At 45.6% G+C, this 72089-nt stretch overlaps 1 protein-coding gene across 1 annotated transcript; it reads right to left on the minus strand.

Annotated features, from left to right (window-relative positions):
• Positions 1 to 16626: 16626 nt before the first annotated feature.
• On the minus strand, positions 16627 to 47693 carry LOC144145441 (monocarboxylate transporter 12-like). The gene is made up of 4 exons (XM_077677065.1): positions 47297 to 47693; positions 26438 to 26581; positions 23886 to 24773; positions 16627 to 18767 (listed from the first exon to the last, which is right to left on the minus strand). The coding sequence occupies exons 1-4, from the start codon at positions 47523 to 47525 to the stop codon at positions 18607 to 18609; spliced, it is 1422 nt and encodes a 473-aa protein (XP_077533191.1). The 5' UTR covers positions 47526 to 47693; the 3' UTR covers positions 16627 to 18606.
• Between the last annotated feature and the right edge of the window lie 24396 nt (positions 47694 to 72089).

Raw genomic sequence — 72089 nt, forward strand, 5'->3', positions numbered from 1 at the left:
CTCATGGGTAACTGCTCGGCCAACGAAACCACCTGTGAGCTCGACAACACCGAGCTCAAGTTTCTGCCTCCGAACACAACAGCCAGGCTGCAGCCGCTCGACCGCTCGACTAAGTCGTTCAAGGTTGGGTACAGGAGGCGACTCTTCGATGGGCTTTTCATGAACCTCCGCGTGGGCACCGAGCTTAAAGTTGACCAGTTGGGGGCCATACACATGATGACGGGTGCCTGGAACAGCGTAAAGTAGAGCGTGGCCAACTGTTTCCGGAAGGCAGGCTTCGTGACGGCGGAACATTCGGAAGCTTGCGAAGACAGCGACGACGACGAATAGGGCATGGACGACACGTTTCGCGAGCTGTCGTCCCTTTTTCCCGGCTGCTGTTCCAGCCGGACTGTCTGCTGGCGACTTCGTGAACGCTGACAGCAATGTTTAGGCTGTTGCGAGCGTCGGTGACGAGGATATCGTAGCTGCGGTCGCAGGAACCCAGGCTGATAGCTCGAGTAGCGAAGATCGTCCGGACGAGGATGCGGCTACACGGTCGTACTCCGCCGGTGAACTGGCGGCTGCGTTCAGCTTGATTCTACGTAGTTGCGGCGACATGGGAGGAATTGGGCTGTCACACCTGGATAGCCTCGAGAATATGGAGACCAGCGTCTTTAATTCCATGTACAGGACGAAGAAGCAGGCCAAGATCAGCGATTTCTTTTCACGCAAATAAAGCATCATGTTGCGTCGTTAGTGCGGAATTAGTTGTCATTCTTGAATGCGCCGATCGGTAAGTGGCCGTCCGCCACAGGTGAGGTCTCAGAGCCCATATTTTTTATATCGAATTTTTCATATATCGAACTATTTCGCGATCCCTTTGGAGTTCGATATATCCGTGTTCGACTGTAGCTAAAAAGATTTGGCTTATTTCATAAAAACGTACGAAGGCATGCAGGTAGTAAAAATTACACCTAGTAAAGCCTGACCAGGGGAACCTAAAGTGATGCACTCTCATTCCCAAACCAACAATCGTTGTGTACGTCTCATTTGTTTATTACTGAAGTTTCGCTATCCATCATAAGGAACTTTATTTTTTGGTTGCTACACTCTCGCTGCAAGGAATTGACTCGCAAACATCACTGTAGCATAGAATTAGTTGTTTTTCAAAGTTGGAATCAGAGAGGCAGAACTTATACTATGGAGCACGTCACAGCCGAAGCAATCTTTCAATGTCAACTTAATTTATTTTCGCCTTCAATGCCGTCGCTTGACCGCCCCGCGTAGTGAGAGAGAATGGGAAAAAGGTGGCGGAGGTGGCCCTTGGAGGAAAGGGGAAAAGGACGTGGGAGTACTTCGGTTGTCCAGGTGTTTTTGAAAGATTCTAAAAAAAAGCGCTTCGTTACTTTTTGTTTCGTACTTGCGGTCGGAGACGGGGACCAATTTGAGCCATTGCCGAAGCGACGTTTGTCCGTAGGCCCTCAGAGTCGGTCTTTCGCTCCAACCCCCAGCCACCCCCATCCCCGGAATGAGACAAGATATTTCCAAAGGGAATAGAAACTGAAATGAACTTTTTACTGTTTCCCCTCCTCCCCCCTCCTCCTCCTCCTCCGCCCTGTTTTCACAAAGGCGGATTTCGCCGTCTCGACCGGGAAACACTGCTCTCACAATCCCAGCCTCATAGCAATCACGTCGCCGATCCAAGGAACCCCTCCCTTCGTTTGCTTTCAGGCATAGGCCGAACGAAGCTCGCCCAAGTATTCCTTGCACCCAACCTTCAGGAGCACGTGCAGCTACTGTTTTCGTTTCGGCCACAGCCCTGTAAACGAAGTCGCAAGGCTTTCCAAGAACATTTCTTCGTGCAGTGGCAGTGTGGCCAGACGTCTGCCGGCCAAGGTGCTGGCTGGTGTGAGGGCACCCGGGGGCCACCATTGTTGGTGTCGTCGTATGTGTGGAGGAAGTAATTTATTACTTCCTCGACCACGTTCGAGCACTGTTGACAGCTCTATGAAGCCTCTACACCAGGGGTCCCAAATGCGTGGTCCCAAATACGGCCAGGGGTCTCGCACAATGGTCGCAAGCAACTGCGACTTGTGAATCGAACACTCTAGAGTGCGCTTAGGGCTGGACGAGCGCGAGGCCCCCGAGAGACTCCCCGAGGTGTTTTATGACCTTGCAAACGGGGCTGCACGTCGCTAATGAGAAAGAGACGCCCTGACCGGAGTTTTCCAGGCTTCCGCGAAAGTGCAGAGGTTTCAGTGCGTTGTGCGGCGTCTGTGGGTGTTTGTTTTCTTGTTCGCCTTTGTACTGCTGTTCGTTTTTGGTTTCCTGCTCACTGCACTCCAGATGTGTTCAAAATGGTGCAGCCGCGCATCGGACTATAGGTTCTGGCGCGTCAACATGCCTCCACGTGCGTATGGGTGAGAGCGATGTCGCGCTGTTGCGGAAAATACTGCAGCTTAGAAACTTCGAGCCACTAGTGGACCGCGTGGAACATCACGCACACGTGCAATCCTAAACATTTCTAGTCCAGATCTTTTTCACCTATGCAAAGGGACTGAGCTGGCATAGATGAAGTAGACTAAGGTTCTGCGGAGGAAAGGCCGAGAAAGGGAAACGCGCAAGCTGTACAACGGTCGTTAATGAGTGTTGCTGTTGGATATTTTTTTTATAGAAGTAAAGAAACTAACAATATTTATCGTTACAGTTACTCCATAAAAAAGTAACAGTGTTACAGTTACAAGTTCCTCTAACTTAAAAGTAACTAGTTACAGTTACAAGTTACTGAAAAAAGTAACTAGTTACCGGTAACGCGTTACTAGTAACTAGTTACTGCCCAAGACTGCTTCTGGCCCGTCGTACTCTTCCCGGTTTTTGCAAGGAAACTGTATGTGGCTACATTCTAGGTATTTTTCGTGGCGGCTAACACGCGCCCGCTTCTTGCACATACCTCATTTTACAAATAGAAAGCACTTTCGGGGATTGGCGCATAATTAATAACCTGCAAAAACTTCCGCTTCGTACAAACAGTACTTGTGGTGGAAAAGCCTGAAGAGTCTCGTTTTGCCTTAATTAATAGACAAACAACGAACAATTGTATCAATACCTCCCTCTGCAATTGTGACTCCGGGAGTGCATGGAGAAAGAGGCATTCCACCTGCATTCTACTGACACTATCGGAAGGTCATGTAATAGTACACTCACCTCCAGAAATAGCTTAAGAAACCTTTGGGTGTTTTCAGCGCCTGATCTAGGCCAGGATTGTCAGGCTCACCGTATGAGATGTTTCCGGATAAATTTTGATTACTCGGTGATATTTAAATTACTCCAGAATTTCCACACCGGGTACTTGTTCTTCTTAGCCTTTATAAGAAAGCTCATGCACTCGCGATCAAACCCACGTCGTCGGGCTCCTCAGCGCAACGCTATAGACACTAGGCCGCCACGGAGGCTCAGTGGTTTTTCGAAGCCAAGCACCCTCCCCCCCCCTCCCATTCGCGAAGGAGCTTTGCGCCAACCAACACTGATGAAACAAGCAGAGACGGCAATGCGATCGACCTAATTTTGTGTGAATTGAGACAAGAAAGCCAACAGGACGCGTAAAACACAGACCAATACATGTGCATTGGTACTGCAACACTCCAAGTATGTCCTCATCCGCTACTTGCAATCTCACTTCTCGCGGCATAGCAGTTATTTCAGGAGGGAAGGGAAAAAAATGTGTGGCTGGCTGCGAAGAAAACGCAATAGCTCTCCTCCTGCAAAATATTGTTAGCCTATAAAGACACTAACCGGTGTTACTTTCTGCTCTGCTTCTTATGCACGTCAATCCTACCCATGGCTAGCGAAAAAAGTAGGTTTTCTGCTAGTGTCACAGTGGGACACTAGGCACAAAGTGGCACAAAGCAGCCGTGCCGGGCTGCTTTGTACTTTTACAGCTTAGCCCGTTTGCTCTTTTAAGGATGACTGCCGCTCTTGAGCTACTCAAACGCTTTTGTGGTGGTCTTACTGCGTGTATGTCTCTCGGGCCCCCATTCAGCCGCCAGCCAAATGAGTAAACGAATTCTTGACTTGCCCCGTTGTTTACGGCAGGAAGCATTGTTGAGCACGGTAATCCTTGCAAAAAGCATTTCAACTGTCTGTGCGCGTCTTAGAATACTGGAAACGCTAAGAGCTTTCGCCATTTCTCATCCAAACGGCCCCAAGAAATTCTTTAGTGCAACCAGAACTCTCCGTTGCCCTCTTCCGAACAGAAATCTTTTAACAAGCAAAACAGCACATACTTATCAGAGATCCGGTGACGGCGAAAACGCTGTCCGCCCAGGACGCAGTTTCACGATCCACGCAGTAGCGATCCATGTAAAGTACGAACAAATATCCCATTCTCGAAGTAATAACGGATATCAGAAACGTTACAGAAGCTGCGACAACTGGTATCACCCAGCAGCGGTGTTGCAGGTTGGCTAATGGATGGAAGCTCTGTGTTTTTTTTTGTCGCCGACGGCTTGCCCATGATTTTGTCTGAAAGTTGGTAATCAGCTAAACGTAAAAAAGCATTGTTTTTCTCCGAAGAACCTACGGTACTACATGTGGCTTCATTGTAGTGTTTACTGCAGGGAGTGAACAAAAAGAATTAGCTCTAATGAGGTTTGCTTTGGTGTCCCCATGTGTCTAAATTCGTACACAGATCGGGAGTATTTACGTAGATAAAGTTCTCTTTCTGAATTCGCCAGGCAAAGTTGTACTGGACATACCTAGGCCTTGTTTGGGCTCTGTCGTCTGTCTGATGAGGGCGCTTGTTTTTGCGAACCACCTTGACTGCAAATATTAGTCATGAATAACAGAACGTTTGCCACGTGCGAGTGCAGCTGGTCTCGTTTCGCGTTTATAGCAGCGGGAGGAGCAATGTATGCGTAGCCAACGTTTTTATGCTCCGTTGCCATGAACATCGCGGTAAGCTGTGGAAGCATGAAAATTTTGGGCAAAGAAGATCTATAAAATAAAAACATCCGCTGTTTTTATAGTGGAAGCACGCACTTAAAAATTGCCTGCAAGAAGATCTATAAAATAAAATCATCCGCTGTTTTTATTGTGGAAGCACGGACACAAAATTCCCTACAAAACAGTGCGAAATTTTCAATTTTCAGATATGTGAATTTTTTTGTAGCTATTTGTATGAACTCAGAACGTGCAGTATAGATCGGTTGCTAGGTAAGGAATATTTTGTTGCTGCCGGGATGATATTTCAAAGTACCCCGTGGAAGCTTGCAGTAGCAAATGAGCAGCTATTTCTCCTCTGAAAGCACGAATATGAGGCGGAAGACTTATCACAGGACCTATGGGAAAAAATAATCGCTTCGATGGTCTCTACAAGGTAGTGACGTCACTGTGTAAGAGTACTCTGACGGCTTGAACGCTTTGTCGCGCTCCTGAATGTTCGGTTTCAACGCAAATGCCCTGTACGGAAGTAAACCCTTGGGTTTCAGTTTCTAGTTTGCTTAATTCAGCGCACCGCTGTTGAAGAATATGTACGATAATTAATGCCCGGAGTTCAGTTTTAATACAAAAGCCGTGACACTGTAAACTTTGGTGCATGGAGCTGATTCAAGATGTGAAATTTTGTTTAATATGTTGGACTTGCTGTTTGAAAAGATAGGCGCACCGTTTTCAACGAGGTCTTCATGGTTAAATTGTTAAACTTGCTGCAAATTGTAAAATGACTACATGTGAAACATCGCTGTCATTCCCTTCGTCTTACCTACGCACGATATTGCGGCGGACGTGTCTTGTTTATGTTTTTCCCAGATCCTGGCCGTGCCGGCCTGTTTTGTCCTTTTACAGCCTAGCCCGTTTGCTCTTTTAAAGATGACTGTCTCTCTTGAGCTACTCAGACGCTTTTGTGGTGGTCTTACTGCGTGTATGTCTCTCGGGCCCCCCCATTCAGCCGCCAGCCAAAAGAGTAAACGAATTCTTGAGCGAGACGTATATATAAGCAAAAAAGTTTCAATTAAATATATACGAAATATGCTGCACATTTGTGAACCTTGCTTAGCAAGATTATGTTGTGTGGGAACGGGCACAGTCCCCATCGACATAACTAATCGCCATCCTTGCTTGGTGCAGGCTTTGCTTGCAATCTTCAACTGCTGGTGATTGCCGACCCCCCCTTGGTTTTCTTCTGCAGGACCACAGCGGAACGTCCGCGGTGGCTTCTCCGTTTGTTGCTCGCCTACTCCCCCAATAGATGGGCCACTGTAGCTGTCATGGGTGCGCATCAGGTGGCGCCACTGAAGTTCTACGACCTACCTGTGTCATCGACATCAACAGCGTGGGGCAGTAATACAAGACGTCCCACCGTTCTACTCCACGTCCCACCGCTTCTCGTCCCACTGGCGCCGTCCGGGAGACATTGCTAATCATGCTCGTTGCTTCGTGAGGTGGGTATAATGCATTCAGTGTATAATCAAAGGTCCCTAACGATTTTATCAGCTGTCTTGTGCCCACGAGTGCTCTGCGCCTTTGTTTGTTTATTCTGTTTCTATGTTGTGTTATTGTTACGGTTAAGTGACATAGAAAGGAACCCCCTCCCTCCTTAACATTCAAGTTCCTTACTGAACGTATCTACCCTACCTCTTGGCCTCTCTGAACAGTGATTTCTCAGTTCCTCAAAGGCTTACAACTTCGAGCTCTGCGAAGTTCTGCGTGGCGAACAGAACTTGTACTAAGAGGTAAGTCTTTCTGAGCTAAAACAAACAATTCCGAGGGTCAATTCAGCTTCGGGAAAGCAACAGGAACAACTAGTTGGTTTGCAAGATTCATTGTTGCTGAAACAATCTACTGATGTTTGTAATATCGCAGAGTGATAATGAAAATTCAGAAGAACTTGAAAAAGGGTAGTTGCAGAAGTGCTTAAGAAAAAAACTCGGTATTCATTGAAAAACAATAGAACAAATGCCGAGCATCGGAAAGCCGCTCAAGAATAAATCACAAGAAGGACCCTTCAGGCCTCGAGCAGCAATACTGAAGGGTTATGGTTATAAGGAAAAAGAAACGGTTTTAATATCTGCGGAAAAGTGGAAGGAATTGGTGTTTCACTGGAAAAACGCAAGCCACTCTGGAAGCTTGAGTTGAACGAAAAATAAGGCTCTCGCGTGCGCCTTTACTCAGACTGGCTTGCTGTAGAAAACAATATCTACCGATCGGATTACGCCAAGAATGGCCGTTTTAGGATACGGAAGCTGCCGAAACCCAAACTGACCGCGCCAAAGACTACACCGACAGAGAGCTACAACTCAACCTGCCCCAACCCCCTCTCCCAGTTATCAAGGAAAAACGTTTTCGACTTACAAACCTTAATGTTCTGAGTCTCGCAAATACTTTCGGTGGTATAGAACATTTGCCAGCCAGTTATGATCCCACGTGGTTATTTTTACCCAAACGTGGCTGCTTCCAGATATACAAAATTGAAAGCTATCGCCTCCTAGGATTTCAGATAATAGGCAATTACAGAGAAACTAGAGGAGGAAGAGTTGCAATCATAATAAAGGAAAATATAGAATGCGTAAAAATGAACGGTACCCTAAGCACGAGAGCGCTTGGTGCGAAGTGAAGCTAGGAACCAATTCAGTCGTAATGGGAGCAATCTATAGATCCGCTAACGCATCGATGGAGTACTTAGAGGCCATTCAGCACTACATAGAAACACATAAGGCGTGAAACCAGCGGTTAATATTCGCCGGAGATATTAATTCGTTAGGGGTTGACAGGAATTCAGTGACCATTTAGTCACAGCGACGAGCTGAGAGCAAGGTGCTTCTCGGCATGTTTTTTGAGAATCATAGAACAAAACTGGTAGAGGAAAACACTCCGAAAAAAGGAACAGCGCAGTCCACATTAGACTTGGTATTTCTAAATGGATGGTCTGAAAAGCATGAGGCAGCAGTTGAAGGTGGTATATCAGACCCCCAGCTTGTATTTGTACAAACCAATACTAACGTTCCGGCAACAAATGTAAGAGAATGCACTGCGCACGCCCCTACGTTTGCTAAACCTGACGCCACGAGCATCATCGATTATTTTCCCTTTTATCCAGATAGCCTCAGCTCTGACGATGATATTATTACCTTGTAGACAAACTTCAAAAGGATTATCTTGCACCGTGTAAACTCATTCGTACCATTAACGAAAAGAAGAAAAAATAGGCGTAATCATTGGATAACTTGAGAGATTATTCGTCTGAAGCGAACATTAGGAAGACAAGGAAATCAAAAAATGGTGAAAACATATCTTTCCTACTATAAAAGCTGCGAATACAGATTATAAGAAAACACGAATTTTTCGCGGTCTTCACCGCAAAAGATTTACGTTTTTTTTCGCAAAGCACTCTAAGTCAATACAGCATTGTTGTTGACGAGTAAACCATACCCGACTGTTTGAAAATTGCATCTTACCCTAATGAGTTCTTTCCGTCTGTATTTTCAAATGTTTCCAGTTGTACTGCTTCAACAACACTGACATCACTATTCCGCATGCCGAGATGCCACAAGTACGGATTAGCTATGAAAGAATACCATCGCTCCTGTTAAACACAAAGAACAAAAAACTGTGGGTCCAAAAGTAACTCCAAATGCTTTCTCGCGTAGATACGTGTAATACTTGCGTTCAATACTTGGAAATAATCTTCAATGGATCCTTGCAACAAAAACCAGTCCCAGACGACTTGATTGTAGTAAAAGTGATCGGGAAATAGACAACCTGAGACAAGCAGAATGTTGGAAATTACTGGCCAGTCACCTCCTGCGTCTGCTGCAAACTCCTTGTACTATAGTCATAAATTGAAATACGAAGAACGGAGGGCATGGCGCTCAGTAAATGCCTCGAATCCTGGCGACTTCCGCGTATGCGCAGTGCGAAGAAGTGACCAACCTTGATGGGAAAGGACGTCGTATTTCCATAGGGCGTTGGGCACTCAGCACGAAATAAAAAAGACAGGAATATAGCTGCTTGCGCCGTTTCTACTCAACGCAGCAACAAATTTAGATACCGCTTGCGTGAGGGGGTACCGAACGCTGTGGGACGACAAGCCAAAACGCTCACTCCCCGAACGACGATAACTAATAATTTTATTACAGTTCGTAAAAACAAGACCTGGGGAGTTGCATTTATGCACTCTTACGCACTCTTGCAAATTGCCAAAATTAAGAATTTTTTCCTAGCAAAGAGTTTTGCACCACGCATCCTGCGGAACTTCGCCACTTTCAAATTTACGGCAATTTCACGGCGGAGAAGTTCTGTGAAATTTGTTTTGTTTTTTCGTAGTGATGGCAACCGCTATTTGTAAGTGCTTAAATAAAATAACGTGACATTTGCCATGCTACAGTTGCCAATGTGTGAATTTTACGTTTCTTCAAACAATATATATTATGTCATGTCTTCTTAGCCAAACCACAAAGAATGTCTGCAAGCCATTGAACAGAAAAAACATTCATAAGTTGCCTTGATTGTTGCAATTCATCGAGTCTATAAATGCCGGCCAAACTTAATGTGCTTTCAGTTTCGAGATAAAAGGTCAACCGTAGAACTGGCGCCGCTTATCGTCATGAAACTTTAAAATGACGAAATGCCACATAGACAATTTGTCAGTTGGTTGTACGTGCCAAACCTGAAAGCTAATCAAACAAATCCTCCAGCGAATTCCAGAATTCGCAGATAGTTACACCATCCATACAGGTTTTCGTGAATGCCGAGGAGATGACTACCAACAAGGCGTAGAGTGAACGTCAGTGCGTTCACGCAGTGTGTCCTGAAATCACACATACAGTCAGAACTCCAACTGACGAAACCCGACCTTACCAAATTTCCGACCTAACGAAGAAATCTCGCTTCCACCGCAGGTGCCCATACGACTCAATTCCTTTTAGACGTTGAACTAATGAAAAAGATTCAGCGCCATTCTCGCTTTAACTAAGTACTTTGAGAAACAGATATATAAAAAGGCCAAACTTTGAAAGCGCTTCATAAAAACGCCACGAAGATACTTGCGCCACGTCAGAAAAACAACACCAGACATCTTGTTTTCTTTTCATGGAGCTGTACAAGATAAACTCAGCAGTACTGGGTCCACAGACAACGGCACTACGGTCAGCACGCTTTCCACAATCTTGAAAGCAAGGCCACCATCATGCATCAAACTTCGTTAATAATTGCCTCTAAGAAAAAATATCTCAAAACCCCGCACGAGAAGTTGTAGGAAGCCCTGTCAATGTGGTTCAAGGATATGAGAGCCAAGAACTTGCCGCTTCGCAGGGAAATGGTGCATCTAAAGAGCTGTGTTTTACGCGTCTAGTGGGGGGCGACGACATAAGGGCACGCTCAGGCTGGCGTATTATTTTCACCGTGGACTTTTAGTGCATTGCTTAGGCAGGCGCGAGCACCGCGGCTGCCGCAATTATAATGTCAATGTAGCTGCTGGGATCGGTTCTAATTTGACTTCAAATTTGTGGAATCGGCGGGTTGTGATATGATAGTCGCTATTTTACTGAGTTATTTTTTCAACGAAGTAATTGGCGGTTACCTGCGACTTAATCAGGCCAGGTTTTACCTGTACCTTGTTTTGTCTCTGCCATTATGTCATTGCCCTTCTTTTCACCCTCCAGTTGCCGTCGCTCCGTATTCCAGATTTAGGCAGCCCTCGTATTTGGCTTACTCAGTATTATTTTCCAGTAGGCAGTAAGTACGCTCTTCCACGAACGCTTGATGAGCAGGGTTGGTAGCGGAGGAACAGCCCACACACAAAAAAATTCCCGGGGCCATCTCTATCATTAATAGATGAAACCTCAGGAGGTGGAAAGAATGCAGTGCATAAGTGTATTCTCGGCTTCAGCGTTTTTGTCCACGGACATAAAACCTTAACGCGATACCTAGGGAGGAGCGAGACATGCACTGTGCACTTGTATTTTTGACACATTAGCGTTTTTTCCCATGCAGAGGAAACCATTGGGCGTGGGGGGGAGGGGCGGGTGTAGAAGGAAGGAAAGTACAGGCATGAAAGGCAGGGAGGTTAACCAGGTTACAGTCCGGTTGGCTACCCTACGCATGTGAAGTGGGGAAGGAGGGATTTAAAGAGAAAGAAAGGGTATTGAAAAGACAGGGAATAGAGCTTGAGGAGCAAGAAAATAAAAATTAAAGATAACTACACAAACAAAACAGTAGGCGATAATAAAGCCTGAACTAAAACGGGATACTAACGAAATGACAAATGAACAATGGTACACAGTGTCTCTACAATCGTTCCGACAGGCCTGTGTCTTTAATAAATGAAGTAATGCTTTCGTGGCCTTTGAGGGCTGTGATGTGAGTACAGCTATGCGTCTTGCGTCTTTGAAGCACGAAACATTCTAGCGCGAGGCGTTGGAAAACGAATGTCCCGCTGTGTTCTTTTATTGCGAGTAACGTACCAGCAAGAGGCGTTGGAAAAAGAGTGTCCCGGTGTTTCAGTACCACGGCTACATGATACTACGTCGACACATGACGACGACGACATAAGACGCCAACAGCCCTAGCCCTAATGGGCTTTGCCCCTAACATTCTGAAAGAGAGCCTAACAACGCCATCGGGTTGATAACAAATCAAGGATGTCTCATATATAGGTGTTCCTTTAAGGAGTTGACAGTAGCTATGAGCTAATTTATAGCTTCAGCTTAAGGGGAAGGCGACAACGTGTACGCTGTGTATGCAGACGAACACTTTTGAAATACGTCTACAATAGTAAAATATAAAAAATTGCCTCCAATACACGCTGTGAAGCTTGTTGGACTAGAAAGCGGTAAACGACACCCATGCAGTTTACTCATGTGATATCACTTAATTGACACACGTGGCAAAAAATAGAGAAACCAGAAACATGAAATTGGCAAACTCATCTGCGTGGTACTTGCGTCATTTCGCATCCTTCTCTGCGTCACGTCGCTCCCAGTCATCCTGCCGCGCTTGTCGTTTGCGCTGTGGTTCTCGGGCACCACATGCTGGGTCGTGCCTAGCCAGCGCTGGGTGTCCTGTGCGAGAGCTGCTGGGCTTTGCCTAAGACGCTGCTGAGCGACACGGTTTTGTTCTTTTCGTCGAGCATTACCTTCACGCTGTTCTTCTGCTGCTTTAACTTTTGCGGTCGACCCATGGTAGCCCGGAATGAATTATGTCGGTCACTATGCCAGCCTCCCTTTTAGGGCACAGCCCTCGGGCAGCAGTTACCCGCCTTCTACGATATGGCGGTGTCCTAAACGCAGCACCGCCGGCAGTACCGTCAGCTGTCTCACTGCCTCTCCGTCACAGTTGTTTTGATGCGGCGCCGCCAAAGAGCGTCTCCCCACCCACCCTGCACTTTTTTGACGCTCTTCTGTTCGTCGCTAATCCAAACCATAGGAACGCCGGTATCATACATTATGCCGTTGGCACTTCTCATTAGGGTTTTGAATCAGCGCAGGTGGTAGCCCCGCCACTGTGCTCGTTATGAGTACACCGTCTGACACTCAGTGTCCTCGTGTGGGCGTGCCTTAGTAGCTAAGAGGACGGGCAGTCGCTCCGCTTGTTTAGTCGGGTACAGGCTCGATCCCTGGCGGTGCCAATAGTTTGTGTAGCCAGTAGCCAGTAGTAGCCTGGGATATTTGTATGTGTAGCCAGCAGCAGCCTCGAAGGTTTCTGCTTACGCGCACACGAAACCGTTCTGGGCTGGTTATAGGTATACTAGTTCGCAGTAATACGACTTTTGCAGTGCCTTCCGCTGTTTTTAAAAGGGGGTATAACAGTACCTTTTTTTGAGAACAGAAAGAACGCGCACTACCACGAAAGGTATCGTCCTGTTGCATCATGGGAAGCTGCGTGCGCAAGGTTCTCGATGATGATTGGTCTCCAAACTTTAAAGAACAGTAATATTGTCGAGATGTGCTAGGTATCCTTCAAGGCGGGAGGGTCTGCCAACGATCAACTTGCTTCTTGAGAATCCTACGGTAAAGATGCTTTAATTCGCAGGAAATGTTACACAGGTATTTCCTTACACAGAATCCTTTGTGACGTGTTTTCGTTCGTGGGGCAACGTGATAAACATTATTGGAATTTACTTGTGTAAAATAAAATTTCCCGGGAGGGTTGGGCCTTCGCTGTCTGAGGTTCATGAGTGAAAGAAAAACCCGTGTTCTAGGGTTGTATGTTGAGCTTCAAGTTTTGGTTAGTTAAGATAAACTCGCTTAAGAAAGCAATTTTTCAAAAAAATTCTAGTTCCTAATACTTAGACGACAGAATGTCTTAAATCTACTCACCTGTAAACTTGTATAGCTCCGAGTCCACCTTCGTGTTGCCAAAGTGGCGGGCTCGAAGGAATAAAACAGGGTTAATCTGAATCAACAATACATTACTAGCACTCTCTTGTCCCCGAAGGACCTTGATCTGAGCCGACGCTGAAATCACTCGCGATGGTTTCTCGAGTTCCGCGAACAACGGACATAAGTTTTTATCCAGAGTACTCAACAAAAACATTCATTGTTTTTACACAGAGATTGCATTAAACCAAAGTGCCTAATAACGAAGATCTTAACGAAGGTCCTTCCGCAAGACCTCTATGAAGCGTACAAACACTCTTTCCTGTTTTTACAGCCTTGTAAGTTCAAAAGGAAATGAAATCTACTACTACAAATTACTTCAGCACATTAACAAGAACAATATCATGGTAAAACCCTTGGCGTTATGTTTTCTGAAAATTTAACATGGGATTTGCACGTTGAATACGTATGCAGCAAATTAAATAGAGTTATGGGAATGTTAAATCAGAATCGACACGTTTTTCCTTTGGCCATAAAACGAGTTCTGTACAATGAACTTTTTTTACCCACGCTCAATTACTGTCATTTAGTCTGGGCAACTTCATAAAAAAAACATAACTAAACTAACAGTGTGTCAAAAACGAGTTATACGAATTATTGTGAATGGTGTCAACGAGTTATACGAATTATTGTTAATGCCCCCTACAATTCTCATACTGTAATTATTTATTCCGCTCATACAATATTGCAAATAGAATATTTTTACCAATTTCGTCTCGCCTGAACGTATCGGACATGCATTCGTACGCGATATAAGCAGTTCACAAATTTATTTAATCTTGTCGAACATCATTATGAATACAATACTCGAGAACAATACCCATGGATTCAACATTTTATCGCACATCCTACGGATTGCAGTTATTATCTTATAATATTGCACTGCTTCTAACTAACCTTCGTCATTGGATATTGATGTTTCCACGCTGTCGACTCGTTCGCTACTTACGCATTTTCTTTCTCAGAATAGGTAATGCACTGTATTTCCTTGTTGGAGTTTTGTTGTACTTTTTTCTTGTTATTTGTCTTACTATGCCTCTTCAATATATATTCAACGAAACGTGTGAAGTGGTGATACATTATGTGTGTTAAATGCCCATGATTTACTACCTAACATATATGCTGACTTAATTTTTTGAGCAATGTTAAAAATACTTTTCACTTCAATATATTTTGTAATTATACACATGTATGTGTATATGCATGTATAGATGTGGATGTGTATATTTATGCGTGTTTGTATTGCATTACCCATAGTTTCTTCGAAGATCTCTTATTTACCATTTGTTTTACTTCATATCATCAAACTTCACTTTTTGCGTTCTTATTCCCAGTTGGAAAATACTTGCTTCTGTAAAATTGGGTGTACTCGTGACGCTACGTGATAACTATTGGATATTACAAAACCGTACCATAGAAAATAAAATGGGGGGTCTTGGGCTCTGGCAAGATGCAAATGTGCAGCTTTTTCCCTATTCCTCCCTCTCTTTCTTAAGAGAAAAATAAAAATTTGATTATATTTGATTTGATTTGAATTTATACAATACCCGCAACCCTCTTACTGCCACAGAAAATAACTTTCGTAAACAATATCGACCAATGCCTTATGGTAGAACAAACTACGGCCGGCAATACACAGATGATCAAATCCTCTCCTTACTCAACAAAGTTAAGAGACACACTAATTTTTACCAACGGTTGCAAAAAAAAACGCATATCAAAAATATCCTGTGAGAGCAGTTAATTGTACATTGCTGAAGTTTACCGATGCATGAAAAAAATTGTTGCAACAAACTCACAGATATCTGCGCTGAAGTACGTCTGTTTTGTATGGATTTAGTTGTCCGCTCACTCAGTGCACTGCACTGAAAAACTCGCGAGTTTTGTGACACCATAACCTGTGTGAAAATTTTGTATTTGTATTCCTTGTTTTGCGCAAAGTAGCCATTCATTGAGCGTTGGAGTTACGCGACTGCAAACGTATTTTCTGTAGTTTTTGTTTTGTTTTTGTACACTCGACTGCAAGTGTGAAATATAGTTATTGTGCCCGCACGATACCTGCCACCCGGAGCATTGTCCGTTGTCAGGCTGTAAGCCTTTAGCCTCTGCTCCTCCTCCTGCATTACAAAAATAATAAAAAAACTCCCACCTCCCCTCGCGGGAACCCCTGTGTAGATGCGACGCATAGGGGGTTCACGTTGCAGCGTTGGACAGCGAAGGAACGGCGCAGGGACGATGTAGCGGAGTGGCGCAGGCACCGCGCTTTATAGCGCGCATAACGGTATGGGGACGCGCCGGCGCCAGTGCGTCTGCCGCGGCTGTGACGCAACACAATCCAACACAATCCACTTTAGTCCAATCCAATCCAAATCCAAATCCAATCCAATCCAATCCAAGTCAAGCCAAGCCAAGCCAAGCCAAGCCAATCCAATCCAATACAATGCCACTCGCAAGATAGTGTTCGCTATCGGAGAGGAGAGGGGGTGAGCGGCGGAGAGCGCAGCTGGCACTGCGAGGAAAATGGGGGAGGGGCGGACGCCGACGACAACGCCGACGACGCCGGATGCAGGGACAAGGCGGGTGAATGAGATGCGGTCGCATCTAAACGAAGACCAAGAAGGAAGTTGGACTATTGGAGTGTCGCATTGACCCGCTTCCGAACTTGCCGCGTGGCCTTGCAATTATTGCTTTCCGGGCAAGTATGATCAAGCCTGAATTGTGAATAGGAACACTGGATTTTGTAAGCCAAGTACATTTATACAGCACTACATCATGCCGCAAAAACGACGTCAATGAATAATTAGTGTTGTAGTTTTATCGGGAAAGATCCATCAGGCTGCGGGAGAACATTTTCGCAGCAGGCGAAGGGTTCAGGTGCTGTTGGCCACATGAATGGAAACAATAAGGCGCGTGAAGTCGTTGTATAAATAAGGGAACACAGCCTGTGAACACCGACGCCTTGCTGGCCTTATGAGAATATTGTTCCTGAGGCGGGGTGGCGGAGAGAAGAGGTGAAGCGGGGACACTGGCTTCCGGTGGGCACACCGCTATCAGCTGGTAATGCTCCCCTCTGGAGAAATAAAAACGTCAGCGGCCTTACAGATGACGTCTGCTGCACATAGCACCAGTATAGTCAGCGCAAGGACATCAAACAAAAACAACGTCGTTTTCACAGCCGGAGCGCAAGGCCTTTTAATTGTTGTATTATGCATTTACAAACTAGAACACTACAAAAAATTTTGTCTACAGACTACATAATTGTGGTTACACGGGTACATTCTCTTGCGCCAACACAAGACATTGTTATAAAGCACCTTATATTAGCTCCAAAGTCTTTACAAATAAATGAAAACTAATAATATTTTCTTGCTGCGTTCCTGAAAACACCGGCATGGACCGCCACGCCGGTGATCCAAGCTTAGCAGCAGATTGTTTTGCACCACACGTCTCCTACATCGAAATAACTTCACTCACATGAAGAGAAAGAAATTTCGCAGTGCACTTGAAAGGAAGAGACAAGGAATGAAATGCACGTCAACACCACACAGAAAATGTTCAAACAAAAAGTAGCATAACTTCATTGATACATTCATTTGAAAACTTGGGATGGGAGCACTGAGGGTAGCCACAAAGGACACATCTTTTAAAGCGTACACCTTCGCACTACTTCACAAGTACAATGAACGGCCCTCCATAAATTCTCATTTTAACGCAATGTAAGGCATTGTATGATACAAGCCGGCGGCACTTTTCAGGACTTTGCAGGCATAGACCGCATTCCACTCTCAATTATTTTCAGAAGATGCAAAACCTGTTTAATTGGAAGTCTTTTATCACGCCTCAGCATCACAGCGACTATAACAGTCATCTCTCACTGTGTAACTGCAGCCCCCCCCCCCTCAAAAAAAGGGCGTTACTGCTTTCAGACGTTCATATAAATTTATTGCCGCCATTTTGAATTTTTTATTATGAGGACCGGCATGTGGTAAATTAAGGATCCTCTAGGCCCAAACGCGCAGCACTTTTCGCACAGTTATACTCTCGTCCTGTAAATGCACCGTACCAATTTTAACAGCGTACTAAATTACGGCACAGCGCAGTTTTGGCGCTCTTTGGCCCCAGACGCTTTGCACCACAATCAGCTGCATTCTACTCCAAGCATTGGGTTTTGTCGAAATGGCTTGTGACATGTGCGATTACGTGCACATGTGCTTTTTGTGTCCCTGCTACTGTGAGCCGGAATAAAAATTCATGTCTGTGCAACCGGAATATGACACTATACGCGATAGGGCACTGCCGGGACTGCGCCTTATGGCGAAGCTGTCTTTGTTTCAACCGAAGGAGCGCATAAACTGTTGTATACTCATTGCTCGGCCTATATGCGATGACTCAGAACAACCACAAACTCATGCACTGCTCCGTTCAACGACGACAGCGATTCAACACAAACATTTCTCTTCAACAATTTCTTGGTTGTCATGTGAATTCGGATTGGCTCTGTGTTTTAGCTTCCACTCACAGGCAGCTTGCCTTTTTATTACGACGCCGTTGCCTTGGAGACTTCACGATTTCATTTCGCATGAACAAAGCTTCGAGTTCAACGATCGTCGTCGTTTGATGTAGAGGTGCGTGATTATTTTCTTTAATTTTGTACTTCAATGCATCCTCCTCAAACTGTGCCGAAATAGCGCAATCGAACAGACATTGGCTTCATAAGGCGGGGGACCCGTGTTCAATTCCGACCACGCGAAGCGTGTTTTTGTTTGCTTACCCTTCGCTCACGATCATCATCATCGACACAAATAGTTGACTTTCCTCCAGCGCGTTTGGGCGGACTACAGATGACATCAGCGAAAGGCTGAAAGCTTTGATTTATAAATTAACAATTTTTCACTGTCCCGCCCAAAGACAGTTTGGAAATTCACTGCCAAATTAGAGGGTCACATCTAAAGTTGTCTGTTTTTTTTGTAAACACAGCAACCTTCCACACTATGATGTCCGATTCGAAATTTGCTTTAGACCCCAGAATTGTGTGGGTTGTAATCTCGATGGGCTTAGAATGAGTTAAAATATTCCAAAGTGGGGTTGACAGAACGTTTGTGGATTTCATCTAGAAACAGCGCAACAACGGACTTTGTGGATTTACACGCTGAGAAGGACCGAAACCATTCAGATAATTGGAATAGCCTTCTGCATAACCCAAGTTTAGGGGCCATGGAAAAAGCTGAGGAAAGCATCGGAGTATGCAAACTAGCTATACCGCCAGCAGACCGCTGTCTTGGTGAACCAGCCAGTCTTTATTTCTAGCTCGGTCTCGCAAGGCAATCAAAAATAAAGGCAGTGAAATTAAAGTATTCACTCCTCCAAAGATGAGGTAAAGGTTGTCGTACGACCCAAGCGTGTCCCGGTAGAAACCTGCAAAGAATGAACAAAACGAAAAAGTTTATTTGTCACAAGTTGTCACCTCAAGTTGCGTTACCAAGTGAGGGTGCATATGCAAGCTATAAATCTGCAGTTAAACTGCTTCCATTGACGTGTTTGACACTTCTAGTAAAGCTCCAACCTTCTTATCTTCGTAATTGGTTTTTGGCTGAATTTACTCAAACGTAAAACACCATGTGCTGTAAATGTACGTAAAATTCATATTAACTTGCTAATTTCCTATTGTGTGGTAGTTAGCGTCACATACCACTCCTGCCATCGTTCGAAAGATTGTTAAAAAAAGGACGGGAAACGCCTCAACTATGTTTTACAATAGGATAAGAAAAAACCACGCATGAATCTCGGACAGAATAAACACCACTAGACGCACGGGGTCACAATTTATACAAAGCCTTTTCGTTTTGTAATGTACCAACGAGCTCAAGTTTGTAATCTTATGTTTTGCACCCTCAGTCTGCAATATTAGTTCCCCCAATATAGAGGACACCAAAATTAAGTAAAGGAAGCAGATAACTTTTTAAATCCACCACGTATGTATGTATGTATATATATATATATATATATATATATATATATATATATATATATATATATATATATATATATACAGAAAGATAGGTCGGCAGTCTACAATGCCAAAGGAGGCATTGGGGTGTGGTTAGGCTCTTTTCGTTTTCACTACGGTTAATAAAGTAAACATTTTTTTTAATATACGAAGAAAGAAAGAAAGAAAAACACGCGCCCAGAGTGTGCGCGTTTTTTTCGTATATTTTAAAAAACTGTTTACTTTATTAACCGTAGTGAAAAAGAAAAGATCCTAACCACACCCCTATGCCTCCTTTGGCATTGTAGACTGCCGACCTATCTTTCTGTATTTCCTCAACGAGCGCCTCATTTCCTTACTATATTATTCTGCGAAAGCCTAGCGAGGGTCTCGGTTCTGGCAGCCTTGATGCCTAGGTAGCATAAGAGGGCTTCCCGCCAGTAACCCGCTCATGACAGGCTGTAGACGTTCGAGTCACGCCCCGGGGGTTGAAAAGAAGGTCCCCTTCTCCCCGTGTAGTCAGAGTGGTGCTGGCTACCACCCTCAAGTGTTAGATGTACTTCTAGTAAATATAAATAGCCCAGAAAGTGAAGGAGAACACAGTCGCCCAGATAGCCGAATTGGTAAGGCATTCGACATGTAATCGAAAGGCGTGGGTTCGGTCCCCACTCTGGGCGCGTGTTTTTCTTTCTTTCTTCGTATATTTAAAAAAATGTTTACTTTATTAACCCTAGTAAAAAAGAAAAGAGCCTAACGACACCCCTATGCCTCCTTTGGCATTGTAGACTGCCGACCTATCTTTCTGTATTCCCTCAATGAGCCCCTCATTTCCTTACTATATTATTCTGCGAAAGCCTAGCGAGGGTCTCGGTTCTGGCAGCCTTGATGCCTAGGTAGCATAAGAGGGCTTCCTGCCAGTAACCCGCTCATGACAGGCTGTAGACGTTCGAGTCACGCCCCGGGGGTTGAAAAGAAGGTCCCCTTCTCCCCGTGTAGTCAGAGTGGTGCTGGCTACCACCCTCAAGTGTCAGATGTACTTCTAGTAAATATAAATAGCCCAGAAAGTGAAGGAGAACACAGTCGCCCAGATAGCCGAATTGGTAAGGCATTCGACATGTAATCGAAAGGCGTGGGTGCGGTCCCCACTCTGGGCGCGTGTTTTTCTTTCTTTCTTTCTTCGTATATTTAAAAAAAATGTTTACTTTATTAACCGTAGTGAAAAAGAAAAGAGTCTAACCACACCCCGATGCCTCCTTTGGCATTGTAGACTGCCGACCTATCTTTATGTATTTCCTCAACGAGCCCCTCATTGCCTTACTATATATATATATATATATATATATATATATATATATATATATATACATATTTATATTGTAAGCTTTGTTTGCCGCTACAGCTTGTGTGCCACCGTACGTAGACGCGCAGACGCGCTTTCACGGTTCCCGTTTACGCAGTCGTCGGTCGGCTCGGTGTCATCTACCCATACGCCCCACCTGCCTATTGCACCCATAGATGTCAGGTCGGCCGATTTCTGCGAGTTGGTTACGTGCCAACCCGCCGACAGCTACTGCCGAAACATGATGGATCGGCTTACCCGTTCAACGCAACCACCTAATAGCAGCCTACATCGGCAACTGCGAAATTTTCGGTTGATCGCGCGCTGCACCGTATCAACCACCACACCAATGGTGCCAGATGGGTTCCAGTTGTTCCTCGTTCCCTTCGTTCAAGCATCTTGCAACCTTTTCACGATAACGCAACCGCTGGCCACCTTGGATTTCACAAACCCTACGAGCGCGTTCCAGGTCGCTTCTTTTGGCCGGGGCTGTCTGCAAGTGTCGCCAAATGCGTCGCCTCTTGCGCGCCCTGTCAACGTCGGAAGAGATGTACGTCTCCATCCGTAGGTCTATTGCAGCCGGTTTCATGCCCAGCTACACCGTTTGAAGTGTTCGGTATTGACATTTAGGGCCCATTGCCTATGACGGCCACTGGTCCCCCCTGGATCGTCATGGCCGTTGACCATCTAACTTGCTCCGCGGAGACGGCTCCACTTCGTTCGGCCAGCGCTGCTGACGTCGCTCACTTTTTTACACAATATTTTACTTCACCCTGGCGCACCTCACGTCCTCCTAAGTGACCGAGGCAAGACCTTCCTGACGCAGGTCATCTCCGATATACTTCAAGCTGCTAACACCTCTCAGAGAATGACATCGTGTTACCATTCTCTTACTAACATCCTTACGGAACGCTTTCACTGCACTCTTTCCGACATGCTCTCGATGTAAATACAGCCTGATCACCGAAATCGGGACCCTATCCTACCTTTTGTTACTTTTGCCTTCAACACCTAAGTTTAAAGCTCCACAGGACACACTCCATTCTACCTTGAGCACGGGCGGCACCCTTCACACACATTGGATACCTGCTCCTTCACCGCTCGGGTTTCCCCTTCTGCATCGTCTCCCGAGCAATTCGTTTCTCGGATCACACATTGCGGCCCGCTTGCTCGCATGCGTACTCAGGCGGGTCAACAGGGCCGCAAACAGCGCAATGACACTGCTCATCGATCTGTTTACTTCTATCCTGGTGACAAAGTGTTCATCTGAACACCGGTTGGGGTGTCAGGCTTCTGCGGGAAATTTTTACACCGCTTCCTTGGCCCTTACAAGATTATCGAGGCGGCCTCACCCTTAAAATGTAGCGTCACCCCAGTTTGTGGAACTTTGGACCACCGTCGTCGCGGTACAGAGATCGCACACGTGTCCCGATTTAAAGCCTTCACTCGTCGTGATCCTGACTAACCCGCGGCAAGGCGGCCGCTTTTTCCAGGAGGGGGCATTAGTGTGAGATTTCTTTGAGGCTACAGCTTGTCTGCCACCGTAGGTAGCAACTGCTCACTATTATCATCACCGGCTTGAGGTCATCACTTCTTCATTCCTTGTACATACTCATTATCATTGACAATCCCACTTCATCGGAGATCATCAGCAGTGCTTGGGCTTGATGGCCATCTTGGTTTTTCTTCCGACTCGCCCCCGAATAAAGGAGCTGCGAAGCCACGATCTGGTCACCTCATATCTATGGCATATTTATATATATATATATATATATATATATATATATATATATATATATATATATATATATATATATATATATATATATATATATATATATATATATATATATATATATATATATATATATATATATATATATATATATATATATATATATATATATATATATATATATATATAGTGATACACAAAACAAAAAATTAGGCACTCAGCTGGCAAAGTGAAATAGAAAACGAAACGAAGAGATTGAAAGTAACCGATTGTAAACGGGAAACACAAATAAACACAAACCCCAAAGCTCACAGCCTCAAATACATGCAAGGGCATCTAGTAACCAAGTTTGAAAGTTCGGTGCATGCGCTAGTCTTTCACATATTCGAGATTACGGCCTGCAATAACATCGTTTGACTGCTCAATCAAGTGAAGTTGTATATATAGTTATTTGCCTATTTACAAATTACAGCGCAGCTGAGCAAGATGCAAGTTGCAGGTCTTTTCACACTTAAGATTTATTTTGCTTGCTCCGTTAGACAGGGTTAGCACGCTGCTATGAATGCGAGCCATGCATCCGTAAGCCTTACGGATAGTCGCATACGGAAAAGTAGAATATCGGGTAAACCACAGAGCTGTGTTTTTTTTCGACGTCAGTTGTTTTAGTTTGTACTCAACACCGCTGATGAACAGAAAACGAGAGACCCGACGTGTGCTGTGACGCCTTATCACATGCGCGGAACGGTACAATGCCGGGCGTGATGGCTACGTGGCTACTTAGTATGTTTCATTTTCTAGACACCTTCCGTCTATATGTAGGCCGCTCTGTGTAATCAGAGCACAAAGCGTGTTTGTGCAGTGTCCATGATATGCAACACTGTGCGCTGAAGGAAGTGAAAACGGGTTTATTTCCGGCCTGTCTCCTCTCAACTGCTTAAAAGGACACAACATTTCTCTCTGTAAGACGAAAGGGTTCCAGTCCACATATACCGCGGAAAACACGCGTACTGACTAAGACTGATTTAGAGCTTCGCGCTATAATACTAACCCAATTTGTTGCCGTGCCCACTGACGGTCATAAGGACGCAGCGTGTGTTCAGCATTAACACATGAACTGCAGGTAGACAACTGCAGGTGGAGCACATTGAACCAGCCCGCGTAAATTCCTGTTCTAGACATCCTGTTCTTCGTGAGTGAAGTCTTTGACATAGGATACTACCCACCACTCACACAAATCTTTTGATGGTACCCTGTGCAACAAACGACATACCCCCCCTCCTCCACGACTGGCAAGCATTTTAAAGAGATTAGACAAGCTTGCGAAATTGTCTGAAGGAGTCTTTTTACCCGCACCTTTTGATCTAAAGGGATATTTTTGACTGCAACAGTCACTCTGAAACAAAGCTTTTAGAAATAATCACTGCGTGGATTTTCAGAGATTCTACACAATAACGGTGAACAAATGTTGCTTACCTAAAATTGTCGGGTTACCCAGTGATACTGGCAATAAGAAGAGGCCCACGCAACCGTAGAACAAGGGTAGATGCTCGAGACATAGGTATCTGGTGACAAGGACAGACCGCATGCATTGCACGTATCCTTCACACGCTCCGAACAATGCGTTTAGGGTGGCGAAGCACACAAATGATTGATTGAAAGTCATTCCGAGTACTGCTATGGCCGACCCAAGCATACTGAACGCCGCAAACAGAGAATGGCCGCAGATAACTTTGTCTGAAAGATATGGGACCACAAGTCGTCCCAGGAGCCCGCCAACGGCACTGTACGTCTGGAGGTAGTTGGCGTCCTCCAGAGGTGCTCCTTTGTCCCGTCCGTAGTCGACGACCGTAGTGGCATGCGTCACGGAAGTCCAGTCGTTGAGAAAGTACACAAGTACGAGGACGGAGAATTCTGGAATAACCAGTAAGCCCGCAACGCTTTCCACAGAAATGCCAGCCATACCAACGGTTGCTCGAGGCTGGTATACTGGTGACACCGGGAGAATGACCGGGATCGTATGTAGCTGCGGTATTTCAATTGCGCTGATTTTCTGGCGCTGTTTGTTTTCTCCTGAAGGGTTTTGCTGCTTCTCCTTGCCAACGTGAAAGCACAAAAACTTAAAGGGACCAGGCTGCTTTAACAACATTACAAGCGGTGCGGCTTGCATTGTGATAGCTCCGCATAAGAGGAGCGCTCCAGGAAACCCGTAACGACCGACGAGAAGAGACATAATGACCGGACCGGCAAGTCCAGAAGCTGCCATGGCCGCGTACTTCACCCCCGTCGCAGTGGCCTTGTACTTGTCGAAGTAAAGCATTGTGTACAAGGCGAAGCACGTCAGGGCAGCACCATAACCTACACCTGGTAAAAAAAAGATAAACACAAAAAAAAGTTCAGCCACGTCGCGTTTGCTCGCGAATACTTTGTGCAAGGGAAATAGGGAAATAGGGTAAATTAAAAAAAATGGCATGTACGATTTCCCTAATATCTTCATAATTATTAAAATCTGTAGTGACTGCGTAAACGTGCTCGTTTCCCAAGCCTAAAATAAAGATAATACCAATCGGTGCAAATACAGCGCTGAAGCAGCATTTCAAGAAGACCGTCTACATTTCTCGACTCGCAGGCACACGTAACACCACGTGTCTCTATTAGTGTGTGGGTGTGGAGTTGCGTTAGTTTGTGTATGAATATAAAGGCTCCAGTTATTCTTACTATAGTCGCACTATCACAGTATGTAACCCCCATGTTGAGACTCTGTGCCTTTTGTTGTGAAGGAGAAGTCTTCAGCTAAGTTTATACAAAAATGTCTCTATCCATGACAATTTCTGAATTTTCCATTTCCTAATTACGTAGTAAATGTTTGCATTCTTGTAGCTAACGTACGCGATTTTGTGCTGGCCGTTATGGTAGTCTCGTAAATGGTGGTACTTCGTGCGTGTACTTTTTTTACTGCACTCCTTGGTGCTCAGTTATCACTTCAACTGAATGCAAGCTTGTCTGCGCGATGCCGGTTCATAGGTCCGACAAACAACCGCCAGCAATGCTGATAAGGTATAACCAGTCTTGCTAGAACCAACTGTTTTCGGGTCACATAGATCGCCAATAAGTAAGACGTGAGGAAGAAATCAGTAATTTAGCACTATTCAGCGAGATAAAATACAGTTATCTCTCGCTAACTCGAACTCCTTTATCTCGAAATAACAGTCAAGTAAAAACTTTTTCTCGGCGTGCATTTGGCTACCAGAGGTGCCATATATCTGCCACCTTTTATATCGAAACATTTCTTCGGGAACTACTGACGTCTTGAAATGTTAAGAAAAAGGAGACAATGCCACGTCCGCCGAAGGGAGCGGATAAGGTCTTCTTTCTAAAGGATAGCTCCCACTGCTCGCCAACCACGAGCGGAAAATGTTCGCACCAAACGCGGTATATGGAACCGATGTCCGCTTTACCGGAATGCTGTCCGACGCCTACATCATTGAGATAGCTGTGGACGGCGCAGCTGACCATGCGGACGACGGGGAGACGACGCAAAACAAGATGACGGACGATGACAAACAAGAAACATGCTCCGCCTGCTTCGCAACAAAGTAGAAGGTTGCGGTGGCGATTAACGATTGGTGCGATGCGTTGAGCAGCTAGACAACGCCTTTCTGGGACCAGACCCGAATGCATACTAGCGAACATCAAGCAGTTCATGCTTCCATAATAATAAAAATCTGTTTTTCACACGTATCCTGTTGCATTTACTACGACAGCTCCCATGTGTAGTGTCAATTTTGTTACCTGCTCACATATCACTAACTTGGCCACACATGTTCGGAATTGCGCTTAACACGAAACTCCGCTTGCCACGAAAATTTCAGTGGATTTTACATGTCGAGTTAATGGGGAATTACTGCATCCCAAATCCTTCTAATGTTCTGAGATATACATGTGAAGCATATTTTGGGGTAGGAGAACACTGTGACGTAAATTTATCAACTTCAGTGCTGCATAATGCTACAGATGATCATTCTTACCGTAGACACCTCCCATCGCGACACTGAACCACAGCATGTTTTGACAGAAGGCGCCGCCGATAGCGCCAGCGCTGGCCGTAGCCACGGAAAGCATCGTGAGCCAGAATACAGAAACCTTGGTCTGAAAAAGAGCAATTCCGAATCCTGTAAACAAAAATAGGTGGCAAAGTTAAGGACCGTCTCTTCGTGCGTTAATAAACCGACAAAAGAAATCAAAATTGTCCCTAGTTACTTTTTACCAGGCAGACAAACGAGGTTGTTGAGTGTTAAATGGTAATTTCATTATTTCTAATCACATATATTGTCCTGTAGCCGACAGCCTCATCCCTGTGTAGTTCAGTATCCCGCGCAACGCATAGCTCAGGACGTTTAGAGAATGTTCGTTATGATCGCGTAAATATGCATTTTGTTTTTGAGGAAATAAAACATACAAATGCAAGATTTGAAAAGGACTGACAAATTTTTAACATCACGACAATCAATATGGTCACTAGCACTGGAAGAAATAGGATGGGATTAACAAACCTAACCAAAAGGGAAGTACAAGAGCAGGAGACAATATAAACATTTTACGAGCAAGAGTTGATGTTGGGGCAACCACCCGTCTAAGAATTCTTGTCGAGGTAGTCCTAGGCTTCCCTGAAAGTTGCGTTCTTTACCACCAGCACGCACTTAAGGTGCGCTGCTCAACTGGCCCACCCAGTGGTCGTAGGATGTGCTGAGATTAGGGGCTAAGGAATCTGTGTCTGAGCACTTAGTATCACGTTGTTGACAGTGCCGGCCAAGAATAATAATTTCCTGGTAGTCAAGAGGAAAAACGTACTTGGCGCAAACCCGTGTGCCATGAACGCAAACGTAGCAGCCCGCATCATAAACGTGCATTGACAACCACCATCCCGCTCAACAACCACCATCCCGCCACAATCATCTTCACTACGGCGGCGCCCTGTACGCGGGCTGAGCCACGTCTACAGATCGAACAGAATTGCTTGCACGTGCATCGGAATGTCGCAAGCGTTACAGATCCACCCAGGCTTACGAAACAGTAAAAAATGTAGGACGCCAGACCTGTCTCCCGGGTCTACAACTGTCTTCGTACACATAGTGGCCTTGTAGTTCTCTGCTTTCGCCCCCTCCTGAGGCACACAAATGTAGCTACGTTTGGATGCACCGGAGCGTGAGTTCCAGACACCCCTCGGCAGACAGGCGTTTTTCAATCTCGAGAGCCCCTCGTATACGACCACGTCGGCATACAGGTCCTCGGCACCCCGTCTCAAGGAAACGCATTCGTTTCAGCTCCGTTTCGTGCGCGCGCAACCACCGCCCAGTGCAGCCCCCCAACATGTGGTTGCATCTGCAGCACTCGCGTACTACTGATTCAGGGATAATCTCCCTCTTACAGCACTACATGTTCCTGCAAAGCGTGCACCCACTCCGCCGCAAAATATTGGACCCTGTGAACCATCCGCGCCGTCTTCTGCCACTAGCGTCCGCCGCCGCATTCCTAACATTTAGTTAGGAATGCGCATGTGGTTGGTTTTACGGATAGTAAGCAAAAAAGTGGCCACCGATTGATTGATTGAATCAAACGTTTATTGGAGGAAAGGGGAGGCCCGGAGGCCGTGAATGGAGAATGGGAAGTGAAGGGATAGGGGTAGCAAAGCTCTTCGTCGCAGAATTGAATGTCCCTTTTTTGAGCACTAATTTTGCGTCCATGATGTTAATAAGGCTCTTCTAAGGATGGATAGTCACCCCCAGGCTACACTAATCTCGCAAGGCGATGGTCGAGTGGCAAAACACTCGTCTCGGAAACCGGAGGTACTAGGTTAGAATCCTGGGACGCCGGATACCTACCGGTTTCGTTTAATGGTACTAGCGTCCCCGTACCATAGCTTGTCTCGACGGCGGAAAAAACGCTTGGAGCTTGACCAGAAGCAGCCATGGGGGGCCATGTGGTAGGTCCGTCGAACCCCTTCGGGCGTGGTCTGGGACAGCTGGGCACCCACCAGTTCAAAGGGTACAAGCGCCCCCTGTCTCGGCAGGAGATAAAGGGGTTGAACACGCACCACCACTGCGGCAGACCTGGTAGGTACATCTGGAGCCGCTGGTCACCAACCAGAATAAAATTGGGCACAGGCGACACCCGTACGGGGGATCCAGTGTACTGGAAACTGTTCCACCGCGTCGGTTTGTACCATAGGGCAGAAGAATGTGGGAGGTACATCGGCACCGCTGGGCGCCAACAAGTAAAAATTTGTACAAGCACCCTCTGCACAGGGGATCTCGTGCTTGGGAAGTTACCGACTTTGTCGGGAAATGTCCCGGTGGAAGGGGACGTAACTTTCAACCGCAGCGATTACTCAGCGGTACAGCACGCGCCTCGCATACGGGAGGTACTGGGTTCAAATCCTGCTACCGCCGGGTATCCACGGGTTCCTTTAATGGGTACAGGCGTCCCTAGTCGACGGCCGACCCTTGGGAGGGGAATCCAGGCCTGGAAAGCTGACTTTACCCTTGCGAGCGGCCCCTGACCCTTGTCCATCTGGCGGGGCCCCCCGGCCATCATGCCGCGTTGCGCCATTGCGTGGGGTTAAACAGTCTGGCGGCATGTCCTGCCACAGGCGGTGGCAAGTTGAGCGTCCACCGTGGCTGTGGAAGACACCAAGTGCATTCGTGTGCCTTGGTGGCACCGGGCGCCAACCGGTAAAATAGCTACAACCGACTCCCCGGCCTGGCGTTCGGCTTTCGTGTGGACTACAACGCTTGGGAAGTTTCCGGCTTGCATGGAAGTTCCCGCTCTGGAAAGCGGTAGTCGCAAAAATACAGTAACGTTTTTTCCAATATTCAAAACCTCCCTTTAATTAATGTATCATCAGGCATCCCTCAGGGCACTGGATTATCACCTCTTCTATTTTTAATATTCATTAACGACGTCCCAACAAACACACAAACAAAATTTCGACTATTTGCAGATGACTGTGTCATATACTCCCCCATTCAAAAACATTGAAAACAGTACTAAACCACAGCAAGACCTCAACACAGTTGCGCTGTTGTGTCATGAATCATCAATACTGTTAAGGCCAACCAAATGCAACTTGATGTCATTGTCCCATTAGCACACCATTGTTCGTAATACCTGCTTTGTCAATTCGCTTCCTCTCGATTCGGCCTCCTAATACAAGTACCTCGGAATGCACATGTACCTATCGCGTTCATTTGCGCCACACGTGAAGTCCATCTGCTCCAATGCTCTGCACACACTTGGTTTCCTGCGCCGTATTCTAAAATCTGCACCTCCGGGAGCTAAAAAACTAGCATACTTAACATATGTACGCCTAAATCTCGAATACGCGTCGTGCATTTGGAATTCATCCCAGGCATATATCGCTAACTAACTATAACCAGTCCAAAACCGCGCAGCTCACTTTATATCCTCACCGTTCTCCAGAGAAATCAGTATCACCGCCCTAAAATACTCAATCCAACTGCAATCTCTCGCGTAACGCCGCCTCATCCGACGTCTATGACTCCTGCAGAGTTTCTTTTTCCGCCCGCAATCAAGACACAAAGTAAAGCCCCCAAACAGAACTTATTCCCGCATTAACCATTCTAACCCTATTGCATGAGTCAATGCCACTGCAGTCGCAATGAACGACTCCTTTTCTGCCCATGCAATTGCGCTTTGGAAGCACCTCCCCGTTTTCATTGTTGCAACACCTGACCGCACATCATGCCGCGTAAAACTGGAACCCAACTTTGATTCCATCTAAGAATTGGCTGTAAATATGTTCTGCCAGCGTACTGTATGTATACAAATTTTTGCCAAGTTGTTCGTGCTCTTCAAACTCTATTTCCCACTCTAAGCGTGTTTTTGTTTCTTTGTTTCTTTGTTCACTTTTTTTGTATTCTTGACCAAACTACCATATGCGTATTTGGTACTGTAACGTGTATAATTTGTTCATATTGGTTTTCACACCCTCCAGAGTATTTTTTGCCTCTCCCCCCCCTTTATGTAATGCCTTCGGGACAATAGGGATGCAATAAACGAGATAAAATGAAGTGACGACTGGAAACCACCAATATCACGTACGCCCACCCGTCAACGACATCTTGCCCGCTAATGTTAGCTTATCATAACACCAGTGAGCCACAGAGTACTGAGGTGGCAACGTCACTATCTCCTCAATTTCCAAAACCACCACCGCTTACAGCCACTGCTAGCCTTGTCAACACCAGCCTACAATCTGGGATACGAAGAAAAACTGCGCAAAAGAGAGGACGTAGAGGGCAACCACAAACCACAGGTGCTATGGTATGTGGTCTGCAGCGCCTGTGGTTTGAGGTTCCTTTCTTCTCCCTCTCTTTTGCCCTGTTTTTTTATATTAGAAGGTACCATGCGGTCCGGCAGCAGACCGTTTCGCTAGAATCTTTGCACCGCACGTCTGCCCCCTAATTGCGAGTGTACATTGCAGGCACCGTAGGCCACTGACGAGACGCAGATAGATGGCGCACCTCTTCTGCCATTGCGACAATTCGTCCCGGTTTTGGCGAATGCAAAGGTGTGGCGTTAATCCTCCCAGCAATACGTTCTCAGTTGTCAAAACATTACCTACACAACTGCGGCCCCTCCGAGTGACATGCTTGCCAACCAGCAAACATGTGGTCTGCTAGTCTCTGCACGAGCACAGGTACGCATAGCTAACCAACTGCGTACACTGTTTTGACATGTCCAGTAAGTCAAATATTCTGAGACCACGTTCGTCCTCTAAGCTACCTCTAATACACCTCTAATCCACCTCACGCAAGCTCCTGTATTCCTTCGCGCACTGACGCCGCTTCTCCTGCTACGAGCCGTCGAAAAAGCGTCGGGACACAAAACGTCGCTCATTTTATGACCTCCGCGTTATTACTCGTCAACTGTAAGCTCTCTCGATAGCGCGGCATCTGAAGTTGTGCGTAGACTTTTCTCTCTTCCGCGTGGACCAACTCATTACAGTTATTAGGGTATTGACCACTCGTCTGCACTATGTTCCATCCGACAAAAGACGAGTAATGTCAAGAAGAACAGTAGCGTCAATGTCACTTCGTGAGTCACTTTGCCTCATCTGAACACGGGCAGGATTGCGACATTTCCCTGCATACGTCACCGTGCCGAGTGCGAATTCAGGACTGCCTGCGTTGCGAAGGCGGGCAACCATCGTATGCGATCTCTAAGCAGTTCCTTGAACCGCGTGGTTGTGCAACCAATGGAATCGTTTTTGAACCACAGCTTTACTACTTCTGTCCAGCGGTTTCGCGGAAGCGCAAGTTAACCTTCTGACCAGAAACACAAGTTTCACGACACACCCCTCGAACCGCATTGTGTAATTCGCCGGGCATGGTGTGGGCGCTGCGCACAAGGCCCCATTTTACGTCGTTCAGCTCACACGCATGTGCCATTGGGGAGTCTCGGGCGATGTGGCTCATCTTGCGCCGCAAACGCCGAGAATGAAAGCGAGGCCGGGCCTCCTTCTGTGAGCGTTGCATGGGACCGAACGGCTTGAAGCCGTGGTCGGCGATGCAGCTACATCAAAGGTTAACCAAGCAAAACCAAGACTGAACCAGACGAAGCCAAGGTTTTGCTTTGCATATCCCAGGTTTGCTGAGCTAAGCCACTCCCATTTATTAAGAGGCATCGCCATCGCCTAATGCCACTCTTTGCAATGCCGCTCCGCAAGACGTTCCCTGCTGTTCTCAGCCCCTAATGCACTGGAAGTTAAAACAACCGAAGGGCAATATAACTAGGACTGTTTACTGTGCTATTTTCAACACAAAAATACTGTCTCATTGCTTGTAGATATTTCGAAATCGTGTGACTACGTTTCTAGTACTTTCTGGTATGATACTGGCGCCTCTTCATAATCAACCAACTATCATCAGTGCTAGCCCAGCTGTGCTATGCACGAGCATTAGCTGTACATAATTACCACCATCTCTTAGGTGGTTCTTGGCCCTAGTGCTCGAATAAACGGCCACGTCAAACATGGCCGCTCAAGTGGTGGAGGGAGCACCTCGATCACGCAGTCTGCCTCTCCAATCTCATTCCTGAAACCCCATTAGGGAGGTCGCTTAGCACACGAAGTTCCGCCAATGACAGTGGAACATGCCAACGGTGCGGCTTCGGCCGCCATCTTACCGTACTTTGTTCCAAGCCGCCAGCGGGATCCCGAATGTTCGCTGGCCTTCCTTGAGAAGACGCTGAGGATAGGCTCGACAGCTACGCAGGAGTCAGCGCTTTTAACAGCTTGGACGACCACTCGAAGGTGTACAATGCCAGGTTTTCCCTTTGTGAGGGGGCCAAAACGGGGTTTTTACACAACGAGCCCCGTATCACAGACTGCTCCAATTTAACACCGCAACTGAGCCTGATTTTTGGCTCTGCTGACTTCTTTTGCCTTTCGACTCCGCAAAAAAGTAGCTGGAGGGGCCAGCACAACATCCTTGCGAGATGTACACGGGATGCAATCAAGATGCTTTGGTCCTGTGCCAAAAGGTAAACAGGGACATGACGGAGGCTGATCGCGTACGCCACATCTTGAAAGGGATCGGCTAGTTTGCCTTTACTGCTCTGGCCCTTAAAACGCCAACTACCGTTCCGGATATAAGGACGAGGTGCCAACGCCTAGATGACCTTCAATCCATCCATCTCCAACAGTATACCGTGACTCGGCACGTGGGTGATGAGGAGCTCGGAACTCTAATACGCGAACTGATTCGAGAAGAACTCCACGGCCACGTCACTGTGTATCCCTCTGTTACGACGCACTACTCGGCATCACCAGATCATTAAATAGGAGCTCGCCGCGTCTACCCACGGAAGGATGCCCCCCTATCTTACCACTCCTCCAGTCACGCCGTCCTGTTCTGAAGTAACTGGGAGGCCGCTCTGCCCGTGGCTGCGATTCCCGCCCAATCAGTTCCTGCTATGTGGAAGCGATAAACCAGGCCCCTGGACCGCAGCGTTACTGTGCATTGTGGAGATCGCAGCGCTCTGAGTACTCTTTCAACCGACCAGTGTGTGAGTTGAAAAATACGACGTTGACGTCAACACGCTGACCAATATTTCGGCATCAGTATTTTCGGCACCAAACAAATTATTCGATCTAAGCAAAAGAAGCAACGAAGCATAACAATGAAGCATAATCACTGAATGCGAAGACGGTGTTTACCGGATACTTACGTCCTGTGGTAAGACATTTGTAGGCTAAACAGGTCGCTGCCTAAATGAACAGCTAAAAGAACATGACTACAATGTCCATCAGCTATCAAAAAGCCACGCGTGGCAGCACTTACATGACTGCCTGCTCTGTGCCATAGTATCCCTAAATTCGAAAACACAACAGTAATCTTTAAAAGCAGGAACCACACCACGAGGGTACTTGTTTAAGGTAAAAAGATTGAAAGAGCTGGTGATAACTGTGCCAGTGTGCCCGCGATAGGTATCCCGCAAAAGGAAATCGCATTCTTCGAGGCCAGAGGAAAGCGGGTGGGGCGATAAATTCAGGGACATAATAATGGTTTGACAGGCTGTATAACCTTCTCCTCGCACTTTGTACCCACTTGTTGCATCTTTCCCTGTAAGTGTGCTATTTATTCTCCGCATTTGGTAAGAAAGCAATCAGTTAATAGCAGCGTTCGTGGCGTCTAATTTTGTCCGTCCTTCGTCAAAATGTGCGCTGTTCCTTCCGTTGCATCCGACAAAAAAAACACAGCGTTTGCTACTCCCAATGGGCTATATAAATTTTATGACGTGCCGTTCGGTTTGTGCAATGCTCCGGCAATGTTTGAGCGGATGAAGGACTCCATGTTCACAGGACTGATATACAAGACGTGTTTCTGCTGTTTTGACGATGTCGTTGTCTTTTCCTCGACGTCTACTGAATATCCTCAATGCCTGGACGAAGTGCTTACGTGCATCACCAAAGCTGAAGTTCACTTAAAGTAAGAAAAATGTCGTTTGGCGACTAAACACATCAACATGCTCGACCATCTCGTTAGCAAAGACGAGATGTAACCCGACGCTAACAAAATCGCTGCCTTTGTCGTATTTCCTCGTCTACTCCAACAAAAAGACCTACGTTATTTCCTTGGTCGGCCTCGTATTTCCGTCGCTTTGTCCGCGACATTGCCATCATTGCGGTACCCCTCAACCAGCTCCTACAGTCCGGATCAGCTTACGTTTTGTCGAATGAGTAAAAACAAACCTTTGAGGCACTGAATAGAGACATAACTTCTAGCCCGGTACTCTGCCACTTTGATGAAAACAAGCCCACTGTCCTCCAAACAGACGCAAGTGCCCACGGAATTGCTGGTGTTCTCCTTCAAAGTCATGCTCAGCTCCCGGACAGGGTCGTTTCCTATGGTAGTCGTTAGCTTACACCGACCGAGAAGAACTACTCCATCAGAGAACAAGAATGTTTTGCTGTCGTTTCAGCGGTTCAACAATTCTTCCTTACCTCCATTGCCGTGACAGACTGGCAGGCGCTAGGCTGGTTATCCTCTATAGAAAACTTGTCTGGATGCCTTGGTCGCTGGTTTCTCCGCATCCAACAATATGACTTCTCCGTACGTATCAGTTCCCCATTGTCTCCTCAATCTTCTGCTGCATCGGAAAGCCTCAACCAAGCTCTCATTTTGGCAGCTATCACTTTCCCGTAGCCGTGATGTACACGGTGATTTGCCCTCGCTAAAGTATGAAGACGCACACTGCCGCCCCATCATGGACTACCTCGACGGTCGTCTGATACCTACAAACAGCCGTGCGTGTCGTCAAAACACTAAGTTTCAAGTCCTACATGGTGTCCTTTACATCCGAAATTGCCGTCATATAGGCTGGAAATGTGTCCTTGTATTACCTGGCGCACATCAGTGTCACATCATTGAATAATATCACAATGCGGCCACCCGCATCCCATAGAGGAAATCATCCCATCCTTCATAACATATCATACTTAACAGAGTGGTAGGCTCCCATCTTTAGCCCAGCTCCCCACGTGCAAAAATTTGGCTGAATGCAAAAAGTTGGCTGAAGACACCGAGCTCCCAAAACACCGTGAGCCCCGCTCTCTAGATAACTGAGCGCAAAGCTCAGTGGTGCAATTACTACAACTTTTGGGCAAAATAAAGTTACTACTAGTATTACTACTCCCGCTGGGCACCTTGGCTTCGAAAGTAGTGGTTGCGGCTTAGCTCAGCTAATCTTGGATATGCAAAGCAAAAGCTTGTCTTAGTCTGGTTGAGTCTTAGTTTCACTTGGTGGACCTTTGATGTAGCTGTATTGCCGACACCCCCTCAAAGCAGTTCGGTCCCGTCCAGCGCTCAAAGAAGGAAGCCCGGCCCCGCTTTCATTCTCGGCAAACGCGGCACTCCTCTTTCACGCGAACGGGGCGCAACGTGAGTCACATAGCCAGAGACAACCTAGTAGCGCACGCACGCGCGTCCTCAATAGAATAGAGAAATGAATAGAGACTTAACTTCTAGCCCGGTACTCTGCCACTTTGATAAAAATAAACTCACTGTCCTCTACACAGATGCAAGTACCCATGGAATTGCCGTGATATCCGGGAGGCGGCGGGTTTGGTCGGGTGCTGATCAGCTGGGCGGGTGCTCCCGTCACGACCGCCAATATGCGTGGTACCGCGATCATAAAAATAAACCACGCTGCAGCAGCGGCCACTACTGGCTTCCTGAGTTCAACTCGGCCGTGCAAATTCATGCCCGAGTTTTTTCCAAATTCTGATGTCAGTTAACCACACCCAGCCCGTTCGTGGGCGTGACGTAACGACCAAAGCCACACATGCCGATGGCGCCCACTTTGTGAGCCGTAGCGTCGTAGCCATGATGTCGTCACTTGATGCCCGCTATCAGCGACAAGAACTTAGCACAAAGCAAAAACGAAGCCCCCAAGCCTCTGTCAGCCAATGGTGCCACAGTCGCGGCGGTGTTCGGCCCGAACTGGGGTTCACTATTGTGCGAGCCGACAGGAGAGGCCAGGACGACACGCTTTTACCACGGCAGCCTTCTTCATACACCGTGAAAACACCGTCGATGACAAATGACACAACTTCAACGTCTAAAGCGCACTCGCCAATGGTCCAACGGTACGATTTCTGATAAGCGCCCGCTTTGCACACTCAACCAAAAGAAAACAAAAGGCATATTTCATATTCGGAAGCAATGCGCGTTCCGTTAGCTATAGTGGACCCTTTGATTTCTCGGTTTGGGCGTGCGGAGAGCAGCACTGTGTCTACCCTCAAGCCACGTAGCAAACATAATTCAGTGGAAGAACAGAACACCTAGAAAAACGGACTGCACCACGCCGGGCGTGCCCAACCGCCAGGCTGGGCATTTAAAAGTACCACTGGGGTTCACAGTCAGAGTCCCATTCAGAAAATATTTTATTAGACAAGAGATAAATTACAAAATTTTGTATACAGAAGGAGGTCCTATAGTCAAAGACTGAATTGAGACCTCCTACAGTAATGAACATAATAAAGGTATTAATAATAAAGCAATATACAACAACCAACAATATACAACATAATAAAGCAATATACAACAACCACCGATGAATTGCGGAATCGGTATAAGGGTGTGAAAAGGTTGGCACCAATGAGAGAGGCAGAGAACGTAAAAAGGTAAAGAAAGCGACAAAAAATAAGAACTAATCGCAATTAAGGTGAATGTAGCATCGATACGAGGAAAGATTTATATTCTTTTCTGAATTTGCCAATTGATGGAGAAATTTTGATGTCCTGAGGTATGGTATTCCATAGCCGCATTCCGGTGAAGAAGGCGGTTTGTTTGCCGTAATTGGTATGAACTAGAGGTAAAATATAATTGTGATTACGTGCAAACCATGTGGAGTTTGTATTTAATAAGTTGTTCGGGAATTATGAACACAGAAAGCGGGTTGTTAATTTGCCTAAATAGTAAGGTACCCAGCTTGTATTTGAAACTGTTTACAACATTTAAAATGTCAAGAAGGCGTGCTCTGGCGTCGCTGCGATAAAGACTGCGGGTTAGTATTCGAATAGACTGGTTTTTGAGTAGTTTGAAGGGAGGCAAGGTGGGTGCTGTATGGATTGCCCCAAGATGAAATACATGAATTAATATGGTAATGAATGAAACTGTAGTATATCGAAAGTAATGTAGCCTGAGAAAATACATCACGAGAAATGAAACACTTATTCCGGACGCCATTTTTCTTTTGAGGTAAGCAACATGAGTATAAAATTTCACGTATGTGTCCAATGAACCCCCCAAAAAGCAGCCTTTCTTCTGCTTCGATTGCACATTGATTCAGAATTACTGGCGGGATATGATTCGGTACACCTTGATGAGAGTAAAAAACAACAAACCTGGTATTAGTGGAATTATTCTGTAATTTATCACGAGACCACCAAGCCGCCAAGTCGGCTAGGTCATTGCTTAGCTTTTCTGTCAGAGATTGGATGCATTTATCAGTGTCAGGGGCGTCGGAACAAAAGATGCAGGGGGGAGCGACGGCTCCCCCTAATGTACAAATGGGGGAGCATGGCTCTCCCAGTAAATGGACCCCTGAAGACTTCTGCTTAGCCTCAGATGGCTCCAGCGAAGTTAGGTTTATTTTTTGAAGTCAAGCAAAATGGCTACGGATAAGACGATATTTTTCGCCATTATATTGGCCTCAAATCTGAAAAAATAGACAGTTCCGCGTTACCCGTTTTCGGAAGATTTATGGTTGAAAGGCCTTCGTATGAAGCATCTGAAAAGCTACTCTCCCCGCCCAAATACTCGATGCCTGCGGTATCAATCGATGGTATATTGGCTTTACCTTTTCTATTCGGCTCGTACTAACATGACACTAGCCAGCTCCACTGGACAGTATGACGTATAAATGGTTACGCTAACCAGTTCAGATTTGTTCGAAAAGCAAGGTTCCCTAAGCGGCTTGCCCCAATAGCATAAAAACTCACAGTTTAACAAGTTCTCAGCAAAGGTATCAGCCGTGCGACTATACATTACGAAATATGAATGCATCCGTATCATACTACTGAAATTTTCTTTATAAAGTGGTGCACCAGGCAATCAGAAATACTCGGAACAAAATTAAAACAAATTATCCGTTGTGCATGCACGTACTATAGTAATAAAACGCGCATAGTTCAATCTACATGTACATATTAACGCGCAGCACACTTTCTTTTTTCAACTGACTTGTATATTTACCTCACTTGCTTTTTCAATATTCTTCGTGTAAGTATGTTCACGGTTAGGACGCATGCATATGAATGTGCTGTAAGTATCTGTTTCTTTTCGAAATTTTTTTTTTTATTTATTTAGATGTACACAGGTCTTTTGCATTCATAAACAAAAAGGTACGGAATCGTGGGTGGTACTGCTGCCTCGTGTAGGGGGCACAGTCGTCGTGACTCAGTGAATTTTTGACTGGGTTTGATTTGCTATTATGTTGATGGGACAATTGCGATCATTTATGCATACTAGTCATTGTAGCAACAATGTGCAGACAATGCAGAATTACCCAAGAAAAATAAATTGCAAGGTATTCTTAAAACATCCTTAATTTTAATATAAGTGATGATAATGATGATGATGGTGATAATGATGATGATGGTTAAGGTAGCATAATTTTGGCTCCCCCAGGGAAAAGATAGTTCCGACGCTACTGATCTTTGTTGACAATGGTTGTATCATCTGCATAAAGTAAGCATTCAGAAGTAACTAGAGAAGTTGGCAGATCGTTTATGTAAATTATGAAAAGAAGTGGGCCGAGAATAGAACCTTGGGGTACGCCTATATTTGTTACTTTTGGCCTAGAGTTATCACCTGACACACTAACAACCGGATTTTTGTTGAGCAAGTAATATTTTATTAATAATATTGCGGGTCCAGTTACTCCTATTGCTTCAAGCTTCATAAAAAGAATGTGGTTGTTGATAGCGTCGAAGGATTTAGTGAAGTCAACAAATACAGAGCCTGCGTAGTAGCCTCCATCAATTGCCTTCTTCAGTTTGTCGGTTGAAGATAACAAAGCGAGGTCAGTGGAATATGCTGCACGAAAACCAAATTACGAAGGTGATAGAAACTGAAATTTGTTGAGGTAATTTGCAAACAAATTTCCTGTAAGTTTTCTAATACTTTACTAAGAAATAGTAGTACGCATATGGATCGACAGTTGGATATTAGCGCAGAGTCAACTTTTTAAAGACAGGAGTGATTTTACCCCTTTTCCGTTCAACAGGAAAAATGCCAGGTTTGAAAGCTATGTTGATAATGGTTGCCAGGATATCAGGAACAGCGTGCGCAATCATTTTAATGTTGATGGGGTGAATACCATCAAGAGCAGCGCTTGTTCTTTTCAGGGTCCGAATGAGATTAAAAACTTCATGAGATGTGGTCGGAAATAAAAAGAAGGATTGGGGCAGACGAGTTAAAGATAGATCGTAATCAGCACCGGCGATGTCATCAGAACGAAAAAAAATTACTGAAGGCCTCAGCAATCACTAGCGGGCTGTCATACATGTCGTTGTTATACTGAATGGTAGTTATGCTCGAATTCCTTTCGTTCCTGTTCAAATTCCTTTCGTTCCTAGAGAGCAGTAATGGGGAAACTGACCAGATTCAATCTCTGGGAATCGCGCGGACTGGTGGAACGCGCCGGAATGCTTATTTGCAAGCGCTTCGCAGCACTGCTCTACACGTGACGTGTGTCTTGGCGCGACGGAGAACCGGAAATAAATGTTATCATAGGCTGCGCATCCAAACTAAAGCGACCTCAAACAGGCCAAATCACCATCATTTTTAAAAAAACCCGTAGAATTCAGTTTAGAAAGAAAAATCTGCCATAAAAAGAAGACTCACGAAATCTCCAGCCCCGGCCGGCAGCGGCATTGCCCAGCACTCTACCTCGAGGTCATACAGACAAAACGGCGGGTGTCTATTAAAAAGAGCTCAATAGTCATGCTGAATTTTTGCGCAGCGTAAGACTAGGACAGATAGAACAAGGGACACGAAGACCAGCGCAGTTCTTCGTGTCCCTTGTTCTATCTGTCCAGTCTTACGCTGCGCAAAAATTCAGCATGAATTCTGAGTACCAACTAGCCCGCCTAACGGTGTTATTAGAGCTCAATAGAATAACGCTCGCCGTGACTTCACATATGTAACGTGTGGCATTGCACACCAAAGCATTTGAAAACACGCATCCAGGGCGACGAGCCAGCACCAAGGCAGGACGCCTCCTTCTGGGTGTAGGCCCTAACAACTTCCTCCTGCTCACGAGTACCCCGCACGGGGCCCCTTGAGCAATCTTGGTGACGGTACTAGCGATACCGCGGACCCCGAGTCCCCAAACATAAGCTGGATCCAACCGTGGCGATGTGTTTATAGGTGGAGGGCTAAAAACCACGAACGGTGGCCATCGGAGCCCAGGTCAAGCTCCGACGGATGGGCTTCCTGTCTGTTTACCAGGCAGGGAGCTCCGGGACCTCTTCAGCTATCAGGGTAAGGCTGATGAAGAAAGTACCCCCGTCCCCTGCTTTTTCCTATGCCGTATGGATAAATCAAAACCCCCCTCAAAACGTGATCGGTCCCTGAAAAGGGGCCGCACCGAAGTTTCCTTTCCATCCCTACCAACCATCAAAATTCCAAAACCTGACAACTATCCTTGTTATTTGGTCCTTGAATCAATAGATAAATCCAAACCCCTCTCCTCCCAGTCTGTAGTCCTCGTCTCAAAGTTTCTTGAAGGAATCATTGGCAAATCTTTCGAGGCAAAAAAACTACGAACAGGTGAAGTGTTGGTTGAAGTCAAGACGCAGAAGCAAGCCACAAATCTCCTGACCCAAACCCGCATGGCAGATCTGGACATCACTGTCACACCCCACCGCAGCATCAACATCTCGCAGGGTGTGACATCTGAGCCAAATCTGCTAAGTGAAACAGAGGCCGACCTTCTGGAAGGCCTGAAGGATCAGGGCGTTACCGCTGTAAGGAGACTCACCATCCGTCGTGACAATGTAGAAATACCAACAAAGCACATAATCTTGACATTCAACAAATCAAAACTTCCTGAGCACATCAATGCTGGCTTCATTAGGTGTGGTGTACGTCAGTACATACCGAACCCGCGCCGCTGCTACAAGTGCCAGTGATTCGGGCACGCTACAACTTCTTGTTACGGCAAAACGATCTGCGCGAAATGCGCCGCACATGACCACCCTGCTGAAAACTGTGACTCTACTACCTTCACCTGTGCAAACTGTCAGGGGCCGCACGCAGCATGGTCCCGCAGCTGTGAAAAGTTTCAACAGGAAATGAAGATTATCAACGTGAAAGTAACTGAGAACATCTCCTTCCCAGAGGCGTGAAAGAGGTTCGCCTCTTTCCCCTGGGGAGATACGACGACGCAGCTCGCCGGGGGGCAGAGCGGCGTCTGGTCTCGGCGGGGACACAGTTTTGCGAGTCGGACTTGGTCCCGCCTCGCCCCCCCCCCCCCTCGGGTCGCCTCCGGTGGCCCAACCCGCCTACGCACCGCTTGCTGAGCCAGCAGGGGTTGTGGTGGCGTCCACGTCCGGAGGGAGTCATGCTGCATCCCCCACTTCCGTTCCACCGTTTCAAACCACTTGCATGAGCACGGGGATGGAAATGGGAAACCAGCGGCAGCTCCCACCCCCACCGCACCACCTGCGGCATCCGAGGCGTTTTTGAAACCCTCGCCGGTTGCGGGCAAGGAAAATCGCGCCCCAAAGGGACCGCGGTCCAAGGAGCCTGATCCCTCAGGTGCTCCGACGACATCCGAGGATGAAATGAACGTCGAACCATTCTTGTCTGCGGTGCACCGCAAGGAACGCGTCCCGACGCGAAAGCCTCCCGACAAGCCAAAAAAGGCGAGAGTCACAGCCCCGAAAGACGACACAAAAACATACACACTCCAGTATCTCTTACACTAAATATTGGGAAGAGAAAACATAATTTAATGGAACTGTAGAGGCCTTCTTAAAAACCTTGACGATGTATACGAAATACTGCATGCTAATCAGCCAAGTGTAATGTGTGTTCAGGAAACACATTTGAATTCCAAGCACACAAATTTCTTGGAGTTACATGGTCTTCAGAAAGGACAGAGATTGCTGCACACACTCTTCTAGTGGTGTGGCCCTAATTGCCCGGAAATCCTTAGCCTGCCACCCTGTCACTCTGAACACTGTCCTTGAGGCTGTAGCAATTCGAAGAATAATATTTAATAGGATGATATCGGTATGCTCCGCATATGTTCCTCCTGATCTTGCACTTTCTAGCTCTGATTTCGAGGCGTTGGTTGACCAGCTGCCCGAACCATACATATTGACAGGTGACCTTAATGCTCACAATTCTCTAAGGGGCTGTTTTCGTACCGATGCCCCGGTCGCCTGAAAGAGAGGTTTCTTTCATCCTCTGGAACATGCCTTTGCAACAATAAACAGCCTACATACCATAACATAGGACACAACACATACTCATATCTTGACTTGGCTATTGGCTCTGTAGTTCTCTTTTCTATTCTCAAGTGGGGTGTGGGCACTGACCCATATGGCAGTGACCACTTCCCCACCTCACTGACATACCTAGGTAAAGGCCCATGCAGACCATCTTCCAATAATTGGTTCAATGAAGCATGAGCTAACTGGAATACATTTACAGAGACATCCAAACTTCACCACATATTCATAGGACACCTACACGTTGAAGAAGCTACCCAACTCCTCACGGCGCACATCGTCGACGCCGCCGAAAAGTCCATTGCCCACGCCTCTGGTGCCCCATGCAACAGAGGAGGCCGTGGTGGAATGAGGAGTGTAGGCGGGCGCGAGAGGCCCAGAACAAGGCATGGGGTATCATTCGTCGGTACTCCCCGTCGAGTAACCTCCTCTTGTTCAAACGGGCCAAGGCGTTTGGAAAACGTGTTCACCGTGGGCAAAACGAGAGAGTTGGCACTCCTTCTTGACACCCATAAACTCGTACACAGACACACACAGTCTGGACACACATACGTAAGCTCGAAGGACAACAAACACACAGCCTACCCCTGGTTAGCCGAGGGGACACACTCGAGGACCAGGCCAACAAACTTGCACAACACTTTGAACACGTGTCCAGTTCAGCACACTGCTTTCATGAAACACAGAACATCTGCGGAAAAGAAGTCACTGCGTGATAGCAACAATTCGCACACTTCTTACAATTCTCCTTTTTCAATATTTTTATGAGCTGAAGGCAGCCCTGACAACTTGTAAGCCTTCAGCTCCAGATGCAGACAAAATCACATACACCATGATACAACACCTACACTCAGACACCCTTGAGCCACTCCTATATCTATACAATAACATATGGCTTTCGGGGCATATTCCTCGCTCTTGGAGGGAGGCCATAGTAGTGGCTTTTTTGAAGGAAGAGAAGGACCCTTCCTCTCCCGCTAGCTATCGGCCCATCGCCCTTACAAGCTGCCTGCGCAAGCTCCTCGAGAAGATGATAACCAGGAGACTTGTGTACTTCCTTGAGTACAATGGTCTTCTCGAGAGCTGCCAGGCAGGTTCCAGGGCAGGGCGATCCACTAACGATCAACTCGTCGCGCTCGAGTCTTACATAAAGGATGCGTTTATTCATAAACAGTTTTGCGCAACGGTGTTTTTTGATCTTGAGAATGCCTATGACACCGCTGGGCCTGAAGTCATTTGGGCCTGAAGTTACCTGGGCCTGAAGTTACCTGAAGTCATTTGGTGTCTCAGGCAACATAATGAACATTCTTAATAGTTATTTGTCCGAACAAACATTTCGTGTGAGAGTTGCTAGCGCACTCTCAAGGGTTCATGTACAAGAAAATGGCGCTCCGCAGGGTGGAGTTGTAAGCTGCACTCTTTCCATAGTTAAGATGAACTACCTTGGGAAGGCATTGCCACCTACAATTTCTCATTCAATGTATGTTGATGACGTCCAGGTATCTTTTAAATCATGCAATATGTCCATCTGTGAGCGTCAAGTCGAGCTCGCTGCCAAAAAACTTGCCAGCTGGGCAGACCAGAAGGGTTTTAAACTTAACCCAGAAAAAAGCACCTGTGTTGTCTTCCCCAGAAAGCGTCGGATCCATCCGGACCCAGACATTACCCTTAATGGCATTTCGCTTCCTGTGAGGAAGGAACACAGGTTTTTAGGAGTGGTGTTGGATGACAAAATTACGTTCATCCCTTGCATTAAGCAATTGAAACATAAATGTCTGAAGGCTCTCAACATTCTTAAAATTTCTTCAAACCAGTCCTATGGAACCGACAAGCAAATCCTCTTACGTATTTTTACAAGACTAGTGGGGTCCCGATTGGACTATGGAAGCGTCATTTATGGGTCTGCAACAAAAACGGCACTGAAAATGCTCGACGCAGTTCCGCATCTGGGGCTTCGCCTTGCATGTGGGGCTTTTCGCACTAGCCCAGTCAAGAGCCTCTACGCCGAGTGTGATAAATGGTCCCTATATCACCAGAGGATTTACATGAATTTGTTGTATGCCTCGAAAATCATGGCCCTTACTAATCACCTTTTTAATTCCACCATTAATAATACATCCTCACAACAACTGTTTTTAAATCGTCCATCCATCTCTCTGCCTTTTTCACTTAGGATAAGGGAGGAAGCCTCTGAGCATGAGGTACCATTTTTAGACATTCACAAGACACCCATCACTGATTTTATACCACCATGGAATCTGCGCCCTGTGCTCTGTGACCTGTCTTTACGCAGCTTGATAAGAACAGGGCACCAAGAATTGCGATTCAGCAGCATTTCATGTATCTGCAGGATAAATACAGGGCTGCATAGTTTTTCAGTGATGCTTCCAAAACGTTCACTGCGGTGTCTTTGTCTGCTCATGGACCCAGTTTTAAAGCAGGTAGAACCATGAATGCAAATACAAGTATTTTTTTCGGCAGAAGCATCAGGTATCATTGTGGCTGTAAATCTCATAGTTGAACATAATATTCTTAACTCCATCATCTATACAGATTCGCTGAGCGTCGTCCGTGCATTATCATCCGGAAAGTCATCGAAAAACCATGCAGTTAACCTAGTCTTGAAATCAATTATGCTGGCGTATTCTTCAAACCGTCAGGTGACTGTGTGTTGGGTGCCAGGCCACTCTGGCATCGGCGGAAAATATCTGGCGGATGAAATGGCCGCCAATGCTGCACTCCGAAACACAGTAACCATAACAACACTACCTTACACAGACCTCAAGCCACACATAAGGCAGCTACTATATAAAACTTGGCAAGCAGACGGGAGCGAACAGACAGACAACAAACTACACGTAATAAAACCACACTTGGGACAATATATTACTGACTCACACAACAGGCACATTGAAGTTACCTTAGCTAGACTACGGATAGGCCATACACATGTAACGCACTCGCACCTGCTAACGGGATCTCCAAGACCCCTGTGTGGCATGTGTGGGGAGGGCCTCTCTGTGGTCCACATACTCATACAATGGAAGGCACTTGACACAACACGACACAAACACTTCAGAGACAACATATTCTGCAGACAACATATTCCCCTTCACCCATCGTTGTTTCTGGGTGACAATGCCATGGTTTGTGTGAAACGCGTGTTTAAGTATTTGTCAGATGTTAAGTTTTTAAACCTCATTTCCTATCATGCATAATGAAATCTGGCCCTATACACCAGCCATCACCATTATCTTTAATTGATTTTACTATGTCCGGTTTATAAGTTTATACCTACCTTTTGTGGTAATCACTTCTCTTCATTAAATAACTCCTTCTCTGGCGCTCTTTGCCCTAGCTGGTCATGCGCCATTAAACACCATCATCATCATCACCATCTGCTCACGAGTATATTCAATTTTTCTCCCTCCTTCCCTACTCAGAAAAAATTCTTCCCGCAATATGTTTGACATTTCCCAAATCTGCTTTTCTACGTTAATTATTAAGGATGGTTAAAAATTTTTCGGTGCAGAGAAAGGTTGTTTCCGTCCGTTTGCAACAGGCAAGACTTTGCAACCTATTGCTTCTCAGCAGTTTCTACGCAGCTCCATCGGTGATCTCGCCCCATAAAGCTGTCGCTAAAGCGCTTTGCCAGAATGATCGTTGTCATTGCAGACACTGTACCAATGTTGAAAATTAAACGTGAGGGGCAGCACAATTTCACTGCTGCCGAGCGAAACAGCCCACTTAACAATACACCCACATTATTCCGTCGGAAACTAGCGAAGCGGCTCTTTCTACCACGCGATGCCCAGATGTTTCTAAGCCCATGTCTCGTAATATTAAGAGAAAAATGAGCGCGTTGTCATCGGTAACGCCAATAGTCATGGGGATCAGGCCAATTGCGTTCCTTAACACGTTTTTTTGCATACATAAATAAAAATGCATCTCGCTCTACCTAACAGGGTCTGAACACTCCCACATGCTGCAAACTTGGGCACGGCCACCAATTTGTTCGCACATTCCCAAAACAACTTGCAGCACAATACTCGACGGGGCACTCAGCGGCTTTCACATGCACATTGTTCCTTCGGAATTATGTTGTTAAGTGCTTAGTTACCATCAATTTCTATTTTGCAACATGTTATAAGTACACATCCTGGTTGTGGGTGTGAAAACCCTGCTAAGGGGCCCTGTAGGAATCGTTACTATTCTTGACGACCTCCACTGATTTTAAGTTTGCTTTTCTTGCAACCAATCTCCACGATTGTAGAGGTGGCGGGAAGTGTTCCTTGCTCTGTGCTATCAAACTTCAAATTACAAGCAAAGCACAACGTACCTACGATCACCTCGGAGATAAGGATTGCGCTACCAAGCCAGGACGCAGTTTTGTGGTCGACGCCGTAGTGGTCCATGCACAGTACGTACAGGTATCCTTTGCTCGAATTGATAGTGGAAGTCAGAAACATTGCCAAAGCCGCTACGATTGGCACCAGCCAGCAGCGGTCTTGCAGGTGGGCGAGCATCTGGACGCTTGAGGTATTTCTCGTTTCGGACGGCTTACTCATGATTTCGTGTCGTTGCTGGTAATCACTTGTAGGCACCAATAATAACGATGTTCTTGCTTCAATCCTACTTCAATTCCATGCTAATTTGCATGCACAAACGCGGTGGTTTAATGCTTGGAGTCAATAGCACAGAACTGGCAGATAACAAAATATATCGGTGGCGTCAATGACCGTCATTCCAAGACTCGCTTGTAAAAGTACACCAACGTTTTTCCGCATTGAAACGCTGAGCAATGAGTGGGCTTGAACATGCAAAGCCTCAATGTTTGGATGGCGCCCTTTGCTTGTGGATGGTGGTTGTTTTGACGACCCCGTTGTCGCCAAATATAGGGCATAAACAGTAAAACATTTCACCATTTGGTACTGCTGCACGCATTTTGAGGCCGCCGCGTCGGTACGGGAACTGTATGTAGAGCCAATTATAGAACCTGCGCAGTAGGCATGCTGTAGGGACAGGATCGATGTTGTGTGTCGTCGACAAAAATAGCGCAAAGGGAGGCCACCAGTAATACTAAAAATTCGCCGTGGCTGTCGTCGCAAAGGAATAAAAAAAAAGTGTTGTCTGACGACACTGGCAAAATTTTTCCCTCCTGTAAATGAAGTTTTGGTGGCTGCTTTAAAGAGACAGTGAGGACGTCTTGCGTAGGGAGTTGGGCAAGCATTTCATTTTGATTCACGCTATGGGAATATGCAGCTATGTAAAACGCAAAGTAGTTCTTAAACTTTGTGTTTTCACTCGCGTAAGAAACACGTGGGCGCTGAGGCCAGCAGTGTTAGTTGTTTCCAGAAGAAGTTTTGATATTTCGGGATGTTTACGCGTGCCTGTCGTAATTATTTGATATTTTATTCCAAGGTTTTCTTCGTAATCACACATATCTGCGTCGTAACAGTGCGGCAGTGTTGTCGACTGGTGATGGTTTCACCTGCAGAGAGCGCAATCCTCTTAAACCACCATGCTCAAGGTTGTGCTCCCGTGCATCTCCTTCTCATGACACATTCTTTCATCTTTTCGCACAATTTTTGGTGGGTGACGATGCTTCACATTCGCCGCACAGGTAGCTGCGTCGCAGTCTACCGCAATCGAAACAACATCGACAGCATGAAAGTGCGCCGTGGTGCCATTTTGTCCTCTTTTTAAATTCCTCAGTGTTTTTCCCATAGCGTCGTCTGCTTATATCTGATATATGGTCACAGGCTAACACAGTCGTCCTATTACACATGCGCTATTAACACGAACGTTAACACTCACGTTTCAATTTTAGCATGTCCAACTCCCTCAGTACGCATGCAGTGGTGCTACTATGCTACTTCAGCACCTATCATGTTCAGGTTACTACTGAGGCCTGGAGTGGTGAAATTGTGTCCCCTGATTGTCATCATCATACTAATATCTTTGGCGCCAATTTCGTTTGCTCTGATTTTGCTTTTTCGCTTTTGTGTATGTCCTTGTCCTTCAAATTTGCTTTTATTGTTCTGCAGTAAGGCGCCAAATTCCTGATTCATATGTCATCACCGGCAGGGTGCATATTTGTATATTCTTTTTTTGAGTGATAAGGTAGCTTGTTTTTAATCTTTCTGAGTGTTTGCGGATACCCCTCCTGCCCGTGCCTGTTTTTCACCGAATTTTTCTCTCGTGACTGGGGTCAGACCTGACAACCTGTCCGAGAGACATATACTATTTTACTAGTTAAAGCTTTAGATAAACGTGTCGTAACAAGTTTCTTCATCACTTTAGCAGGCGTTCGCACATGCCATTAGCAAGACTACGTCGTCCGCAAAACTGAAATGGTTCAAGTGTTCCCTTTTAATTCCGCACGCATGTTTTCCCAGTCAACCTTGCTGAATATTTCCTTGAGGCATGCCCTTTCTGGTAAGGTGTAGTGAAAGTGTGTGCGGTTAACCCATCGGCTGGTCAGACGGCTGCATGGGTCTGGCCGAAACTCAGGAAGGGAAGGAATAAAAAGACGGAGGCGCGCTAGAAGGGACGGTAGGGACGAAGCTTTTGGATTGTTAGAGAGCTTCGTGCTGTGGTCTTGCACCGCCGAGTCGTTGAGCGTTCCTGGCGTACCTCTCGTCCCATTCAAAAGGAGCGCTCCCCAAGCCCTGGTACCCGCATGCCGCGCGGCGTAGACACGAGGCGGGGAATCGGACAGCCCTGTGCGCCCAAGCACTAGCATCGACGCAACCTGACAACGTCTGCGAATCGCGGTGGAGGTCCGAGGAGCACCACGTCGCGAACAGTCTCGTCCAGTAACCGACAGCCGAGACATCCTGCCTGGACTGCGGTGTGGTGATACGCAGTCGGGATGATTTCCTTAACACTTTGTGGTGTGTAACTGCGCGCGCGTGAGGTCCCGTGAAATATTCGCAAGTGTGTTGTTTCGTTGGTTGTTCGCGTTGTTGGAAAATACGTGTGATGGCGAAGTACGACGGAAGGAGGCGTTACGTCTGCTGTGAGGGGCTGGGTGGACCTTTGTTTCTTACGCCCCGAATAGTTTTGGCAAAATGGTATGTCCCTGTAATACGCCTTTTTGAGTCGGGAGTTTATGGCTTTGTTTGTAAGGATTTATCCTGCCCGTGCATTTTTTGTATATGTTGTCCAGAATTGTTATGTAGGTCTCGTGTTATCACTGGTCTTTTATTGCTTCTAGCACTGTTGCAGGGAGTACTGAGTCAAACGCTTTTTATAGTATATCAATGCCATATCAAGGTGTTTCGTCTGCAGTGCGGCTTTTTATATCGCTCTATAGACGACATTGGTGTGATCTATTGCTGGGAATATTTCCTAAACCCAGCCTGCTCTCTGGGTCGTCAGGAATCTGGTTATCTATGACTCTGGTAAACGGCCTCTATACAACTAAGAGTAGGCTTTAAGGTCCTTGTTATCACCCTTCTTGTGAATTAGAATTATGTTGGTATTTATTCAGGCTGTGGGGCTGTTTACAGTCCTTAATAATTTGAAAAATAGTAAAGAAACCTTCCTAGTACAATATCCTGCCCCACCTTTAAATGACCATGGTTATGCAGTCACCATTTGCAGCGTTTCTTGTTATCATACCCTCGAGAGCCTTTTGTACTTGCTTTCTATTTACTTGTCGGATATCGCCACCTAAGCACTTGCACACATGATTTTCCCATGGGCTTACGTTGCATGCGAATACTTTGCTGTAGAATCACTCTGCTAATTTTATTATGTCGATCACCTAGTGCGTAATGTTACTCCGTTCGCCTCTGAGTGCGTGCATTCTGTCTTTGCCGATAGCAAGCTGCCTGTTGGTTGGTTTTAAACTTACTCCCGTTTCCTTGCGTTTCTTTGATCACTGCCATGTTATACGCAAGAATGTCGCTTCTTTTACATCCGGTAAACAACTTCGAGAGTCCCGCTAATTCGATTTCTTCTGCCGTGCTACACACTTTCATGATGTTACATTTCGAAATAGGATTTTTTTGTTTACTGTGTTACTTTTCGAGTTTGTTAGCTGCATGCATCTACTACGACGGTTGCTACCGATTCGGTAGCAGCTACCTCTATGTTGCAATTTTCCCTCTCAACCCCATCCTGGTTCTCCTCTTTTAGAAGCACGAATTGGTTTTGAAGGGTGTTTTTATAATCCTGCGACCTGTCTGCAACTCACTTCAAGGTGAATTTCTTGCTTTTCACGAGATTTCTTCGTTCACTTTTAATATTGAGCCTTGCTTCATTCACCCTTGATATCCAGAAGTCCTATGATCGGTGCTCATAATATTGGCTAGCAAATCTATTACCTGCAAAATACTACAGTTGTCGCTTAAAAAGAAGTCAATTTATATATGTTGATACTTTGAGACTTTGGCATGTCCATTCCTGTTCTTTCGTTTGCAGCAGATTGTGGTCATTATTCACAAGGTATCTGCAAATCCCACAAATGTATCTCGTCGACTGTTAGGACTGCTATTTCAATGCTTCCCACTAAGCTTTCTCATATTTTCGTCTCATCTACTATTGCGCTAAATCTCCCATTACAATCATACGCTGGGTTTCCCTTCTTTATGGCTCATTCAACGTCCTCGTAGAAACTGTGTATGGCTCATTGTAGTGGGTATCAGTGCCTGCAAAGGCTTGTACTGTCCTTGAATTGCACCGCTAGTTTAGCTTGATCACAATGACTCCGCCTTTTTCAATAATACTTAAGAGTTTTCCACGTTGCCTACTATTAGTTTTTCGAAAAAAAATTCAACCCCGTGATGTTTCTGTTTAGAATATGCCTCTCAGCACAGAATATGCCCGCTGTTAAGCTTCGTAAAACCTCCTCCTGATCTGACTTCACTTAACCCCATCATGTCCCGCTTACTATCCCAGACCTATGCTAGAACACAGAAGCCCATTTTGCAAGGCACTGGTCGCACGTAGTACGTCGCCAGGTTCAAGTTCCAAAGCCCCCCTGACCGGGCTCCCGACCAATATATCCTTCGCACCGTCTGCTGTGTCGCTGGACTGAGCGCCGGTTTGATCGGGTGCCCTTCAGCTGATGCGGACTGATAGCCGAAATTTCCTTTGACAAGTCCCAGGAGGTGTCGGCCAACTACTACATAATGCTGGACAGGTTATTCTTTGGTGAGGGAGGGCTGTTTGTGTCCTTTTTGTGACCCCTTTTAATCAGGGCCTCATAGCCCCTTCAAATGGCTTGTTCTCAATGGCGCCAGAACTGCTTGTCAACGGGACAACGTTGATATCATTATCATCACCACCCTGTCTACGCCCACTGCTGGGCAAAGGCCTCTCCCAATATTCTCCAATTATCCCGGTCCTGTGATAACTGCGACCAATTTATCTCTCCCCGAAAACTTGTTCATCTCATCGGCCCATCTAACTTTGTGCCGCCCCCTGCTACGCTTGCCTTCTCTAGGGATCCACTCTGTTACCATTAATGACCAACGGCTAACTTTCCTTCGCATTATATGCGCTGCCCACGTCCATTTCTTGTACGAATATAAAGCGCAAAAATTCAGACAGGGGACGAACAGGACAACGAAAAGCGCTAAGCGCTTCTCTTTGTCCTGTTCATTGCCTGTTTGAATTTTTGCGCTTTAAATTCGTACAATGAAGTACAAACTAGCTCGAAGTCCCACGTTGTTCAGTCCATATCTTCTCCTCAATTTCTACTAATACGTCCTTAACACGCGTTTGCCCCCTGACCCACTCTGCTCTCTTCTTGTCTCTTAATGTTCGCGGCTTCTTCAAAAAAGAAGTATAACACTGGGTTCAGTAACTTTTCTAGCATAAGGGAACACAAATTATGTGTGTGTAATAGTGAAATTAACGAAAATTTTGTAAGGTGAGCCTTCGGGTGCCGTTGTGTGTGGAAGAATTTTTCGGTGCAACTAGGACTGCGCCCACAAATGTAAAAAAAGAACAGAGCTGAGTTTTGCCTTTTTTCATTGTTAGGATACATTTCTAACACACAGAAAAGTAGGAAAGTGATAGGAATTCAGCTAGAAATTAGCAGAGAGATTCAATATTACTTATTCTCTAATATTAATCATATCGGGCTGCTGCAATGGGAGCCTAAAACTTGGAAATCCAGACCAGTAGTAATATACGAAAATCTCAGCAACTAAGGGGGTTACACAAATCTATAACCGCTTTTTGAGCCTGACAGAAACAGATCTAGCAGAAAAGAAGACCCACTTCGTGATGAATTCAGCAGAAAACTGAAAACAAGAAGGACGTTCGGGACAGTATGAGTAAGTCACAACAGGTGGCGGGTAACGAGCCCAAAGCAGAATAGGAGGTAGGAAGGAGAACGAGGGACTTCAGGTTGGAGAGAAAAGGAAAAAGGAAAGGGACGAAAACATGACAGGCAGAAAGAAAAGGAAGGAAAAGGCGGATTACGCCAAACAGAATGAGGAGGAGTTTTCGCAACTCGGAAAGGACGAATGTGAGGATGAGCCACGGAAACAGGTCGCAAACGTGGAGGAAGAAACCTTCAAAGCTGAACTGCAAAGGAAGGTAAAAGAAGTTGACGCAAGAATTCTCAGTAGCCTGATAAAGGTAACTCGAGTAACTGCAGACGAAAGAGCAGTGGGAAGATTGGCAGATGATATTCAGGAGATGAGGGGCCTAACAATAGACCTCATCGCCAGGGTGGCAGAATTGGAAGGTGAACTAGCAGCACTAAAAAGTATCTCACAGAGGACTTTCGCAAACGTAACGAGAAGTAGCGAAGCAGAACGTCACTCGGACCCTGACCCTGAGGAAGGAGAAGGGAGGAAGCAAAGTGTTTTGCACATCAAACTGAAAGACACAGGGGAAAAAATTCCCTGGCACTTCCCCGAGGGGGAGAGTGTGTAAGTGCGAATGCATGGTTGTTGATTGCGCGATTACGGTGGATATCGTGATCTTGGAGTGGAGAGGAGGCGCCCAACACCCGCAGTCACTGAGCGGAGAGAGGAGGAGGAGAGTAGCGCCCGCTGTTACGGCGAGGGCTACACGAGCGCCCTCACGCGTCTGAATGCGGAGCGCCCGCTACGCGAGCGAGAGCTCTCCCGCCCGAAGTGGAGAGGAGGCGCCCAACACCCGCAGTCACTGAGCGGAGAGAGGAGGAGGAGAGTAGCGCGCGCCCATCTCCCCCCGTTGCTAGGGAAGACGAGGAGGAAGACGAGGAGCGCGCGCACCCGCAGCTGTGGCTATGCGGACGACGGCGGCGGACGATTCAGGCTCGCTTAAGAAGTGCATTCGCACTTAAAAGACGCAGCAAAGGTAGCAGAAGATGAACTGAAAAAGAACTTTGAACCATCGCAGCTTGGGTTAAAGAATGTGACACTGCGGAAAACAAGACAAGGAGTTCTGGTCCTAGCCGATGAGAAAGAGGGACTGGACAGGCTCAAATCAGAACTGGACACCCATGAAGTGCTCAAAAGCAAACTGGCAGCGGAATTCCCACGAGGAAGACAGCCGGAAATCTGCATTTTGGGGGTGCCGAACGAGACGCAGGAGGCAGAAATCCAGGAAGAACTTCCTAAACAAACAAACACGGAGGAAGAGCAGTTAATAATAAAACGGAAGATACAATCAAAGAGGAGGAGTGAAGTAACAGTAATAGCTCAAGTCCCAGGTCCAGCATTCCGAAAAATCATGGGGCAAGGACGTGTGAGGATTGAATGGACAATGTACAGGGCAAACGAAAACCTGTATGTCCCAAGGTGTGACAACTGCGCCAGGTTTGGGCACCCCTCAGTGGCTTGCAAACAAAAAAACCCAACATGCACAGACTGCATAGGGCAGCATCATCACAGGGAATGTCCGGCATCAGAGTTCTTCTGTCAAGAGTGCGTGCTGTACAACCGCAAGGCCGGACGGGACGTACTAGATGTAAGGCCTCAATGATGGACGTGAGATGTCCGTCTTTCCAACGATTTCAAGATAATATGCGGGAAAGAACCAACTACGACTAAATGCAAGAAGGCAAGTTGGTCAAAGGCATTTAAGTAAGACGATGGTGTGAGAAAGGGCCATCTTGAAGGGGAAAAGAAAGGGTCAACAGAGATAAGTAACTCGGGCAATGACAACGATTCAAATAAAAAATTCAAGGTACCTGAGGCAGAGTTAAAGTTTGTACAGATTAACCTGGCAAGGTGCTTCAAGGCGAATGAATCGCTGAATACGTTCCAAGGAGAGAACATGATAGATATATCGGTTGTACAGGAGCCATATCATATACAAGGAAAAATAATAGGCTTTCCAATTAAAACACGTATAGTGGCAAGTGCATATTGCCCAAAAGTGGCAATTCTTGTTCATTTAAAAGATATCGTAGCTTTTCCAATTTTAGTTAAGAGCGAAATAGTATGTACAAGAATACAATAGAGAGATAAAGAAATAATTGTAATAAATGCTTATTGTGCACCAAAGAATGATCTTAACCCAATAATGGTTGAAATTGAGAATCTGCTATGTACTGTAGAAGGTAAACACTTTCTAATTACAGGGGACTTTTTTGCAAAAAATCCTTTATGGGGAGGGTCAAAAGCAGATAGAAGGGGTGATGAAGTAATTAGTTTTATCAACGCCAATAGCTTAAATATTCTATATAATTCGGGGTCAATCCCTACATTTGAAACGGTAAACGGGAAGAGTTGGATTGACCTTTCGTTGGCATCCATAGAGTTAACGACAGAAATAAACAAATGGGAGGTGTTAGAACAGCACAACAATAGTGATCACAAGTACATCATGATAAATATTTTTAAAACAGAAAAACAGAAAGAACGCAGATTAACCAAAAAAGGGAAACTGAAGATACTACGCGATTTAAGGGATGACCCCTGGTATAAGGAAACAGAGGAGCCAAACTCAGCAGACGAGGTAAAGTGTTATGTTAATAAATTTTATATAAAATTCGAAGGTCTAGTCGAAAAACACTCGAAAAATGTCACAAAGGATAAAGAGCCAAAGCGTTGGTGGAATGATGAACTTGAGGTGGAGCGTAAACGGGTAAGGGCACTCAGGAGGCGATATCAGAGATCAGATAACATACACAGAGCAGAGTATAAAAGGAGATATTATGAAGCTCACATGCAGTACGACGAACATCTGAAAGAGGAAAAAAGGAAAAGTTGGGATGAAATTTGTGCCAACATGACATCAAATCCATTCACATTGCCCTATAAAATAGCTAGGAACAAGATTAAGAAAAAGGTGGTATTGTCGAGCATACCTAAGAAGAATGGGGAACAGACACAATCAGTCGAAGAAACGGTTGAGCAATTAGTAAGCCATTTCTATAATTTAAAGCAGCAATCAGAGGAGATAGACAATATCACTAGCACAGTAGAACATATTAAGAATACGGACGACAACATAACAGAAGAGGAAATTAGATATACTATTTGGGCCTTGAGGAAAGATATTGCAGTTGGACCAGATGGTATAAGTACAGACTTTTTACAAGGAATCTATGAGGTAATTAAGGATTTTCTTCATCGGGTATACTCAGGATGTTATAGGTTTGGATACTTTCCAGAACAATGGAAGAGATCCAGAGTGATCTTTATCCCAAAGCTGAATACGAACGGTATAGACCAATTGCAATAAATTCACTACTAGGTAAGGTGTTGGAGAAATTGTGAAATCCAGGATGTATTATTTTCTTTACAAAAATATTCACTTTTCCAAAAACCAGTTTGGCTTTATACATAAAAGGTCGACGTCAGAAGCACTGAGAGAAATTAAAAGGCGAATTGATCAAGCAAAATTAGATGGAGAAACAACGGTATTAATATCTTTAGACATTAAGAATGCATTTAACTCCATAAGAGCTGATCATGTGGCAGCATTTTGTAAAAAAATAGGTTTGAAAGAGAACTTGGTCAGGATTGCCGCAAGTGTTTTATAAACAGAACTATAATAAACGACACCGGCTTTAAGAAACTAGAGTTCAAATTACCCATCGGTTCACCTCAGGGATCACCATTGAGTCCCATGTTTTGGAACTTCATGATTCATGACCTGCTGAATGAGCAATTTGGGGTTGGTTGCCATATACAAGCATTTGCCGATGATATCACGGTAGTAATTAAAGGGAAATCAAGGAGTAAAATTGAAACGGCAGCAAATGCAGCCTTAGAGAAAGTTGCAAAATGCGCGAGCACGAAAAACCTGCACTTTAGTATGGACAAATGTGAAGTAATAGTCCTTGTGAACAAATACGAGAACAGACGTCCAATTTTTAAGATGCAGGGTAACAATATTAAGGTAGAGAAAGAGATAAAGATATTAGGAGTCATCATAGATAGTCGCCTAAGCTTTATGAGTCATTTAAATTATATCAAAGACAAAGTTACTCTGCTGGCGGTGAATTTATCGAAATTCACATCTAGAAAAAAAGGAATGACAAGTCAACATTTAAGAATAATATACTTAAGAGCTATTGAAAGGATAATTGTATATGCAGCACCCTTCTGGTATTCAGCTAAAAGTCACATTAAGCGGAAATTGAGGTCGCTACAGAGGATAGCTCTACTAAAAGTAGCCAAAGCCTATCGAACAGCGCCTAATATCGCTTTGAATATAGTAAGTAATATCTTGCCAATTCATCTTACGATTGAGAAAGAGGTAGAAATGTACAAGATTATAAAAGAAGATAAACCTTTTACATGGGAAGGTGCGGCATTCCATAGAAATATTATAATAAATAAGATAGACAAGTGGGAAAGGCACCCAGCAAAGTTGTTAGCTTTCCCTTACAATAGAGAACATTCAGAGGAAGAGGACTGTCAATTTCACATTTTCAGGGATGGGTCGAAATCAAATGACAAAGTAGGTGCGGCCTTTGTGGTTATGAATGAAAATTTGAGTATGGTAGACTTTTGTCAATATAGTTTACCGAAATTTTGCGATAACTTTCAGGCGGAGGTGGTAGCACTAACCAAGGCAATATAGTATATCAGTTCCAAGGAATGTAAAAATGTACAAATAATAACAGACAGTCTTTCAGCATTACCGGCCATTAGCAATCCTTATAATAAAAATCCCATGATTTTGGAAGTTAAAAAACTAATAGAAAGCAATAAGGGTAAGGGAATAATCCAACTGGCACACATAAAGGGTCATTCAGGCAATCCGGGAAACGAATTAGCTGATGATTTCGCAAAAACAGCAGCAGAGCAAGGAGAAAAACTTACCATCCCGATGACAAAGCATTTCATTAAAAAACAAATATTTGCAGAGGCTTTAGACAGGTGGCAAAAAGAATGGGTTAAGGAGGGTTCAAGCACTCAGGCGTACCAATGGGTCCCCAACGTTAAAAGTATCCCAAGTCACTTCCCAACAAACCATTTTGTATCACAAGCAGTGATGGGCCGCGGCAGGTTCCCCCACTATTTGTATAGGTTTGGGCTTAGAGATGATAAAATATGCAGTTGTAAAAAAGAAGCTAACAGTTTTGACCATTACTTAGACGACTGTCCAAGGACGAAATCCCTTAGAGGTAAATTCAAGAAGACACTAAAGCATCGGTTATCTAAACAAAAACAAGAAATAATAAAAGACGAAAAGCTAACGGAGTTCCTAGCACAAATGGTAGAAGAGATTAACAAAATATTATAACTAAAGAGGAATAGGTTAATGGGTATTTCGCCGTGCTCACTACTGATTTCACCCCCTGAGGGGGAGGAACGGTTCACTTACGCACAAGACCACCAGACCACCCAGGGGCTCGACATGGCAAACTTATATCCATCAACCAACGTGGGTATAAAACTGGAAGGATCACCGAAAGAAGGCCAATCCGCACTTGAAAAAAAAATGACATCAAAGTAATGAAACCACAGACTCCTGAGGCGGCTGGCAAGCATTTTTCCAGTGGCGGTCTCACAGGGGTCAGGAAGTGGGAGAAAAAAGACAAGGAGCAAATAGGAATAAGCCTCTATCGCAGGGTGGGTCATCACCCTCAAAACTTCGACCAAGTACGTGGCCACCAGACGATAGAGGTGGGGCAGTGGATTTTTGATTATTCCTTCTCGAGGAGGTGGTCTTTCGCAGTAGCACAGCTTGAGGCTGTCAATACTGCACAAGGTACAACAATGCTCCAATTCGAGTGTGCGCAACAATGCCCGGAGACCCTGGGGATAACTCGGAAAAAGAAAAAAAAATGAAAGAAGGTAACTGCAAAAGCAGAGTTGGTCTGAGTAGGTGACCCCCTGGCACACCTAGGCGGGAAGGTGCATTTCATGGCAAGAGGTGGACAAATACCCTCCCCCGTGGGAGGTATGTTCAAGAAGAGCACGGAATTGTAGTAGAGTGGTGGGAAGTATTAAAAAGAGAACATCCCCCTCGCGAGGGGCACGATCAAATGCACAGCATTTCCGAGGGGGTGCGCCGGCAAGTCGTATCTCTTGATCGCGGGACCCGTGTCGCCATCTTTTGGAGGCGCGGGACAACTTATGGCGCTTTCGAAACAAACGAGAAATGAGTAAAGGATATAAGGCGCGTTCGGTGCATCGAAATGTGTGTCGGTTTCGTGGCTCGGTCGGTAGGGCGCCGGGCACCTTGCGTTCCGCCCGCGGCGTCATGGGTTCGAAACCGGGCGCCGGAAACTGTTATTTCTTCCTGGCTGCGGACTACGACAAGGCGCGCCTGCGGACTACGACAAGGCGCGCATGCGGACTACGACAAGACGCGCATGCGGACTACGACAAGGCACGCCAACGCCGCGTGACATTGTGAGTTACTAAAATGCTATGCATTTAAAACAGGGTGGGCAGGGACTAAAACGGGCATATATCAACCAGGGCTGGTCACTCAGGAGGGCTCAACTACAATTGTGGACCCATTGGTGTTTTAGTGCTCTTATAACAAAAATAGAAGACCAAGTAAAAAGATGCACACAGGAACTTAGGAAGGGTTACAAAGGGGATGAGAAAAAAATATTCTGAAAGGGTACAACTGTATATGTACAGTAAGGTTTAAGGAACAGAGGAAGAGATATAGTGGCCGCACCTGCTTGATAATATCTAAGGTTAGGTGGCAGATATATTCGCGTAACGGGGTGCAAGAAATCATATATTACTGAAAATGAGCGATAAACACGACATAAGACCAATAGGGTGAAATAAAGTAGGCAGTACAAATTATAAAGCGAGTATAAGTTTAAGGAGTGGGAAGCAGTGGAAGTCTAACAAATTTTCGTAAAAAACGAGTTGCAACAACAATCAAGATAGCTCAGGTAGGGATATCAGTAACAGAAACAAGGTGAAACCACAACAAAGATAGCTAAGGTTGGAACATCAGTAACAGCAAGATTCAATATGATGTAAAGGGGAGGAAAAATACGGGGAAGGGGGGTCGGGGGAAGTAATCAGTTTCTGAGTTTTACAGAAGGGCTACCAGGACACAAGGGACAGCAGGACAGGGGAAGATGAAGATCGGATCACGGCAGAGAACGAAGACGGCAGATCAAGACAGAAGATCAAGAAGAGTCAACTTTGAGCATGAAATTTCACCATCGAGGAAGCACTTAAACTGCATTTGTGTTTGCATATCAAGATAACACGTATCAAGACCGACATATTGACCCATAACCGAGCTTCCACATAATAGTTTAAAAAATACCACTGATTGCCTCCCGTCCCCCCCCCCTTGACTTGGTTTCGCGTAATAGATCTCTCTTCTTTCTTCTTTCTTTCTTCTTTTCCTCTCGTAAAAACACTCTTTGACTTCGGTCCAGTTTGTTTATTTTTAATTGGCGTCACCCGTGATACGTATGTGGTACGGGTTGGGCATTTATTTTATTTTATAGCCCTTTATTTTGTCTGTCTGTCTGTCGTTACAGGTGGGATGTCTATCTCCTCTGGACTACTTATCGTTCGGCATTATCGTGGATGTTCCAGCTACTGTACAAATCTCTGTAGAACTCCTCGGCTACTATAACTATTTCATCCCTATTTGTGATGACACTGCCTTGCTTGTCTTTAAGTGTACACATCTGATTTTTTTCCCGCGCCTAGACGCTTCTTCACTGCTTCAAGGCTGCCTCCATTCGTTACAGCATATTCGATTCCCTCCATATTATACGTCCGTAGGTCAGCTGTCTTATGATTATTGATTAACTTCGGAAGCTTCGCTAGTTGTATTCCGTCAGATTGAGCAGAGATTGTCATGGTTTGCCGTTTCCTAATTAGATTAGAACGTTTACCAGCATCCTTAAATGCCATCGTGCCCCTGACCTCTATGGCCCACTCCGTGTAATGCGTGTAAAATTGTCGCTGGCTTCCTACTGTCGTAAGCTCTGCTTGCTCGGTGAGAGCTGAATATCGGTTCTGCACAAAGATCCTGAATTTTCCAACTTTACGTCTTACGGTTAGTTCACTGATCGGATTCTTTGCTACCAGCTTGTTACGGTCCCTCCTCAAATCTATCGTAATTCGAGATCTCCCCATACCGTGGTCACTGCACCTTACCCTTCCTAGTGCTTCCACATCCTGCATGACGCCAGGGTTATCGCAAATTATGAAGTCTATTTCATTTTTATGCTGCCCATTCGGGCTCCTCCACGTCCCCTTCCGGCTCTCCCGTTTGCAAAATATGCAGCGGTGGCGTAGAGGTAGAGCATTCGCCTCGCGTGCAGAAGTACCGTGGTTCGAATCGCGGTGCTGGAAAATTCCCGCCGGATTTTTAAAAATCCGCGTGTTGATGGCATTGCAGATGCGGCTTGGGGTGCGGCCTGACCCCGGCAACCATTTCCGGTACGAACTCCCTCACCAGAGCAGGATTGGCCACCCTGGTGTAGTAATGGCCACAATCTCCCATGAATACGCCAATTAACTACGGGCCCTCAGTCTCCAGAGGCTGCGAAGCAACTGACCATAGCGGCGGTCACACCTGTGACGCAGCAGAGGGTGCTAAGAATCCCTGGGCCCGAACAGGCCCCCAGTGGAAACTGAACCTGCAACTTTTAACACGAGAACTCTGTCTAGCGAAGTGAGTCTAGAGGTGCTGTTTATGGAATTAGAGGGCATTAAATGGGATGTCATGGGGCTTAGTCAGGTTAGAAGGACAGGTAAAGCCTTTACGGTGCTGAAAAATGGACACGTCCTATCTTACTGTGGTCTAGTAGACAGAAGAGAACTAGGAGTGGGATTTCTAGTCAATAAAAGCATACCTGGTAACATAGAGGAATACTATAGCAATAACGAAAAGGTAGCCGGTCTTGTCATCAAGCTTAATAACAGGTACAAATAAAGGTGGTTCAGGGCTACGCGCCCACTTCCAGCCATGACGACCAGCTAGTTGAGCGCTTCTATGAATATGTGGAGTCGGGAATGGCTAAAGTAAAAACACAGTATACCGTAGTGTTGGGAGACCAATGCTATATTACAAAAGAATCAGGGTGGAGACAAGGCAGTTGGGAACTATGGTCTGGGAAGTAGAAATAGCAGGGGAGACCTACTAGTCAATTTCGCTGAACTGGATAATCTACGCATCATGAACACCTTCTTCTGCAAAGGTTGATATAGGGCATTTTATAAAAGCTTTCCTGCAAATCCAGCAAACATTGTAGCAAAAAAAAATCATGTGCATGAATGCAATAAATTAGAAATATTCTCACGACAAAAATAAAATTGCAGTTTCCTTAGGTCTTGCAGCTCGTTATGCAAAGAATGCCCTATGTTAGCAAGCAACCTTGAAAGTGCAGAAATTTGGCCGCATAAACTGCTCAAATCGGTAACACCATGGCAAAGTGACCTGTACCGCACACGGCTTGTATTGCAAAGAAGCCTCAGGTTTAGTGTTCTCAGGCACCCTGTCTACCCATCTGAAGACCCGTATTTTGCCTGAAACCTGGTAATACATGCTTCAAGAAGAATATTATGACAGCATCTACTGCAGCAAAACAGCTGATTGTTTAGTCACACCCAATAGCAGTGCACGTATAAAGCTTAAGCCCATTCATACAACATGGCCTGCTAAAATCACGGCATGGCTTCTGGGCCATAGTACAACGCCAACACGCAGCAAGTTGTTAAAGACGAGCGGTATCTCATTACGCTTTTGAGTTGTTAGGCCGATAAAGGAGTAGAATTATTATTTGAACAGACTGAATAAATATTCCTATATCGATGTTAATTATTCTTAAATTGAGAGCAATAAAAATTGAGTGGCTTGCGCTAGTGATGCAAGGTTAGAGAAAAAGCAGCGCTGTCCGCTCTCTCCCTTCGTTCGAGACGCGGCTGTTGCATCATCACCAACAGCAGCCTATTAGGATCACTCCAGGGCGAAGACCTCTACCATCGACCTCCAACTGCTGCGGTTCCCCACCGCTGGAGTCCACTCCTTGCCTCCTAATTTCCTTATTTTTCTCCTGCGTCTTGTAATTGGCCTTCTTCTGTTCCCAGACCCATCTCTCCCTGTCCACTCTGTCACCTGGTAGTGCACCGATTGTCTTTTCGTGTAATTACATGCTCAGACCAAGCCCATTTCTTTTTTCTATTTCGAACTGTATCTTCTACGCTTGTTTGTTCTCTAATACACGAAGCTCATTTCCACTCTTTAAGTGTTACTCCGATCATTATTGGTTCCATGTCCCATGCAGCCGGCCTAAGTTTGCTTTGAAGTTGTTCAGCAAGGGGCTAAGTTTCGGCTCCATAAGCCATCACTTCACATTTATTTCCGAACTTCCAGCTGAAACTTCTCCGTGACTTCAAAACCCGGATTGTTCCGACCGCAGGCTTTCGCATCGCTCCCAAAGGGAACCGCATCAGCACGCTTCACAACCCGCAGCCAAGTTCAAAACCAACGCTCGCGATATTAACCAAAAGGAAATGATGTGTGCCCTGGAAGCGATGCTAACTCAGCGGTATAGACGGTGTTGTCATACGCGAGTAACCAAGGTTCGATCAAGACCATGGGAAGCCTTTTTTTGGTTTCCAGTTGGCTGCACATGTTATTGTTGCCCAATGCCGCTAACGCATACCCCTTGATCCTTTGGAAGGGACCAATATTTAGGTTGCCGGTCTAAAGGTGCAAAAGTCCTGGGTTTTATTCCCGCGACCTTTCTAACCACATTTTTTGTGGAGGTGTCATGGTTTTCTGTCTACGATGGACTGCTGTGTGTAGGCCTAAACAGCTTTTCTGGTAATGTAACCACACTAGTAACCAATCCATCCTACCACCTTCATCGGATCTTCTGCCTATGGCGGTTCCAATATCGTCCATCGGCATCTTCACCTGCAACAAGTGGGACCTATCGTCGCGGTAAATGTTTTATAGGGAAGGCGCGGTATGTTAGATGGCAATAAATGTAACCTGCAGAACCGCCATCTTAAGTTTGTTCGTAATATAACCCATCGCTTTTGTCACAGCCGGCACGGATGAGTGGGAAGTAATTATCACAGCAGACATAATTCCCAAATGCACTGATATCAGCATGGACAAAGAAAGCACACTATTACCACAAGGAAACGCTCAGCAAATAGTACTTTATTGCAGGGCAGTTGCATTCTGTTAAATTTAGGACCCTGTCTACATATTGGAATCCTCTTGAACTTCTTGTGTAATGCCCTGTCAGTACGTCTGAGAACATTCACCAGAACGATCCCCAAACATTCACCAATTCCCTTCACAATCACCTAAGGCGGGTTTGAATTCTCAAAAAATTAAACGTTGGGCCCGAGCGTGCACTGCACTCCTAGCTAGGAATAAACTTGGTATAGATACCCCCCAGCATAGGATAAACAATGACGTTTTAGCAGAGAACGTTCTAAATAAAACCCAATACCTGCGTACAGCACGTGTGCGTGCTATTCGTAGCCACCCAGCAAAAGCCACCGCGATGAACCGAAATAGCATGCCGCAGCAGTGGCAGCAGAAAAAAAACGCGTCCGTTGTTGACGAAAACTACGCAAAAACAAATCAGAAATAAAGGAAGCGCGATCTGGTTTAGTCCTGCCGCCGAGTTCTGCAACGTGTATACCTGAACAAAAATATTACCTGGGCGGGGCAGCTCCAAAGTGTAGATGGTCGTGCATTACACGTACTACTACCGCACGAAACTGAGATAGAGTAAAAGTGGGGAATGTTGGCAGCATGCTTTGCGAAAAAGATGACACAAAGGGGGTGCTTCGTAGTCGGTCGTGAAGTGGGTTACACAAAATGCTCCGCGAAGATGCCAATCTCTGCGGTCCGCTTGGACAAGAGCAGTTTTCAAAGTGGTCTCGAGCTATTGCCACGGCTAATGATTCGTCAGAATGGATTGTGAGGCACATGGACGCTTTCCCGGCCCAGATGATATGCTGGCGTACGCTTGCAAGGAGTGGGACTCGGGTGGATTGCTGCACAACTCAGCGTCACTCTTCTCTCTGATTCGTGCGCCTGAATGTGGGTTGATGCCGCTTTTACCACAACGCTGCAACCTAATTTGAATGTTGGCTAGACATAGACGATCAGCCAGAAGTTGGCTGGACTGAGCCCTGCATTTCGTTTTGAAAATCGGTCAGTCAATTTTTGTATTACCAGAATCATTTTTTTTCTAAAGGGCCTCAATCAAAACGGAAATGCTAGTTACAAATGCTGCAGCCTGTTCAAATTAAAGAAACAATTTGTTTTGCCGGCGATTGTGTGCATGTGTAGATAAGCGTGTTACCATAACCTTACTTTACATTTCTCCCTATGCACATAGCAAATTTTTTCTAAAAATTCACGTATTTTAGGCACCATTTCCATTAAGCGTCGAATACTCTGAAGAGCGAAATATAGGATTTCGTCCATCACAGCGACCGTACAATCGTGAAATTAGGCTGAAATACGTTGTTCCGCCTTTCCCTCCCAATTCGACCGTATAAGTTTTTATGGGAAAATGTACACCTTTCCAGGGTCCAACTTCCCTTCTGTTTGAAACGAGGGTCGGCACCCTCGAGAAGCTTCCTACCCCGTCTCAGTTGGACTACTTGGAAAAGATGTAAAAGTAACCAGTCCCTCTAGGCACAATGGAAACAGGTAACCACAAGATAATGGCCACTGTCCATTGCGATGAAGCAACAAATACTTTACACGTTATTCCACGGTTGGAAAATTGCACGGCGGCGGCGCGGTAACATATGCGTGTTGCGTCACAGTATTCGCCTTCTTAACACTCCGATACCAGCAACGCCGACATTCGGTAGCACGCACTTGTGGGTCAGCTCCAGGCCACCGGTTTACACCCTCACTCCCTCAATTCTAGCCAACTTTTCTGGGTTCTCGTATTAGGAAGCCGAAATCTATCCGACTGCGCTATTGCAAAACGGTCTAAACAATTTGAATTTAATTGACAAGCATCGACTTCAACTCTGAGATACTCCAACTTTTAAATAACCTATATTCATACAAATTCAATCGCAAAGGCCCACTTACCCAATTTTGCGAAAGAAACCTTCGCGTGTCAATCATCCTTCTGCTAAATGAAATGGGCTTTGCTTTTTTCCCCTTAAAAGCTATGATGAATTCAGCTTGTTCCTCTATAATGACGCGGCCGTATACTTCAGCATGACAGGGATACACATGGTGTGGCTTTCTCTGACTCTTCAGGACAGGCAGGAAGTTTATGCGTATAGGAGTTTATCAAACTACAATAGAAACAGCTCTTGCGTTTTAAAAACGAGACTTTTTCTTCGTTATAGTTGATTAGGGCTCTTCTTCGGCGGTGCTGTTTTTGGCTAGTGAGTTCAGGCTGGTAGGTCTGACTAGTAAGGTATTGTGCGGGGTCGGGGGGAAATGTCTTGGGCGGGGAAAGGGGGCGGATAGTACTGGTGTCGTTGCAGAATAATGGTGAAATATTTTTTACAAAATGTAGGTCAGAGCACCTCCGCATGTTCCAGACGGATGAGGCTCTTAACTAATAATAGCCGAGCAGTTAGCATTGGTTTTAACTTATACAGAACGCGAGGTCTAGTAGCGGTTTATGAAGCGAAGTTGTGGGGAGGAGTCACGGAAAAGTCGCTGTGAGTCGCACAGCAGTAGTGTCAGTTGGGATGTTCTATATGTTCCACCATAATGGCGCTTATACATAGCAAATAACAAGAGATCTGAATAAAAGCTGCAGGCATTGCGTTGTGTAGTGACAGGCGGAACAATCGCCATATAGGGGTCCACCGGACATGAATCATAAACTAGAGTCACTTGCAAGTCAGCTATGTAATTTGACTTTTCATTGTGACGCGTTGGTTTGGTGTTACTTCTTTCAGAGAAGGTATACCATTTGCGTTTTGCTGGGTGATGTCTAGTATGCGCTTACAAGGGCCATGTCTCACCCAGCCAGCTCTCGGCTGCGGAGTAATTTCAATATTTTTAGGACTCTTTAAAGACGATAGTCTTTCTAGGGCTACTTAAACCCAGAAATTTTGGTCTGTCTGTCTGTCTGTCTGTCTATCTGTCTGTCTGTCTGTCTGTCTGTCTGTCTGTCTGTCTGTCCGCCTGTCTGTCTGTCTATGACTATATTCAGCCACGCGGCCTAAGCAAAACAGATATTGCGCAGTAGTCTTATGTACTCACAGCTAAATGTAAATGTCTAAGCCCGTTTTATACGTTCATACTTGTGAACTTTGTTGAACAAGAACAAGACATTACGCAAATATTAGGCAGGAAAATAGTACGCAAAGGATATTTTCAGCGTTCCTTTATTAAAAAATTTATGCATGCTTGGTCTTTCGATAGCAAATGATATTCTACATCTCGTGCAGAAAACCCCTGATGATGATGACGATGATGATGATAATTATGCAGCTTTGCACCCTCAACGCTACCCCCTCTCCCCCCCCCCATTGTCACAGACACTTCTTCCCCGATCTTTCACTGATGCTGCTAGGGACCGCCTGCTTTGCAGTGCTGCATGCTGCGCCTGCTGTAGCCCGCGCCACCTCCTGGCGGCACACAAAAAATCATGCGGCAAGAGCAAGGAAATGTTCCACTAGCTAGGTTACACGTTGTGCTTGTAACGCCCGTGGAGCAAGGCCACGCGGTTCTATAAACCTTGAAGGCGGCCGCCTCGATGCACGCGCGTCTTCCCCGTACTGCAGCGCTGGCTTCGAGGAACCCGGCCTGTAGCAGTGGAACGACGTAAATTCAAATCACCTTGAGCAAACCTTTAGTGTGTTTACCTTGGGGTGAGCCCGACGGTACAGGAACCGCATTTGAGGTGAGCGGGAAAGCAAAGGGGGGATTTCCTTGCCAAATGTGTACAAAAGTGCTTTGACGGCATTTGCAACGAAAGGAGCAGATACGCGGTCAATATTGTTTTATTTGCAGGGATCTTTTTAGGATTTAAATATAACTTTGAATTGGTGTATCCAAGGGGCGTTGGGTAGATTTCTATGTATACAAATGCCAAGTCAACGAAGTTTAATAAGCAGAGGCAGAGGCAGGTGGCTCACCATTGTCTCCTATTAACAAAGACTACCAGCATGAAGAGGCCCCCGCGGATGTATCTCTTTTTGAAGAACCAAGAAGCAACGCTGGCCGAAATTAATGCATTGAGGTAATCCACATTTGTACAGCCTATAAATGGCACTCACCTTTTTGGTATTGTACCGCGTGTAGTCTATGGCATTAGTTCGGAATACAAGCAGCCATTTTCTTGGCATTCGTTTTTTAAAGTGCGATGCGTATAAAGCAATAAAAATCCTCTCTTTTAAGGAAAGATTACCACGTCCACAATTGGAGATGAGCGCAACCTTAAGTGAGGCATTCTGGGCCATGCCGCGCTGAATGGTGAAGTTGGTAGACGCATGAGGATAACACGATAATAAGAGTACGTCACAACCGATGTTGGATGAGAGTCCGAAGGTTTGCATAGGGAACTGCTTGTGAAAGTAGAGCCGCGAGCCATTCGGGGCCCCGCAACAGCTGACTGAGGTGTCTACCATGTTCTTGAACGGCTTCCTTCTCTTGAGGCGTCCGGGTGGCTCTTCGTTTTCATTTGTTGTTCGGGAGCCGCTCATTGCCAGCCTCAGCACACTTGCAGCTATAGCTGGTCGAACTGGACCTGGATAAGCACATTTCTCAGCAGCCGAATATTGGCGGGAATCGAGGACTTTGTAGCAGGTGTGTTACAAATGCCGGCTGACGAGCTGAATTCACTTCATTCACTATACCTGTCTCCGAAAGACGCATCGCTTTGCCTCGTTCCTTCCCACCAGTTTCTCCCACAGCCCCTTTTATCCCGCAGTATTACCCCTCGGTTTATGAGAATATTGTCACTCTCCATTCCTCCATTCATTCACCAAACTGCTCTACTCAATGATTCTTCCTTAGTTATTTTTTCCTAACTGTAGATTTTTTTACTGTAGACGCATTTCCCTGCCACCTCTTAGGAATGGATGAACCGATCGCTCATCTTTTGCAGGAACTTGTCACGCTGTACGAACTTGTTTCTACGAAAAATGTTCTGAATACCCTCCAGTCCACCATATGTAAAAAAAGATGACTTTCAGAATGGATTGCGTATTTGCAGGTTCACTAAAACACGATTCAAGGAGCACATGAAGGCAAAACTTGGGAAGAAACTTGAGACGCGCAGTTTCTATACATCCCTACATTTTATTTTCACGACATTTAAAATGGGGATGATGAACAACGGAGCACTCAAATAAACTTCTTAGATGGCAGCCAATCTGTTCTCGTGGTTAACCTGCCAGTCTTTTTTTATTCTTTTGTCTCGGCAGGTAACGAAGAACAAAGGCAGTGAAACTAAAATGTTCAAAGCTCCAAACACTCGATAAAGGTTGTCGTACGACCCAAGCGTTTCCCGGAAAAAACCTGCAATGGGTGATGGAAATAAACGACACAAGTGTTACAACGCAAAATCATTACAATCTGAGAGTAATTGCAGCAATAATTCTTCAAAACTTCGTTTTAGGCGTTTTAGCCGTAATTCACAGGCCGTTTTTCACCCTGTTACGTCACCGTCTTCCGTCACGGGCAACGATTTTTCAGGCGATTTCTCACAGAAAGCGGTGCGACGGCGACGGGAATCAAAGCTGTATGTTTCCGTACCGTCGACGCGATGCGACCACTCCCCACGGTTTACCAGCCAATCAGAAAACAAATTTTTACTGCTAAATTTAGCTAAAATTGAGCCCACGTAAAAATCTAAGCCATTTTCTTCACTTTTCAGATTAAGCACGCTGGATTATAAGCTAAACTGATCATTAGGCAGACTACCCTGTACTCAGACGTAGAGCTCCAGTACGAACGCTGCTCCGTCACGTCTCTGTCGGGGTTTGTGACGGTGCCTAGATGAAGAAGGTGACGGCTGTCTGAATGAGGGCTTACCCGGGAAGATCTACGTTACTTCGTACAATATATACTCAGTTAATAATTTTTGCTGCATGAATGTAAGCGGCATATGGTACACTTACCTTCACTTGGCAATACTACTTCAAAATAAAAATTGGGCATAATTCTCTTTTTTTCGCGTTGTGTAAGGTAATATGATGCCCAATGTGCGCATAGGCAGGTGTACCAAATTCAGTTATTATGGGAGTTCATATTTAAATCCTAGTCATATAGTAAGTAGGCAAACTTTACCAAAACAAAACATATATATTGGCATATTCAATACTTTTCACATGAAGATAGTTGCGCTGTTATTCTTTATTTAATGGCGTTGCACTCGGAGGTGACATATTTTTTCGTGTTCCTTCCCGTACATACTTTATTTAGTGACTTGAGGCAGCAACATTGCTCTAACTCACAATTTAATAGAGTGTTCGTAGCTTAACTTGCGTTTAAACCGTCATTCTTTACGAATGTCACGGGTTTAAAGCGCGGAGATATAAAATGCGACGCCATTGCAATGAAAATGAAAAGCCTACTAGGGAACGATTTTCAACAGTTACGGAAGGACAAATCTTGACTCTTTGATAACGAAACCAAATGGTCCCTTAAAGCGGTTTAGTTGGTCTGTGTTGTGAGAGTGTAAAGAAAAGGCGCCAATTAAACGACTGATTTTTGGTACCATGCATGTCTATAGTTTTATTTTCGGTAGGTGTTTCCTCCGAAAATGATAATATCGAGATAAATTCACAAGATATATTAGGGGCCATACATTATATATACTGCTGAAAAGTCTGGTTTTGGGATTTGCTCTGGAATGTCGTGAATGGATTGTTATAAACGTAAATTATCAAACACGCACTAAAAAACACGACGACGCAGAAAGAGAGTGCACAAAACGACCGCTTCTACCAAGTGGGAACTTTATGAAGGAACACAAATATATAGTGTGTCACAATTCGTTAACCAAAGTACATTGACAAAAAATAGCAACTATCAGGTGCACAGTTTACTATCACAACACGCGTCGCCCCAGGAACGCGAACTGAGCGCCGCGAAGGGGTTCTAACGCGCATAGACCTCTCGCGGCTGATCTGACAAGGTTCCAGAATCTCCCTTTGCAAGGAGTTGGCCCCTTGCACCGTGCACTCCTTGCAGTGTGGGAAAAGCAAAAACGCCCGTGTGTTGGAGATTTAGGTGCACGTTAAAGATCCCCAGGTTGTCCAAATTAATCCGGAGTCCTCCAATACGGTGCGCCTAAACGTCTATTTAACGTCGGCGTGTAAAACACATAATCAATTGATCAATCTTTGCAGTGTGCGGTCAGGTGCGTATGTGGCCTGCCTACTCAAGAACTGTAATTTTCGCGCAACCATATGTCCAAGCATCTTGCGGTTTCCCCGATGTATACCTTGCCGCACTATAGCGGCAGGCGAGAGTCAACGGCTTGAGCTCAAACCCCGAACCGCTTCTCGTGTTTCACTCTGCAGTTTTATAGTGCCGCCCCGGCGTTTCGATCTGCTTGCCAACTGCTGAGGAAATTCACTACCTTCCTCTCAGCGGATAACTGGGGGGTTTGACATACACCGCTGCGCAGTGGAAACGGTCTGCGACTGTCATTCACGTTTTATGTGCCAAAAGAAAAAAGCTGCAATTTCTGGACGTGTGCGTATCTTTCAATACAAACCACAAATGTTGCATGTATTAGCCGGGAACCATGAAGCCCCGTCTTAAAGAGACCCTGACAAGTTCTCAACTTCTTTGGAAATCTCAAATGC

The sequence above is a fragment of the Haemaphysalis longicornis genome, unplaced genomic scaffold (assembly GCF_048455015.1).
Source record: "Haemaphysalis longicornis isolate Haplotype H1 unplaced genomic scaffold, Haemaphysalis longicornis Haplotype H1 scaffold_7, whole genome shotgun sequence".
In the NCBI taxonomy this organism is placed as follows: Eukaryota; Metazoa; Arthropoda; class Arachnida; order Ixodida; family Ixodidae; genus Haemaphysalis; species Haemaphysalis longicornis.

Bases quoted from the DNA above. Each gene is read 5' to 3' on its own strand.
- LOC144145441 (XM_077677065.1), bottom strand. From the start codon at position 47,525: ATGAGTAAGCCGTCCGAAACGAGAAATACCTCAAGCGTCCAGATGCTC. The intron at 24,774-26,437 runs GTAAGAATGATC...TTTTTTTACCAG, and splicing joins CGCGATGGGAGGTGTCTACG to GTGTAGGTTATGGTGCTGCC. The intron at 18,768-23,885 runs GTAAGCAACATT...CATTCTTTGCAG, and splicing joins GGGTAACCCGACAATTTTAG to GTTTCTACCGGGACACGCTT.